The sequence below is a fragment of the Lynx canadensis genome, chromosome A2 (genome assembly GCF_007474595.2).
Source record: "Lynx canadensis isolate LIC74 chromosome A2, mLynCan4.pri.v2, whole genome shotgun sequence".
NCBI classification, from domain to species: domain Eukaryota; kingdom Metazoa; phylum Chordata; class Mammalia; order Carnivora; family Felidae; genus Lynx; species Lynx canadensis.
Window position 1 is genome coordinate 21,617,085 of NC_044304.2, and position 72,089 is coordinate 21,689,173.

The 72,089-nt window shown below is 41.3% G+C and overlaps 1 protein-coding gene and 1 pseudogene across 3 annotated transcripts; both read right to left on the reverse strand.

Annotated features, from left to right (window-relative positions):
• Positions 1–1,439: 1,439 nt before the first annotated feature.
• DCP1A (decapping mRNA 1A) lies at positions 1,440–59,076 on the reverse strand. Of its 3 annotated transcripts, XM_030307017.1 has the most exons (10): positions 58,889–59,076; positions 56,818–56,858; positions 54,570–54,697; positions 30,931–30,997; positions 25,403–25,541; positions 20,286–20,399; positions 9,460–10,212; positions 7,455–7,520; positions 5,720–5,938; positions 1,440–5,409 (listed from the first exon to the last, which is right to left on the reverse strand). In XM_030307017.1, the coding sequence occupies exons 1-10, from the start codon at positions 59,021–59,023 to the stop codon at positions 5,329–5,331; spliced, it is 1,743 nt and encodes a 580-aa protein (XP_030162877.1). In that variant the 5' UTR covers positions 59,024–59,076; the 3' UTR covers positions 1,440–5,328. The 3 variants fall into 3 exon arrangements, with proteins under 3 accessions (XP_030162877.1, XP_030162879.1, XP_030162878.1); XM_030307019.1 differs by lacking the exons at positions 54,570–54,697; positions 58,889–59,076; XM_030307018.1 differs by lacking the exons at positions 54,570–54,697; positions 56,818–56,858; positions 58,889–59,076 and adding an exon at positions 48,333–48,337.
• Positions 31,005–34,969, reverse strand: LOC115527220 (annotated as a pseudogene).
• Positions 59,077–72,089: the final 13,013 nt, after the last annotated feature.

The following is a 72,089-nucleotide window of genomic DNA, read 5'->3' on the forward strand; positions in this document are numbered from 1 at the left end:
TGGTAACGAGACCCAAGAAACTACAAAAAGCAATCCAGGATGATTGATCATGGAGACAGCAGAGTCAAGAAAGGAATTCTAGACCAGCTCTCCGGCCTGCTTGGCTTCAGGTCTGTGACCCCATTCTGGCTTAATAAGCGACCTTTGGCACATAACCCCAGCCGCTCTCAGGTTCGACTTCTTCTCCCTAAAATGGTTCACCGTGAAGATCCAAGAAAATAAGGAACAGCAATCCGTAAGTATTGAAGGAGCATGCGGCTGTACATGACTGGTGTGTGTGTGTGTGTGTGTGTGTGTGTGTGTGTAAACAGCCATAAGGCACAGGCTAGCTTATCCTCTGCCTTAAGAAAGTAGGCATGGATAACAAACATTTTATGGAGAATTTTGCTTGGAAACTAAATTGTTGACAATTTAGTTAAACTAAATTTCGTTTGGATTTTACTAAAATGTTAACAGTTGTTAGGGAGATGGGTGATTAACCAGTTTTTTCCTCTTTAAACTTTTCTCTATTTCCTATAATGATTATATTCTAGTTTCCTCCCTCTTTCTTCCCTTACCATCCTGGATGCTGGGCACATTATAGCTCGATACTCATGAATGGAGTGAATGTGGGAACTGACCCGATTGTAGAGTCTCCCGTAGAACAGTGTTTTTGTCTGTGATTAGAAGCGTAACCTAGACGCACCTGGGTGGCACAATTGAGTGGTCGACTCCTGATTTCAGCTCAGGTCCTGATCCTAGGGTCATGGGATAGAGCCCTGAGTTGGGCTCCATGCAGAGCGTGTAGCCTGCTTAAGATCCTCTCTCAGTGCGCCTGGGTGGCTCAGTAGGTTAAGTGTTTTAACTCTTGATTTAGGCTCACATCATAATCTCACGGTTCATGAGATCGAGCCCCATGTTGGGCTCTGTACTGATGGCATGGAGCTTCCTTGGGATTCTCTCCCCACCTCTCTCCCTCTGCCCCTCTCCCTGGATTGTGCTTGTTCTAAAAAAAGCGTACCCTCTATCATGATGAGCACTAGTTGTTGTCATTGAATTCTACTCCTGAAACCAATATTGCACAGTATGTTAACTAACTAGAGTTTAAATAAAATTTTGAAAAAAGAAAAAGCATACTCTGTATCTGGGGAAACTACAGCAGAGTAAATGAAGTTCTTTAGCTGTCTACTCACAGAAGTTACACACTTAATGTTTAGCTACCAGGGAAGGAGGCGCTCATCCACAGACGCCTGGACTCAGGGTCTTCAGGCCCAGGAGCCCGTGTGGCCTGTGGCCCAGCTGGCCGGGCCCAGGATGGAAACACACAGCCAAAGGCTTTCTCTGGCAGCTTTGCTCTCTCACCTTAACCCATCTCACCAGTGCGAGGCTCTGGCAAACGGTAGCAACTCATTTAGAAGTTCCATTTCTATAAATTAAACAAAAACACAATTAAAATGTAGTAGGTGCTAAAACTTGGTTTTGAACTTTTATTAAAAAAATATATTTGCAAACATATAAAATTTAGGATGAAAAATGCTCATTTGAAAACATGTAATAACTTAATATTTGCAAACATACACAGATGGTATAAAATCCATACCATTAAAAATGTTAATGATGAAGTATTGCGCTCATGGAACAAAATCTTGCTGTAATTCCAGAGCTTCTCACCCCCACGCCTCAGGGAGCGGAGAATCTGGTACACGGAAAGTCATGAGAGCCACATGGCCAAAGCAGTAATACAGAATAAAAAACCATTTAGAACACATATTTTAAAAACACATTTCTTAAGGATCACACAGGTAAAAGGGAAACACGCTTCTGCACTTTCCCCAAAGTGAACGATATTGCATCTTAGCATTTCAAATGATGTCAAATACAAAACCGAGTGAAACATTGCACACATCTCTCCTGCTGAATTTGCTGGAAAACAGGCTCCTTGAGGCCCCGGCCCACTCAGGGAAATGTTCTCAGGCACAGCTTTTAAAAAGCCCGTGCAAGGTGCTTTACTTGGTTTAGATCTTAACATTTTATACACCTGAAAACACAGGGCACTCTTGGTTCCAGAAGGTACTCTGAACACAACCGAAGAAAACCAAAGCTAGGTAAGAAAGAAACGTGTGCTCAGCAGCAAATATGCAGCAAGAATGCGGGACACCCGTCCCCGTGAATCCTTGTCCTCACTCACGTGGACCAGACGCCCCGTGCCTGTGCCCCCTCTCATTCCTGTTTCTACCTTTTGCCCAGTTACTGTGTGATGGCTGATTTTGTTTTTTAAGCAGTTAGGCACCTTCAATTTCATGTTGCATTATTAGTAATACAATGGCAGTTATGGCCTCTTCTACCCAAATGAGAAAACTTCAAGCTACATTCTTGGGGGGGTGGGGGGAAGAATAAAGCTGCATGGTTTAAACATATTTACCTAGTACAGGATTTGATAGGGTTTATAGTTCTTACAAGGAAACACAGGCAGGAAAAGAACAGATGCTTGACATGCAAAATTGGGCCGGACACATTCTAAACAAGGTGTGTGCAGCCTTCAGCAGAGAAGGACCCAAGTCAACTTGGGCTCTTTGCAAGACACCACTCTGTGAAGGCTGCTGAAAAGCCTTGGAAGGTGAGCTGTGGACACTCCCACATAGACAGTACGAGAGGCTTCTCCTGACACTGACAGTCACTTGGAAACTTAGGATTCAAAGTCCCACCTTAGGAACTCTGGAGAGACACACGACGAGGAGGGGCTTCTGTCTTAAAGGAACAAGGCTGTCTGGGAGGTGCAGGAGTCCATTCAGGACACCACGTGACTACAACACAAGAGCAGGGCCACCCACTGGCCTGGGGCGGGGGGCGGGGGGGGGGTGGTGCACAGATGGACATGGTGGCCTAAATGCAGAACTAGCAAGAAGCATCTGTGTTTTGATGTCCATTCTGATTGAACTAAGGTTTGAAGTGAAGGTTCCAGTGAAGTCACCGCAGCAACGTAAACATGCAACCTAAGCCAGCATGAGGTTCTGGATAGTAAGTGTGACCGAGGAGTAAGGCAACTGAGCTGTGACTTCTGGGCCAGGGTCATACAACTGCGACTGTTCAGGCTTGGCCTGACTTTTCTGGGGACTCATTCTGGCCTAAACTTCCTGGTAATAGTGACAGTGAACTTCTGGCTTCTGAATTTTAAGTTAATCATACATGAATCTTAGAGTTGAAACAGGCTTACCCTTTTCAGGTCTCCATGACTTGGGCACTTAAAAGTTTATTTTCCCACTAAAGAAACCTTATCATAGATTCTCTTTTCTGTCTAACATATTCCTTGCTTGGAATTAAAGGGTGAACATTAACAGATCTGACTGCAGACCCTCTTTAAGATAGTCGCTCTTAACTCCCACATAATATTATACATACTCAAGGCATTTCAAGTCAAATGCCTATCACAACAAGAATCCCTTGATTCTTCCACATGCCAAAGCCCACTGAAGCTACACTGGGGGTGTAGTCAAACCTCTTCTCTGAGAAAACCTGTTTCTGGAGTCACATGGGCTCCCCCAACACCATCTCCTGCTGTAACACTCTGTATCTTACTTCGATGTTCTCCTTCCTGGGTGACGTACGAGCAATTCATTTTTGGTTGCTGAATTTACACACTACTTTTGAAAACAAACTATTCCCAATGGAGTATGAGAATGTATGAGCTTCCCTGACTTTTGAACAATTCACAAATAACCAGGTAGACAGGAAGAGAAGACACTAAGTTGACAAGCAGAAAAGTTGCCCAGGAAGCATGTTTAGACCAACAAAAGCCAATTAAAGTATTCTTTATGCTAAAAAAGAACTAAGACCAAACTAAAACAAGTATGTCATTCGCAAGTAGTTTCTAAAATCTCAGCTAGGAAAAAAAAAAAAAATCTATGGATTTATGATTGAGTTACCATTAAAGCTTAAATGATTGTTCCGAGGAACCATCACATCCATCAGCATTATTCATAGCTAATCCTTATGCTAGCTGGTTGAGCCAATTGGGTTTTTACCCCATCATTAAATAGTGCTCAGAAAAGTAAGCAGTGCATCTTAATTGGTTAAATACTACAAAATGATCTGTATCATAGAAACGAAGACACTTTCATTCAAAGAGTATCTTAAAATTACTATTGCTGAAATAAATCAAAATCTACATTAAAATATTACTAATCACCATTACATGCCATAAAAGAATAAATATAAATCATGGCAGGTCAATAGCAGCATAACAAAGCATCTTTACACATCTTCACACTTTGGGCTGCACAGGTACTCACAGCCTAGGAATACATTGGTAAAGTTCTGAATTTCACACTTTGTTTTTACCTCCATATTCTACAATAAAGTAAGGGCAGTGTGAATAAAAGCTCCCTTTTCTGCATAGCTTTAAAACTACTCTCAGTAGACTCGAGGAATGGAACCAGAATGGCTTTGTCAGATTGGTCCACTGGTCCTTTTGTCAAAGTGTTAAGGAAAACAATCAACAATGATTTCTGCATTTAGACAGAAAAGGAAAATAAGGCTACACTTCACACAAAACTTAACACTGTCCAAACCACTCAAGAGTTTAACATAAAGTGAAGGTTTCTGATCGCGTTCGGTCTTTACCAGCCCCAGCCTTTGCTCCCAAGGTGTGACATGCTACCCCCATACTGTCACAGGGCCTGGCGGGGCCCTCTTCTCATGGTATCACTGCCCTGGGAGTCGCTGCATGGCAGCACGGGGGACACTTAGAAACAAAGCACAACTGAGAAATTTCAGAACTTTTAAGGTCCAGATGGGGCATTCATATAAAATATACTTCACTTGGAACAAATCAGTCTTAATTCGCCAACTTAAACTCTGATCCTTAAAACTCAAAGCTACTTTGCACAGAGCAGACTTCTGCTCTTTTCAGAACTTGACTATGAGCCTAAGACTCGAGTTTCTAGGGTGGGGAGGAGCAGGGGAAGGGGCGCGGCTGGGCTGTATTCTGCTGCAAGGCTGGTGACCCCTCCTAAGACCTTGAAAGTGAAAGCAAGCTGAAAATCAGACTCCTAATTTCACATCCTTTCTTAGAGCTGATGAAAACACCCACAAAACTTTAACACAATGGTCTTTGTTTTTGTTGTTTTTTTTTTTTTTTTGTCAAAACAAAGGTCTGCTGGTGATGCTTCACAGTGAAACCTCCATTATCACTGAGAACGTCACTTGGAAAACATTCTTAAGGAATGAGTCTCTTTCTCATAGGCTCAATTTCAGGATTCTCACAACTTAAAGTTCTGTTTAGAAGTTTCCATGACGAGGCCTATTTGTTTCTGAGGTCGACATTCTGCCTTCGGATTTATTCTGCTCCAGTCATAAGTTGTGGTTGTCTTTGTTCTTGGTCAGAACCTGCAAGTAGACTTCGTGAAGTGTACTGAGGAAGCTGGAATCATTCTGGAAGAGATGGTAATGTTTCATTTACCTCAGTAGAACTTACTTCCTTGACAAAAGTTTAGGAAAAAACCTGTATAATGCTTTGTAGAACTAATCACCCAAAGAATCTCACCACCCAGAGACAAGTGCAAACCATACTTTGGAATTCACTCAGTCACTTTTCCATTAGGAGTGTATGTTCAGAAAGAGAGAAACATTACTCCTGGCTAGGCTTGAATTTACTTTATGAACGGATTTTCTAAGAAGAACTTACATATTTTTTTTTAATTAAAGAATGAAAGTTTAAAGACTCCACTGATGTCCTACATACCTTTATTAGATGTATTAATGTATCCTGGAGCTGAGACTTGCTGAGAATAATGGAAGGCTTTCTCTGATTTTCTGATGTTCCAACAGTCAGGGGAGAGGGGGCGCCTGTTTTCCTCTCAAGGTCTGCGGACCTTGTAACTGTCTGCTGGAAAACACTTGGGGACAGCAGGACTGAGGACACTGCCATGGTTGTTGCAGTGACCAGCGTGGGGCCTGCGACCTGCAGGGGAGCAATGGTCATGAACAAAGCTTGTTAAATGACGAAGGGCCTGTTTATTGGGATGCCAAGTCTGATCATCATAGAAAGGAAATAGGACCACAGCCAGATATGAACAGTAAGAACAATCCTATGGTAATTAAAAATGTAAAGTTTTATATGGGGAGCACAGGAATGATTGGAAGAGGGCAAGAGGGAACTTTCTGGGGTGATGGAAATGTTACATGTCTTGACTGGGTGGTCACCCAAGGAATATATGTGTGTTAAAACTCATAAAACACCTGCACTTTATCTGTATTTTACTTCAAAAAAAAATGGGGGGGAATAAAAAAATCCAGTTATATGAAGCATTAGTTTCTTCTGTAGTGTTTAATACATTTATTATACCACTACAGGTATCAAAGATACAACCTCTTGGGGCACTTGGGTGGCTCAGTTGGTTAAGCATCCAACTTCAGCTCAGGTCATGATCTCACAGTTCGTGGGTTTGAGCCCCGCGTCAGGCTCTGTGCTGATAGCTCAGAGCCTGGATCCTGTTTCAGATTCTGTGTCTCCCTCTCTCTCTGCCCCTCCCCTGCTCACAGTCTGTCTTGCTCTCTCTCAAAAATAAATAAAAACCTTAAAAAAATTAAAAAACAAAGACACAACCTCTTACAAATAAAATGAACATCTACCCCCATTTAGATGTGCTTCTATGCTAATGATGGCTAACCATCAGAATACACTAAGCCAGTAATAATCAGCATTTTTAATAATTCCCACATTTGATACAATCAGCAGACATCTACATTCCTTTCTTCTGTCACCCCTCCCATTCATAAACTGCCACAGTTTGGTGCCACGCCAGGCTGAGCGCCCCTGCTGATCCCCACGCAGCAGGATGAGATATAGGGAAGACCAGTTCATACCACCAGTCAGGAGCTGGCTGCAGTTGAAGTTCTAAGACTTGAGGAGGTTGCAAAGGCTCAAAGGCAAATGGGAACATAGAAGTTTAGGAACTGAAAAAAATAAGTGTGCACTTTGAGGTTGGTAGGTAATGGAGGGTGGGGAAAACATTTAAAAAGTGAAGCAGGAGAGAACAAGCAGAGGACAGAGTGCACAGGCCCGGGAGGCGCTGTCGTTATAGCTGCGGGAAGCAATGAGCGCCCAGAGCACAACAGCGACTTGTAACCAGGGCATCATAGCTCTTCCGGGGCAAAGAGCACCTCCTCCTCATGGAAACCAGGCTGACGTGCACTCAGCTGACACACACAGAGCGCCCAGCCCAGCCGGTGGCTGATCCTGCCCTGCGTACGGTCAGGGAAGACATCAGTACAGAGATGGTGACTGGAGGCCCAGGGTGACTGGGTGACTGGAAGCCCACAGGGGCCGTGGTGATGAACTCGGCTGGGGCGGCAGGGGAGCCTGGCCTAGGAGGGGCATCTAAGAGGGCTCTAGGCTTGAAAGGTACAACGTTCTATGGCACACACAGCAGAAGAACTTAAATATAATGTGTTCTTCAGAGAAAGGGGGTCCTTACCGGGATGGCACTGGGTAACACCTTAGGCTGGACAAAGACTTCAGGATCCTGGTTTTGCTGCATAGACTGCAATGTTTAAAAAGAAAAGATGAACAGACCTAACAAGTTTCCATGAAGATTTCCCAGTGACCGGGGATAAACCCACATTAGCAATAAGGAATAGTTCAGACATTAACTAGCTCCTAGATTCCTGAGGGAAGAGGCTGACAGCAACATTTAACAACGTAACCAATGTGTCATCTGTGAGGCCAGGGCTCTGGGACAGCCTCCGAACCGCTCAGGTTCCCTAAGAGAGGGGCTGTGTGCAGAGCCGTCAAGAGGTCTCTAAGGAAAGCAGAAACCTGTATCTAAGAGCTGGGGACAGCCCAAGCACATTTTTGCTGTTGAGTCTGTAGAGACGCCATGTTCTGGCAGCACGAGACCTTGCTAAGGCCGTGTGGACTCTGGACAGGGCGGCACTAAACAGTCCTCATGCAGAGTCACCTTCCTTCCATGTGCTTGCTACATTTTGTCCTCCTTCACTGGGAGACAAAGAACTTCTTGCTGTAGAGCAAATGCATTAGAATTCAGTGAAGCCCCAGGCCTTAAATGAAATGGAAATGGAAATATACACGTATGTAAGTGTCCCCTGTGAGGAGGCTCACTGGAGAGCTGGGAGCTGTCCCCAAGGCCAAAACATGGAGGGGGCAGAACAGTGGTGGCACGGGTGTGTCAGGGGGTGACACCAATCTGTTATAACATTCTCTCTGCTTATACTACAGAGAACCTCAACAGAAACGGCCCAAAATGAAAATTGAACAATATAACCAAGATACTGAACTCCCTTTCTTTCTGTGCAAGATTTTAAAGGACTGGAACAGAACAGTCCACTAACTAAGAAATCACACATGATTATTATGATGGGCTCGTCTGTATAATACTATTCGGTATGATGTTAAGACTGTGGATTCTTATCAAAGGGCACAGGACTGAAGTTTTGGGAGGCAAGCAACACTGCTCTCAAGCAGAAGACTCTGCCCCTCTCGAGAAGCTGTGTGATCTCGTACGCATCACCGCAGTTGGAGCTGACTCTCGTCTGCACACTCACCAGCCTCATCCCTCTCTGAGTGGCAAGCCTCTTCTTCACGCCCCACCCCCAATCGACCACCAGGCCCCACTGCCCACACCTGTTAACAAACCTGCTGGTCCACACTCTCGAAGTCAGGCCGCACCAGTCCAAGCCTGGGTAACTGTCTGGCCTCCTTCGGGTGGCCCTACTTCCAGCTTCTCCTTTCCCAGCTCACCACCTCCCCTTAAAGCCCTAGAAAGGCCCCCTGGGGCTGTGAGAACAAGCCTCGGACTGCTTCACAGAGTTTACAAAGTCCTGCTCCTCAGCCAGTACCTACGCCCCCAAGGTCCTCCCAGAGGAGGCCTGGCCACACTACAGGTCTTTAAGTTCAGCAAATGCCTCTCATCTCCAGGCCTCTGCACACACTATTTTCCTGACCTCAAACACTTTCTCTACCTCTAGGAAAGAGCTGACTAACTCCTACTGAATCTTCAGATCTCAGCTGAATATGAGCTTCATTGGGAAGTTTTACTTGATCCCGTATCTCCAAATCTGGGATGTGATTATGGCCCGAGGTGGGCACTCAGTGAGTACCAAGGGAGCTGGGGATGGGACAACGCTGGGGATAATCTGGATCTATGGTCCTGAGTCAAATGCAGACTCCTGGAATTGTCAGGCAGAAACAAACAAAACCCCCTACAACGCATGCCCTGACAGGAAAATACCGATATTGTTTTTTAGCTTGTATCAGTTGAGATATCTGGGAAAGTGGAACTGAGTCACAACACCGTGTACCAACGGTCTAGCTGTTCATTACTGGGCTTTCCACCTCCTGTCTTCCGGCCCTGGGTGTACGGAACAGTCGTCTCTTTGAAGCGACTGTCTCATGGATGTCAACATCAAGGCCTCTGCAGCCCCATCCTACCGAGTTAGAGCCCCCCACCCTCCTGCCGGTACCTGAAGGGGAGCAAGCACCATGTTGCTGAGGGATGCTGAGGCTCGCGCGGCTGCAGTCTTAGGCGGAGGCTCTATGAAGCTCTCAGGTGTGGCCAGCTGGCCGGCTGCTGAACAAAAGCCGGATGTCATGGCACTTTTCCCAAGTGACTGCGTCTGTATTTGGTCATGCTGTGGGGTCAACCTGAGTTTCTGGAGAAGATCAACACTTGGGAGCGAGGTACCAGCTGTGTTTGTCACACTCAGTGGGGCCCTGAAGGGGCTCTGGGTGGCAGTCAGATTGGCGTGGCTCAGCTCAGGGACTGGCTGGCTCAGGAGTGGAGACCTCTGTCTCGGCGTGGTCTTCACCGCCTGTATCATGGTGGTGTTTCGGGGTAAGCTGGGGGGAACCTGTGCCGTAGGAGCTTCTGCTGGTAGAGTCGGACTGAGCACAGGGCGCAACGGGACGGCATAGACGGGGGCCTGTTTTTCACTGGACTGTGTGATGGAGGCGGGAGTGATCAGCACCGGGGTGGGGACTTCAGGTTGGACTGAGTGGTGGGAGGCAGGATGGACACCCAGGTTGTCCGACTGAGGGGCTCCTCCTGACTGCTCAAAGGGAAATGGTAGGAATGAGCTGGGCTCTTTCTGGGAGGCATCTCCTGGCAGCTTCTCCACTTCTTCTGAATCCAGACCCACAACACTTGGCTGTTCTTTTGGCAAAGAGGTTCCAAATAATTCTTCCACTGTCAGATGTTTGTGTCCAGATGGAGCAGACTGAAAAACAAATCAAACTGCCCAATGAAAGAAATCTCTTGCAAACCAGTGTAACCAGACTTCTTTCCCATTAACCAAAACATTTTGCAGAAGCAAAGATAGATGGAGTCTGAAAATAAGGAAATGGAACTGAAGATGTGTTAGGGACTAAGGCCAAAATGCATCTTGTCTCCCCAAACTGGTGGGCAGAAATCTGCATTCGTACTAAGATCCAAGTTTTAGGGACTCCCAGGATAGTGTTAGAATTCACCTTGTTTTCTTGGCAAAGGGATATAACGTAAAGAAGAAATATTACAAGTAGTGCTTGGTTGGCCTGTACCAGTAACACAAGCAAGGAAATAATACTCAAGAGGACAGAGGGACCAAATGCTGAGTAAGTAATCCTATCTTTATTTTCATAGTTCTTGATAAAAAGCTAGGCACTGCACCTTGAGGACTAGGTCTTAAGTACCAGAAAATAAACTGAACTGTTTTTTAAAATAGCAGGCCGTTCCTCCTCTCTACTACAAGATCACAGATTCCTTCAGAAGAAGCAGACATGTAGGTCTGAGAATGTTCACTTTGCATCTGCTGTAGTGGTCTGGCTTACTGATACCACTGCAATGATGTGGAGGGGGAATATTTACGCTTTCCACTCCTGAGCTTTCCTACACCTTCCCTTCATGTGCTATGGTCATATTCATTTGCCCTTTATCTTCAGAGTGCCTGCAGGGTGCCAGGACCTGTGCCCCCAGGACACAGTAGGGAGGAACAAAAAAAGTCTGACCGACAGGGCTTGTGTTCCAGTGGGGAACTAACCTAAGTACTTTGAAAACACATACAGCCTCGACATATGGTTTTATTCCATAAGCGTGTACACTACTTAGCTGCTCAGATATATATTCACGTGGAAAAAGACGGTTCGCTGAAACACACGGTTTTCAGTTCCTCAGAAGGCCGATAAAGGCCCGACACTACACTGCCCCTGAAGCAGAAGGATGAGTGCACTATGGTGTGACCACATTTCTATAGGAAAAAAGCACTGGTTTTCCCAAGCAAGTGTTTGCTGCATCCGTGTGACAAGTAGTTACAGGTTTCCCTGCTATCTGAAGGGGGAGCGTTCCTGGGAAATGTTTCTAAGCCAAAATGGCAGAAAGTGAAGAAGCAATTACCATTGATTCATATGGAAAAATTCTGAGTATCTCTGGGTCCCCAAAATAACCCATTTTCAGCTTTTCTTTACAAAATTAATGTTTATTTATATTTGAGAGAAAGAGAGAGAGAGAGAGAGAGAGAGAGAGAGAGACAGAACATAAGCAGGGGAGGATCAGAGTGGGAGACACAGAATCTGAAGCACGTTCCAGGCTCTGAGCTGTCAGCACAGAGCCTGCCGTGGGGCTCGAACCCATAAATGGTTGAGATCATGACCTGAGCTGAAGTTGGACGCTTAACCAACTGAGCCGCCCAGGCGCCCCTCTCTTCGGCTTTTCTGATAACCTTAGAACACATCTTGCTAACAGGTGCTCACAGACCCAGGTCAAGGCTGTGGCGGCCTGAGGCTGGGGTGCTGAGTGTGGTTCCTGGGGAAGGGGCTGGGCAGAGCTGCCCTCTGTCCAGGGTGCCCGCTGCATCAGTAGCTCAAATGTCCAACGCTATTTCACTTTTTACCTCTTCTCACACAAGCAAAAACTGTCTTTGGATTTCTTTCGGTTGGCAAAACAGTTACCGATGTGGGTCTTTCCTAAAAGCAAAAGTGGCTTAATGTGAACTTTTGAAAAGGGGACGGTGGGGACACCTGTATCGGGTTTAGCAGGTGCCCAGGACACTGTGCTGAGATGGGTGGGGTGGGGAAGAGAGGGACTTACTGGCAGCAGGTTCTTAGGGGAGGGGTTGAGGCTCCCTCTGCTGTGGAGGGAACTGGGGAAAGGAGGCCAGTACCCAGGGGGTGTGCAGGGTGGCTCACTTGTGAGGGGTGGATGGAAAGGGAGTGCCACTGGGGTGTCTTATCACCTGCTGGGTGAGAGAACGGAGGTGGGGCAAAGGAACAGTTGTGGAGAAGAGGCAGAAACTTCCTCTAGTTGTAGAAAATTGTAATTCCTGGGGCGCCTGGGTGGCTCAGTCGGTTATGCGTCCGACTTCGGCTCAGGTCACGATCTCGCGGTCCTCGAGATTCTGATTCTGTGTTTCCCTCTCTCTCTGCCCCTCCCCCGTTCACGCTGTGTCTCTCTCTGTCTCAAAAATAAATAAACGTTAAAAAAAAAATTAAAAAAAAGAACATTGTAATTCCATATCGAATCATTTCTTCTTAGAAAATATCCAGTAAAGAGAATTAATGTAATATTTCTTGGCAAGTTAATGGGACAAAAGGCTTTAAGTGAAGGGATTCTCAAATGGCAAGATTCAGGCCCCACCCCCCCCGCCCCCCCATTAATGCTGTAGTCACAACACTTCTTGTACTTTAAGGAATTTTCCAGATTCAGGATCTTACTTCAAATACAATGTAGCACTAACATCTATTATAAACTGTGGAGGTAAAAAAAAAAAAAAAAAAAAAAAAAAAAGCAAAAGATTGTATACGGTTTAATTTCCTTATGTTTTTACTTCTGAAAAAGTTGCAGAGTTTAGGATCCGAAATCAAACACACCCAGATTTAATTCCCAGCTTAGCTGGGAAAATTATAGTCTATTTAGTTACCTCATCTGAAAAATGAGGGCAATTATGGCAATTACTTCTCACAGAGCTGATGTGAAAGTTAATTTCTCAATATGATACCTGGTGCCCAACAAGCATTCGATAAATGGAAGTTGGCTATTATCATTATATGAACACCAGACAGTCTTACTAGCAATCATAATAAACCTGCGTTTGTACATGTTTTAAGAAACATCAAATACTATGTTAGAATATTAAAAATTCATCAAATCCTTCTGGAATATCATACCCCGTGATGCAAAATAACACTACCACCTGATGGGCTATCAAGGCTGTAGTATTATAAATCTGTCATGCCCTGATGCAATGACTCATTAAAGACACAGTTGTTGGGGCTCCTGGGTGGCTCAGTCAGTTAAGCGTCTGACTTCGGCTCAGGTCATGATCTCACAGTTCATGAGTTCAAGCCCTGCAATCAGGCTCTGTGCTAACAGCTCAGAGCCTGGAGCCTGTTTAGGATTCTGTGTCTCCTTCTCTCTCTGCCCCTCCCTGCTTGTGCTCTGTCTCTCTCTCTCTCTCTCTCTCTCAAAAATAAACGTTAAATATAAAAAAAAGACATAGTTGTTTATTTAAAACTCACTGGTATCATTTCAAATCCATTCAAGGTAATTCAAAAACAGACAGCAAATTCCCATTTGGGACACACTTCTCGTCCTCTCTGTCCAGGCCACATAACTAGTAGCAGGGGTGCATAGGTTCCATTTCCCCAGATGGGCACTAGGATTGATTCACTTTTAGATCTCTGGCATCATAAATGTCCACTGATGAGCACAGACATAATTCCACTCCTCCCCACCGATTTCTGACAGTGATGGCAAAATATACATAACCAAAGTTACCATTTTAGCCATATTTAAGTGTAAAACTCAGCAGCATTCAGTACAGTCACAATGCTGTATAACTACCACCATTATCTACTTCCTCACTCACAGCCCCTGATAATCTCTATTCTACTTTCTGTTCCTATGAATTTGCCTACTCTACGTACCTCGTTTAAGTGCAATCATATACTTGGCCTTTTGTGACTGGCTTATTTCGCTCTTGGCACAGTGTCCCCCAAATTCATCTATGCTGTACCATGTGTCAGAATTTCCTTCCTTTTAAAAACGCTGACAAATACTCCATTTGTATGCATATACCACATCTTGTCTACCCATTCATCTGAGCATTGATACTTGGGCTGTTTTCACCTTTTGGCTATTGTGAATAATGCTGCTACAAACACTGGTGTAAAGTATGTTTAATCCTTGTTTTCAATTCTTTTGGGTATACACCCAGGAATAGAATTGAGGACCTTCCAAACTGTTTTCCAAAGCTGTTGCACCATTTTATATTTCTACCAATGATGCAAAATGGTTCTAACTTCTCCACGTTCTTGCCAACACATCGGCCACTTGTAGATTTGAAAAAATGACTATGCAAGTCATTTGCACATTTTTGAGTTGGGTTAATTCTCTTTTTATACACATTATGTTTAGAACAAAGTGGTCAAGACTGCTTGGCAAAAAGTACTAGAAAACTTACACTAGTTTTTATTCATTAATACAAATTATGTCAATCTTAACCACCACATCCTGTTTTATATGTATGTATATACACACAAAACAACGTGTGGATGTACATACTTTGAGAAATACAGACCACATTGGGGCTATTCTACTTTGCAAAAACTTGAGTCTTTCCCAGGTAAGAATACAAATATTTTACATTATAAGAAAAGGAGCAATTAAACAACATGACATAGAGATAACTCAACATGAAATACACCTTTGGCTTCAAAAATGGCATGATTCAGGTAGCAATTTTTACCTGTCTAGTGGAACATAAATGGACTTATGAACAATTAAAATTACCTGCATGTACATTTTGAATGTTTTTACACTTATGCTTAAAAAAAAAAAAGTATTTCTAACAGTTTAAAATTGACTTCACATTAAAAAATGAAACTGGGGCACCTGGGTGGCTCAGTTGGAGGAGTGTCCAACTTAGGCTCAGATCATGATCTTGTTGCTCATGAGTTCGAGCCCTGTGTCGGGCTCTGTGCTGACAGCTCAGAGCCTGGGGCCTGCTCTCTCTCTGCTCCTCCCCCACTTGCACTCTCTCTCAAAAATAAATAAACATTAAAAAAAAAAAAAAAAAAAAAAAAAAAAAAAAAAAAGAAACCATATTGGAGAGCCCTGAACCCTGATTGCAAAAGTAGCAGAAAGCTTCGAGATTTCTCCATGCAGCCTCCCTACAACCTCTGCCAGGTCAGAAACATTCTCAGACTGTGTCTGGAATAGGATGTGTGGTAATTCATTAGGGTTTCAGAGGAATCTCTGTAAGAAGAGATAAACGAAGTTACGACAGCAGGAAGACTGACCTCAGACAGGACATGTACTGTGTGTGTGTGGGGGGGGGGGTCCCTGTGCTGCACACCTGACACGCATCACTCATCAGTGAGGGCAGTGCTAGTAGCACTGCCACTTTGTAGGTGACACCCGAGTACGACAGACCCAGACTCCAACCCAGTGCTAACTAAGTCCATGCTCTTGACACTTATGCCCCTGTACTGAGATGTCGAATAAGTATAGTCTAGGACACCTACTCAACTGGATAACGATAAGGACTTCCGGAAAACAGAGATACACCTAAGAGATGGCTACAGGTCAAACCGTGCCCAACTTTTGGAAATATGTACCCGGCTGCTGAATGAGTCACAAGAGACACGCGAACGAAGCATGCTTCTCCACACAAAAGCTTTATGGTCTCTGCATTTGAGAGGACCCTTCACCTTCTGCCCAGGACAAGAAAAACTGGCTGCCCTGCTCTGGTACTTGGACTTACTTATTCATGGATTCATCTTGCCTCATCCACAGAAAAGGGGAATTTTCTTCTTCCCTCATGTCTGAATATGCTTCAAGTCTGGACTCCATGTTTTGCAATGCCTCCCTTACATCAAGGGTTAGTCTCACCATTCTCCCTGTGAAATGGGATTCTGGGAGGAAGAGTATGTGCATCGCCAAATTCCAATATACTGAATTAGGCTTTTCTATTCCTTCCTCACCCCACAGCTCTTGTCACTTAGGGAATTTCCTATTTCGGTCTGGACCTATGGTGTCCATGTCAGATTTCTGACCTGGTCAGTGTACTGGGCACACCAGAAGCTATGTATTATTTAGGAACCAAAAAGCAATATAAAACATACCAGGGAAATAGTCCCAAGGGACTTGTGAATTGTGAAACTGAAATGGAACCGAATATTATCAGGACTTGACAGCATTTGCTCCTCAGCACCAGGTGGCAGTGTTACTAAACACGTGTACAATCTGTGTGGAGGGTTGATTATGGATTTAAGCTAATTTTAGTCAATCACATGGCTTCTGACAATATCCAGATCACTTTGACCTATAAACTGGGATCTCAGAAGACTGTGAGAAGGAGGGAATAGCGGCAGCAGTATTCTCACGGGAGGGTACAATTCTCTGTGTGCCCACAGATCCAACACCGGAGCTTTTGCTGACAGGCTAAGCAGCTACAGCTCGTCATACTCCCCTTCATCTTTCCTTTCTTTCTTTCTTTTTTAAGTTTATTTATTTTGAGAGAAAAAGAGAGTGTGTGAGTGTGTGTGAACAGGGAAGGGACAGAGAGAGAGAGAGGAAAAGGGGGGGGAGAGAAAGAGAAAGAGAGAAAGAGAGAAAGAGAGAGAGAAAGAGAGAAATAGAGAGAGAGAGAGAGAAAGAGAGAGAGAGAGAGAGAGAGAGAGAGAGAGAGAGAGAGAGAACGAGCCCCACGCAGGCTCTGAGCCGTCAGGGCAGAGCCCGATGCCGGGTTTCAACTCATGAACCGTGAGATCATGACCTGAGCCGAAATCAAGAGTCGGACGCTTAACGGGTGGAGCCACCCAGGTGCCCCTCACACTCTTCCTTCATCTTTCAATGGACAGTGTTTTATGGTTCTTAAGGCATTCTTTGGGGTCCACTTCTCACTCCCCCTGTTATTAACTTGGTTTGAAAGTTTATTACAAAGAGTCTCTAATGTATAATACAATGGAAGCTATGCATAAAAATAAATGTCTTTAAACTTAATGATTAAGGGGCGCCTGGGTGACTCAGTCGGTTAAGCGTCCGACTTCGGCTCAGGTCATGATCTCGCGGTTCGTGAGTTCAAGCCCTCGTCAGGCTCTGTGCTAACAGCTCAGAGCATGGAGCCTGTTTCAGATTCTGTGCCTCCCGCTCTCTCTCTGACCCTCCCCCGTTCATGCTCTGTCTCTCTCTGTCTCAAAAATAAATAAACGTTAAAAAAAAATAAAATAGACTTAATGATTAAGATTTTTTTTCTCCTTTTCATTGCAGTTGCCCTATTTGTGGCAAATGAACTCATTTTTTACTGCTTTTAAGGTGAAGGAAATTTTTTATCTCTTGATCTTGGTAGTTACAATGTTTAAGTTACATTTATAAAATGTTACAAGGTTGACACTTTAGATTTGAATATGTATACTATGTATTAATTATATCCCAGTAAGAAACTGTTCAAATCCTAGAGCAGCTAGAGTTTTACAAAATTAATGTGAGTCTCAGGGTGTCTGGCTGGCTCAGTCAATAGGGCATGTGACTCTTGGTCTCGGGGTTGTGAGTTCACGTCCCACATTGGATGTGGAGCCTACTTAAAATAAAATTAAAAAAAAAAATTAGCCTGGGTCTCAGTTTTCACACACATACAATACTGGTATTAATGCTACCTTCATTTCATGATTATATAATTTATGTTGCCATGTGAAGAGCTATTCTCTGTACAATAAAAATGCTGACACCAGGTGCTACTGGACTTAAGAAACAAAGCTTAAGAGCATTTTGATTGTTTGCAATTGCCTGGAAATCTCTGCGTAGTTCTCATTTCCTCCCCGCCCTTCTCCTGGCCGTGGTTGGAGTGCTGCTCCAACCCACTGCAAAACCTATCCAGCCAAGTAGAGTGTGGCCTGCCACCTGCTGTACTCTTGAGACGTGAGAGTACTCTGCTGCGGTGCCGAGGCCAGACTCTGGATATTGGGCAGGGCTCTGGGAAGCTTTGTTTACCCTTTCAGAAAGCAGGCATTGACTTCCTGAGCCTGGTTTGAATTATAATACTGATCAGTAATAGGAAACCTCTTTTATCCTAAGGTCTGTGCTCTAAATGGTTCTCTGGGTCCTGGGTCTGTTCCTTCATTTGGTTCTGACAAGAACTCTGGGAGTTGGCAGTGCAAGAACCCTTAAGCCCATCATTCAGAAAGCAAAGGGGAAGTGACTGCCTCCACTGAACACCCAGGGCTGATAAGCCGGACCAGAAGGAACACAGGCAGGCTGTTCCTTCTCTCCCTCAACACATGTTTTGCAAAAATTGCATTTTATACAGCATAGTTTTTAACATATGTTTGACCTTCAGGACTCTAAATGCAAACACAGTAAAAATGAAGCATGGGAATATAGTATTAAAAAACTGGCTTAAATCATCATCTAAATATCTAAAAACATTATGGATATATTGCTGATGGGAATGTAAAATGGTACAGCCTTTCTGGAAAACACTATGGCAGTTTCTTAATAAACTAAAACATGAAATTACCAAATGACCCAACATCTGCACTCCTGGGCATTTATCCGAGACAAATGGAAATTTCTGCACAAAAATCTGTACAGAAATGTTCACAGAAGTTTTATTTGCAACAGCTAAAAACTGAAAACTACCCAGATGTCCTTGAACAGGCAAACTGCCAGAAATGGTTAAACATATTTTGGTACTTCTACTTGACTGGGTGGAAGAGTAAAAAGGAACGAACTACTGAAAAACCTAATAATTTCAATGAAATCATGCTAAATGAAGAAAGAAAATCCCAAAGGTTTCTGTATCATTCCATTTACATAACATCCTTGAAATGACATTATAGAAATGGGGATGGCTTCGTGGCTACCAGGGTTAAGGATGGGAGGAGAGGGAAAGGAAGTATGACAGGGGAGTCAGTGTGAGAATACAAGCACAACACAAAGGATCCTTGTGTTGATGTAAGTCTTCGGTATCTTGACTGTGGTGTTGGATATACAAAGCTACATATGACATAAAATTGCACAGAAATACAGACGTGCACATAAACACAGAAGTGAATGTGAATAAAACTGAGGAAATGTGAACCAGATGGGTAGATTTTACCGGTATCCTAGTTGTGATATTGTACTTTATTTTGCAAGCTGTCATCAGTGGGGGAATGGGTAAAGGGTAAATACAGAAATGGGATCTTTCTGTATTTATTTATTTTTTAAAGTTTATTTTGAGAGAGCGTACGTGTGCACATGTGTGCACGCAGGAGGGGTAGAGGCAGAGAGAGAGGGAAAGAGAACCCCAATCTGACAGTGCGGAGCCCCATGCAGGGCTCAAACTCACGAACCATGAAATCATGACCTGAGATGTCTTGATTTAGACTTGGACGCTTAGCTTACTGAGCCACCCAGGTGCCCCTCTGTATTATTTCTTGTAACTGCATGTGAATCTGTAATTATCTCAAAATAAGAAGTTTAATTAAAAAGCTATGGGTTTTACTTGGTATTTGTTCATTTATCAAGCCATTGGTTATAAAGAAAACTAATTTAGTCAACAAATATTTACAATGCTAAGTGCAGGGGATATGGCAACAAACAAGGCAGACAGAAGTGCCTGCCCCCACAAGAGCTTACATTCAGATGGGGAGGAGACATAGTGCACACAGTAAGAAAACAGTAAACCAGGTTAGCTGGTGAAGCCTTAGGGAGAAAATAAGGCATGGGAGGACAGGGGTAAGGGTTCTTTAAAACAGGGTGACCAGAGAAGGCCTCACCTGTATGGAGAATGCATGAGATTTGAAGGAAGAAAGGGAGCAAGCCCTATATGGGAGGAAAGTACTCCAGGCGAAGGCAACAAGTGCAAAGGCCTGTCCTGAGGCAGGAGTAAGCCTGGCACATTTGTGGAAAGGCAGAAGGGCCAACGAGACCAGGGCCAAGCAAGCAAGGCAGGAAGTAAGAGATGAGGCAGGGGTCAGGAGGCCATGGACCAGTGACAAGGCCCTGGCTTTTAATGGAGGGCGATGGGACACTACTGGGCGGTTTTGAGCAGAGTGATGTCGTGCTTTAACTTCTGGTTTATCAGGATTACTCTGGCTGCTGGGTGAAGAGCAGGGAAGGGAGTGGCAATGGCAAAAGCTCTATAACCAGAGTGGGGGCTCCTGCAAAATCCAGACGGAAACACAGGGCAAATGACAGGAGTTACCATGTTGTTGCCTGTATGTATCCACCTCGACAGGTAAACAACAAATATTTTTTGTACCTCACTGATATCCTTATAAAATATTACTCTGTGTTTTGTACCCTGGGCAAAGCTAGGGCTTTAACTGTACAAACCTTATCTTGTGACCCAGATGGTGTCTCTTCTAGAGTCTCGGTGCTTCCCAGATTGGAGAGCTGAGTGCTTGGCTGTAACCCAGGGCTGGAGATATTGGAGTCGCCCATCTGATTCTGAAATTAAAAGGAAAAGTATATCATGTGAACAGTTTGCTGACTACTATTTGGCTCATAAGACATCTGAGGTTATCAGCAATGCTATTTTAAAAACAAGCAAAAATTCCCCCAAATGTTTTGCTTTGGACCCTCAGGTAAGTAACTTAAAAAATAAAATTTCTAGACAGTTGAGCACTTGGTTTTAGAGAATAGTGACAATTGTTTTTATATCCCTTGAAGTGCATATATTACTGCTAAGTAGTGTTGCACTGCATGACCACATTACTGTCTTGTGGAACACTCACCCATAGGAGGTCATTTGTGCTATTTCCAGTTTTTGGTAATTACGTATAGAGCTTTTATATTCATAAAACCTCATGCACGGGTTTTTGTGTGGACAAAAGCATCATTTCTCTAGAGTAAATACCTGGCGGTGGTATACCTAGGTCATATGGTAAAATGCATTTTTCTTCTAAATTTTTGTAGTTTTAAATTTAGATTTAGGATCCATTTTGAGTTGATTTTTGTATAAGGTGTTACATTTATGTTATGGATTTTTTTTTCTTTTTTTGTATGTGGATGGCCAACTGTTCCCAACACTATTGGTTGAAATCATTGTATACTCTTAAACTAAAAAGATCTCTAAGCATCACCATCAAGATGACAGTCATTAAATGTTTTAAAATTCCTGTTAACTTATATGTAACACCAAAAGTGAAAATACTTTTGGTCTTAAAGAGAATCCTAAAAACAGATCATTAGGTGGGCACAGAATTATGAATTCTTAGGAACTGAAGTTATTATATTTGGGCTATGTGATCCATTACTCATGTCACAATGGACACCAGAAACAGTTTAGAACACTCAGGAGACCAGATTTAAAAACGAAGCCCCAAACTTCAGTCCAGGGACACATTAATTTTGATAGCAGAGAATAAGTACATGTGCTTAGCACAGCGTTAGGTACTCCAATGTTAAATGAATGGCTAAGATGCATTTATTCTATTCAAATGACATAATCCTTATAACACTTTTTATTCAGTGTTATCCATTTAGACAGAGGTGAAATAGCCTGGGACAGCCTATGAAATATCTTTTTAAAAACATCTATTACTGAAATACAGTTGACACACAATGTTATATTGGTTTCAGGTGCACAACATGGTGATTAGACAATTCTACCTATCACACAGGGTTCACCCAGGCAAGTGTGGTCACCATGCAAAGTTATTACAACATTACTGATTACATTCCCTGTGCTGTATTTTTCATCCCCATCACTTACTCATTTTATAACTGGAAGTCTGTACTTCTTAACCCCCTTCAACTGCCTATGAAATATCTTATTTTCTACCCCTTTGTGCAACACCACCATCAATATGTACTAACACATTATGGAGAATGCTTGGAATTAAACTGCATCACAGAAAAGCTCAAAACAATGTTCATAACAAGTTCCTAAGAGCAGAGGGTATACAATGTTCAGAAACATTTTCAAAATTGGGAGTTTTCACATAAAAATCCCAGCTTGTTATTTTTGGAGAGAAGCTGAACACCTTTGCAACAACTGGCTGGAGCTGAGCTGCACATGACTCTCTGATGCAGGGCCAGGTTCTGTTTGCATCAGGGCTACCCTGGCCCACCCACTACATGTGCTTCCATGGCCCATGTGGTTTTGGGGGCAGTTTAGTCTCCTCTGCTTAACTCAACATGAACTACAAGATGGGCTGTACTTTAAAAGGTCCTAGACATTTTTTTTATACATGTGCAGGGCTGTTCTTGGAAGGTTTAATCTGAGTTTGTAGATGACACTTGCTATTTGTACAGATTCGGGGAAATGGACAATCAAACTTTCTGGAGGGCAATTTTATTACAATATTTAGTAAAAACCTTAAAAATGACAAAATCCTTCGATCTACCAATTGTATTTCAAATGGTTTATCTTAACAGAAAATGCTGAACATGAAGACTTAGCCACAGGATATATTTCTGAGTTCTTAAGAGAATCAGAAAAGAACAGTGTATTGTTTATGTAAAGCACGGGAGAAAAAACATGCAGCTATTAATACCACTCTTCTCTTTTTCAAAAAGTTTTCATTCTACCGAAAGAAATCTCACAGGGACTCCCCTGTGAGATGAATAAATAGCTACTGTCATCAAGGTATTGTTCTTTGAAAAAAAAAAAACTGGTTACAAAAGAGTTAATAAAAGCGACTTTTAAAACTAGTTAATAATAAAACTAGTGTAGAGAAGCATACCACACACTCTGGGACACATTTACACATATTTTTGGAAGGATACAAAGTATTATCAGTGATTATTTCTAGGTGGTGGAATTATGTTTTTTTCTTTTACTCTAATCTTTAAATATGAAATAGAAACAACCTCTCAACCAAAATCCAGGATTATATCCTGTGGCTACAAGCAACTCAGTAAGGGGCCGCTGTAAAGGATTGTGGCTTTAGCTATCTTTCTTACCTTTATTATTATTACTTTTTAATGTTTTGTTTATTGTTTAGAGAGAGAGTATGACAGGGGGAGGGGCAGAGAGAGAGGGGGACAGAGGATCTAAAGTGGGCTCCATGCTGATAGCAGTGAGCCTGACGCGGGGCTCAAACTCATGAACCATGAGATCGTGACCTGAGCCAAAGTTGGACGCTCAACCGACTGAGCCACCTGGGGGGCCTGTTACTTACCTTTAAAAAAGGTAAGTTGGTTAAAACAAACTATAGGACTTTAGGAGAAAACGTTTACTATAGAGTTTTAATTTCCCAACAGTCTTTACTATAAATCCTTCACCCCAAAGCGTGGAATTTCATTCACGGTGGGTGGGGGAGATTTAGGATTGGGGTTACATGCCATCACTGAGGCATGGCTTGCACCTCTGCCCTAGACTGTCAATCTAAGTCTCTACTACAGATAAACAAAGGGCCATCTGGAGCTGCGTGGCAGCTGAGAGCGCCCATGCAAACACTTGGCTATGAATTCACAGGTCACTGCGAATTCCAACTCCCATTTGGTTGGATGACAGGCAAGTGTGGACACGAAAAAAACCTACTCTTTCAGGAAGCTCCACCTATTTACAGACAGTTTTCACAACCAGAAAGAATGCATTATAAAAAGGAAGTACCAAAGATTTACAAAATTCCCAAAGGTTTATTAGTTTTAATCTAGCCATAGACATCATTTTACTTATTCCATAGCATGGGGGAATTTTCTTTACAACGGTAATTACCGTGCTCTCCACATTCTTACCTTTTGCAATGTGTCACATTTTCAGATTGCCTGCTTGATCTAGAGTTCCTTTATAGCTTTGTGGACAAAACCAAGGCTCTGTTCCTTCTTTCATTTTGTGGCTACTTGCTTCTTAGGCTGAGGAGTAAGCCAGGCCACCTCCCAGAGCACCAGCTCTGGTGCACAGCACCTACACTTTCTGTCCCGTGTGGCACCGTGATCTAGTCATCACTAGGAATGCGTGACAGAGCCCTGGATTTATTAGCTACCTGTTCTCAGAACACAAAAAGGCCTCTATAAAAACAGAACAAGGCATCTATATAGATAGCCAGATCTCATTAAGGATATGAGAGGGAATTTGGGGGAATATAAGGTGACCTAAAAGAACAGAAAATTATTCTCGGAATTTATTCTCATCCAGTTAGGATCCTAAGTGTTCATGCATCCACTACAGAGATGACTGCTTTTCCTGTATTAATTTTCAGAGTTCCATAAATTCCTCTTAATTCTCTATGAGACACTGAGGAATTTGATGCAACTTGAACTTCTCAGGGGCTCTAATGTACACTTCTCTACCTCAGAAGTGAGATTTCCTTTGGTGTTTGAATAGGACTTTTCCTTTGCTGGAGGAAACTACCTTCCAGAGCACTGTTTCAAAGTCTGCTCCCTAAACTCTAGATTCTTGAGATGCTGAAGTGGAATATGAGAAAAATGGTCCCATAGTTGAGCAACCTGGGAATCGGTGCTGCTGTACTTATTGTAGGGCCCCTCAGAGTCTTGAGCATTGCAAAGCCCAAAGCCCCAGGAGGATGGGGGAGGAGGAGCCATGTTAACAACATTTCCTTAACTCACTTGACCAACTGGAACCTTTCCTAAGGGTCACCTGTTAACTATGTAGAGGCTAGTGTTAGAGCAGAATGGTTTGGGAAACACACCATAGAGAGTGCTTTTCACACCTGTCCCTGGAACTTTTGGTGAGGTGAGGATTACACAAAAAAACAAAAGAAAAGTACTTAATCACATATCAGTAAAGAGTAAGGTGACAATTACAATTCCACTGAAACAAAGCGCAGCAGTGGAAACCTTCAGTCTGCCTCCTATGAAGCGTGAAGCTCTCAGGGGCCCATGTCAAGTGATAAGTCAGGGCAGTTCCAAAGCCACGCGGTTTGAAGACCACTAATGAAATGCCCACTGCTTGATGCATAGTGGACGGTTCGTAAGTGTGTAGTGAATAAGTTAACAAATGCACTACAACTTCCATTTTATTCAATTTCAGGGAGAAAACGCCATCCTTTCACTTTTAAACTAATATACAGAAAAAAAAAATCTAGAAAAGCTTCACACGTGGGTAGAATTCCAAATAATGCTTAATGAAGGCTGTGAACCTACCACCAACTGCAGACCATAAGTATACCCTTTGTATTAGCAGGTGCAAATGATCAGGCTACACATATTCCTAAGCCCTAGCAGAGGCCACAGGGGTGAAGAACAGGCAAGAAGCTTTTGAAGAACTACCTGCTGCAGGCTAACTTTTGCACCCTGAAACCATTTTCAGTAATTTTATGGGAACAGAAAAAGAGCATTCTAAACTTTCACACCAAGTCAAGGGCTTGGACGTAAGCAAATTTCTTTCCCTTTTAGGCTAAAAACTGTAAGACATGTATTCTTTCTGGACTAATTATCTCTGCTGGCCTAGAGGTGACTTCCCCAGCACATGCCCCCACGCCCCCTCCCCCTACTCCCCACCTGCCTCCTTCTCCCCTCTTGGTCCTCCCAGTCCGTCTCACCCTCTCATATTCATCCTTGGCTCTGCTTAGCATCTCCAGAATGTCGATGGGCCTGTGGTCACTGCAGCCGTTAGCCTGGCTGGGACTCTGTTTGTCCCGAGCAGCTTGCTGGGACCGCCGTGTCTCCTCTTCTACCACACTAGAGAAGGAGAACCAGATTTTAGAAAGACTTCTTTAGGCACAATCTGACCCACGAACTCTCCTGGTGTTTGTCTTCCGAGGATACGGGAAGAATGTCATAGGATATGCTTCCTCCCAGTACAATTGCAGGGCCTCGGTCTGTATTGGGAGTACATAACTAACTGCTTTACCAGCTCATGTGCAACAATGCCAACTGATGTGTCTCACTGTTAGAAGGGCAGAGTACAGAATTCTTTTCTAGAGATGGTAGGAGCAGATATGTTAAAAATGACCAAATTATTTCTCTTTTTTGAAGTCTCAAACTCAAACTACCAGGTGAAGTACATTTTCAAAAGCATGTAGTCAGCAAGACACGGGCAGGCTGCATAGCTGAGCAACCACTGTGGAAAGTCTGTACTGACACTGGACTGGGGGAGGGGGGGAGGAGGGAGAAGGAGAGAGAAGGAGAGAGAGGGAGAGAGAGGGAGAGAGAGGGAGGGAGAGGAGCTTCTTAAAAAAAAAAAGATTTCAGCAAATCTTCAAAGGTTTCCCTTATTCTCTCCTTAGAAATCACCAAGTGGGTGGTGAGGTCAGGGTGATCATGGCAGTGCTATTCATTCTGATTGGTGCTCAGGCTAATTCTGCACTTGAAAATAAAGCAAGAAAAGTTGAGGGTTAAGAATGCCAGAGAGGGCTGGGGTCTTTTTCTTTTTAAGATTCATTTAGGTTTTAATCCCAGCTCTAATGAACAGGATTACCTGCCACAGGATATTATGGGCACAGGACAACTTGATTATTGTATAAGCTGAAAACTTTCTGGATGGTGATAAGGACAGGCAATAAAACAATTCAGTAGCAGAACATCTGTTTCTTGGTTGTTTTTTTTTTTTAATTTTTTTTTTTTAATGTTTATTTATTTTTGAGACAGAGACAGAGTGTGAACGGGGGAGGGTCAGAGAGAGGAAGACACAGAATCTGAAACAGGCTCCAGGCTCTGAGCTATCAGCACAGAGCCCAATGCGGGGCTCGAACTCACGGACCTCGAGATCATGACCTGAGCCGAAGTCAGCCGCTTAACCGACTGAGCCACCCAGGTGCCCCCTTGGGTTTTTTTGAACAACAGGAATAGGACAAGAATAGGCCACTTCAGTGTCAGTTCACTGCTTTAAAACAACCTGCCTAGGAGCTCCCATTCATGTGCGTGGGATGGTTCTTTTATTTGAAAACATTGGGTTAAAGAGTATTAAGCACTTTTTTTTTTTTAAACAGCAGACTCATTCTGAGTTTTTAACGTACTAAAGTATATTTGATTCTCCAAGAAGGGTGGGCTTATACATTTCCCCAAATTTACTTGACCAGAATCTTCTCCTAAGGCTAGATTTCTGTTTAGAAGATCTTGCTTTGAAGTAATGGTGTTATTTCTCTAGATGCTTATAGCTCTGAATACGATGATTATTTCTGACATAAATGTACAGTCACAGACTTTACAGTAGAATGAAAGAAGACTGGTATGTGATATGAAGATCAGACTAATTAGCATCCATATTGTCTCATTTATATCCATACCAGACAAGAAAGACTATATGGCCCCAACTGTGAGGCCTGTTGCAAAGGAGAAAAAGACTGGAGAGATATACGTTGGTTATTTCTTGATGGTAAGATCACAAGCAATTTCCCTTTCCTTTTTTGTCCGTTTCTTCATTTTCCATAATTAACAGGCACTCCTTTAATAACGAGGGGGAAAAAAAGTGCTATTTCAAGAGACTTGTATTTATACTCAGTTACAAGCTGCACCAGCTTGAATTCACCTTCATTGAAGACTCTGGTCACACAGCCTGTTTTCTTTCTCCTCCCTCTTGCCAGGCTGCCTGGTTTGTCCATCCTGGTATTCCCCTCATCCCTGCTCCAGACTGGATCTGGATCTGTAATTTTGGTTCAAAGTTGTTTTTTTTTTTTTTTTATAAAGTAAGCTTTATGCCCAACATGGGGTTTGCAATTCAAGACGCTGAGATCAAGAACTGCATGCTCTACTGATTGAGCCAGCCAGGGGCCCCCCCCAAAAGAACATTTCTTTCTTTCTTTTTTTTAATTTTAAAAAAATGTTTGATTTTTGAGAGAGACAGAGTACAAGTGGGGGAGGGGCAGAGAGAGAGGGAGAGACTCAGAATCCAAAGCAGGCTCCAGGCTCTGAGCTGTCAGCACAGAACCCGATGCGGGGCTTGAACTCGTGAACTGTGAGATCATGACCTGAGCTGAAGTTGGACGCTCAACCCACTGAGCCACTCAGGTGCCCCAAAAACATTTCTAACAGTCGCCACTATTAGACCGGTGGAACAGGCCTCTTTACAATGTTCACTTCTGCTTTCAACAGCATGTCCAGGCAAGAAGGGACAGGAAAGATGCCGGGACTCTATCAGGCCTCTTCCAATCCAAACTCTCTTAGGAGCACCGTCTTCTCAAATATGCCCTCAAGACTACCCATAAATCAGGAATAAGGCTCACTTCCATGAGTTCTCCAAATTTCAGTCTTCGTAGGCAACCGTTCAAACAAGTATTTATTGTTAGGAAGAGTTTCTGGCAGGGTGGATTTCCTCTTTAGGAGAGTCAGCATTTCCCAAGTTTAGTGGATTTTCAACCCTGCCACTGACCAGAGAGGATTTCTAAATTCGGATACAGTACAGGTCTAGAGGTGTGCATGCTCTACCGCAGAGCTTCTCAGTTTTTATAAACATCTTTCGGAATAAGTCAACTTCTTTACTTGGAGAATTTTTATTATATTGCAGCTGTTGAAACAGCGATTTAACAGAATGGGCACCGACAGGCACATTTATTGAGACACACACACAATCTGCCAATACACACCTGTATTTCTGGTGGGCAGAGATAATAATCTGAATTATGTAGCAAACAGAGGCTGTACACAGGCAAAGTCAGAGCAAAGAAAGATAAAGTAGTCTTTTCTTTATCTTTGGTGACCACAACACCATTTATCACAAAGTTCATGTTAACATATAAGGTGTTCTCTTCGGCCATAAATAGGCCAGGCACTTGAAAACTCATTACTAACAGTTTCATGAGGGCACTCTCTAATCACTTTCAATAACTCCCCTGCTTCTAGTAAAACCAGCTGGAAGCATAAGCAAATGTGCTTCTTTTGGGCATTTCTTGTGAAAGAAACTCAAATGCTCCTTTTCCCTTTTGCTTTCTGTTTCTACTTCCTCATCCTACTTTTGGTTTCGGTACAATATTTTCAGATAGGCCTTCAGTCTTCTGCCTCATTTACCACCTGAAGTCTTGTATGAGGGGTACCACTGGCCCTGACAGTTTAGACAAAAGCTCAAAATGGTTTCCTGTAAGTAGCTATTAAAGCTAAAAGAAACCTATTTCTTACTTGGGGCCCAAAAGTTCTCAACCTGCAGGAGAAAGTCTATATACTAACATATTCCAAAGTTTAGATATTTCAGAAAAATATTCTGGATTTCAGGATACCCAAGAATCAATACATCTGTGTCTTCTAAGTAATTTGAAGTAAACTGCCTTTGCTGTCACTTTCAAAAATACAAAAAGTAGTCATCAAATAAGTAAATGGCTTTGTAAAAAAAGTAGTTTTAATTCATTTCCAGGGACAAGGTGTTGTAAAAATAGTGTGCTCAGTTGCTATGTGTCCAACTTCGCAAAGCTCAGATGATGACCTTGAGGTTAGTGAGCTGGAGCCTCACGTCGGGATCTCTGCTGTCAGTGCAGAGCCAGAGAGCCCGCTTCGGATCCTCTGTCCCCCTCTCTCTCTGCCCCTCCCCCTGCTCTCTCTCTCTCTCTCTCTCTCTCTTTCAAAAATAAGTAAAACATTAAAAGAAAGGAAGGAAGGGGGCGCCTGGGTGGCTCAGTCGGTTGAGCGTCCGACTTTGGCTCAGGTCATGATCTCACGGTCTGTGAGTTCGAGCCCCGCGTCGGGCTCTGTGCTGACAGCTCAGAGCCTGGAGCCTGCTTCTGCTTCTGTGTCTCCCCCTCTCTCTGCCCCTCCCCTGCTCATGCTCTCTCTTTGTCTCAAAAATAAATAAAAACATTAAAAAAATAAATAAAAAAAAAAAAGAAAGGAAGGAAAGGAAAGGAAAGGAAAGGAAAGGAAAGGAAAGGAAAGGAAAGGAAGGAAGGAAGGAAGGAGGGGTGTTTCTAGAGAGGCAACATGTTTTCCAACATGACTGATGCAAGTTCATTTGGAACAATGTCTTCAGGGGTGTATGCCCACAGTAATAAACACAGCCTATCCTGTGAGCTCACGGCCAGAGCCATCAAAGCAGAAGGCGGACAGACATCCAATCAGGACATGACAGTGGTCTTCGATTAAAACTTTGCTTTAGCCATATGGGCTTCTTTTAAAATGCAAATATGCCTGGAATTGAGGTTTGGGGCTTATTTATTTACACTTTTACAGAAATTAGTGTGAAATTGGACTGTTTCTTAAAAAATTAAGAGTTTTCTTCCAAAGATGTAGATAAAAACCTTGCAGGAGAACGAAAGGAATTCCGATGATGGGGTGGGGGTTCACATCTCTGGGGAGATTTAGGCAAAAACCGAAAAGGAAACACAGGTGAGCCAGAATACACTGGTGGCCACAGCACCGCAGGCCCCTCCAGCGCCACGGTGTCTCGGGCTCCCAGAACCCAGACCAGCAGCACCAGCAGCACAGAGAAGCCAGATGAGGGGTGGCTCCTGCGGGCTGGCTTGAGAAAAGACAGTAAGCCACCCTTTAGAACTCTCATTCAATGAAATTGCTTTCCAATTCCAAGATTCTGACATACAAAGCATCTCCTGGAACACAGCCCATCAGTGAACTGGGGGACCACTACACCTAGAGTCGGCGCCACAGCGGAGTTCACGTCAAGGAGGCGCAGGCAGGAGTTCTCTACTGGCTGCGGAGCGCCGCACCACTCGTCTCGCCAGAGCCTAGCGCCGCCTGCCTGTGCCCTGGGCGTGATAGCGTCCTCTGGGGTCAGCCCTAAGCACATGCTTAACAATAAGGGTTTGGTTAAATTAAGATTTGTCTTCAGGACTGGATAAAATTACAAATACCACAGAGGACTCTTTAGCGTAAACTGGAAAAAGGCTGTTGAACTGAAAAGTAGGAGGTACAGGGTGATCTATTTTTATAAAAAACCACCACACACGACCTAATGTACAAATAAAAAGACGGGAAGGAAACAGACTAAAACACTAACAATGGGAGTAGTAGGGTTACAGATAATTCTAGTTTTAAGCTTTTCTGCCTCTTCCAATTTTTGGACAATAAGCAGGAAATCAGGGGAGAAACAAATTAGTAGACTCAGTAGCAAACAGAAGCGAGGGGGAAAGTGATTTTTTCATCTCTCATATATCATTAATTAGATCTATGTTGTAAAAGAAATACTTACTCGGCCATGAGTTTGGCTATGCGGTGACAGTCATTCTTATCGTAAAACCAGATGCTGTATATCGACACTTGAAAAACAAAGGAGAAAAAAAGATAATGGGAAATGTGGTTTCAACATTTGAGTATACGTAAATACTATATTATTACCACGGAATGTCAGAGAATTTACCACCAACAGAATTTACCATCAAACCCTCAAATTGTTAAGAATTCCTCTAAAGAAAAAAAAGCCTCTCCCTTAAACTGCTTAATAAAATTATTAATAAAATTAAGATAGGTAAAATATTCAGATGAAAATTGCGAAAGAAAGTTTTCAGACATGATTTCCAGATCTCATTGAGCCTAAGGTGCCACTAAGTGTAAGAGGTACCATTATTTTCTGTGTTACTAAGAAAGGAAAGTGCTGTTAAACTAAGAATCAACATTGTGAGATGCATTTCAAATTGACAGTGAAATGTGAAAAAAAGTGTCTTAATTATCGAAAACCAAGTTCACCCACCAGCAGAACCAAACAACAGAACCTCCATCAATCTTTCGAAGCTTGAAATATGGAATCAGTAATTACAATAAAAACAAACACCAGCTCCAGATCCAGCCTATGATCAACATCGTTCACGCAGGAAATGGAAATGCTGGGGCTGAGCTCAGTCTATCACACTTCTTTTCCTTTTTCATTCCCAGCACGTGTGGTGTGATCAACACTAAGAAAACCTTCAAAAACTATTTGGTGAATAGATAAATGAACTTTATAATTAAAGGTTAACAATACATAAAAACCACTGTAAACACTTTCTGGATAAGGTGGGACAGAAATACTGAATTGTAAGTCAAAACAAACATATGAATAGCTATGGCTCATTGCTACCACGTGTGCCCACCATGATACTCACAGCTTGGCCCAGGCTGCACCTTCCTTCATACTTAAAATGACTGGTACAGGCAGTGCAGATATCATTATGTCTTTTTTTAAAAATTAAACTTTTTTTTTTAAGACAGGAAGTAGAATTTATTGGTGGGCATGAATAAGGAGGGAGCAGTGCTGAGGTTCTCATGAGTGCAGAGCCTGTCGTTTGTCTAAGAGGCCATGAGTAGGGATGTATTTGACCCCACAGCCAACTGGGATGAGCTGCTTTTCAGCCATCATGTCTCCAAATTTGTCCACATTAAACTTAGCCCTATTTCTTGGAAATGAAGATCTTCTGGTGGCCAGAGGACCTGAACTTGGCCCTGCGTAGGGCCTCAATCACATGCTTCTGGAAGGACATGATGACATGGCCACTGTGGACCCTAACCATGTGCCCTGGGGTTTTCCAAAGGCACTCCACATACCTGTCTGGAGCCCGTCAACCCCAGCACAGGACAACATCTTGTTGATACAGATGATGGGGATGGGGTGGAGTTGCACTTGGATATGAAAACCATCTTTGCCATAGCTTTTCACCATGTACTTGCTGGCAAAAATACAGGCAGTCTCCAGGGCTTCAGAGGAGAGCTGCTCATATTCATCTGACGTCATGTGGCCACATAGTGGGAACCCATTCACATTTGCCTTCTTCTGCCCCAGGTCAAAGATGTGGATATTGGCATCAGGGACACTTCTGCCGAAGTGAGACTTTGGGTATGTTCTTACAATACCGGTTCTTACATACCGGTAACACCATGGCGACACCAGGATTTTCAGTGGTGCTCCAAAGGAAAAGGGCTAAATTAAACTTTTAATTTTGAAATAATTGTAGCTTCACACACACTTGGAAAAAATAAACAGAGACTGTATGTGCCCTTTGTTTCTTCCATTGGTAACGTTTGGTAAAACTATAGTATGATTTCACAGCCAGGCTTCTGACATTGATACAGTCAAGTTACAGAACATTGCTGTGGCCACAAAGATCCCTGGTGGACTTTTATAGCCACACCCTCTTCCCTTGGTCCCTCTCCATCTCTGACTCCTGGCAGACACACTAATCTGTTCTGTTTCTTTAATGTTGTCATTTCAAGAATGTTACAGAATATAAAGGGAATCATGAAACATGCAACTTTTTGAGATTGAGTTTTCTAACCCAACATAATTCTCTGGATATTCATCCAAGTTGTTGCTTGCACCAATTGTTCATCCCCACCCCCACTCTTTTTCGGCTGTGTAGTATTTCATGGTGTGGCCATACCTGTTCAAATGTTCATCCACTGATGGACACGTGGTGTGTTTCCAGTTTTGAGCTATTAACAAATAAGCAGCTATGAAAGTTCATGCACAGATTTTCGTGTGAATGTAAGTCTTCATCTCTGGGTTAAATGCCCCAAAGCACAGTTACTGAGTCACAGAAGTTGCATGTCCAGTTTAAAGAAGAAACTCTGTTCTCTAGAGTGTTGGTACTATTTTATATTCCTACCAGCAACATATGAGCAATCCAGTTTCTCTGCATCCTTGCCAGCATCTGTTCTTCTATTTTTAACTTCATCCATTCTGACAGGTATATAGTGGCATCTCACTGTGGTTTTAGTTTACATCTCCCTAGAAGCTAATGATGCTGAACATCTTTTCATGTGCTTCTCTGTCATCCATATTTTGTTTAGTCAAATGTCTGTTCATGTCTTTTGCCCCTTCTAATTGGACGTTTTTTACTGTTGAATTTTATGAGTTCTTTAGATATTCAAGATACTAGGCCTTTTTTGGATATGTGGTTTGAAGGTATTTTCTATCTGAAGCTTGTTTTTCATTCTTAGTAAGGTCCTGCCAGAGCAAAGATTTTTAATTTTGACAAGGTCCAACTTACCAATTTTTCCTTTTATGGATCATGCTTTTGGTGTCAAGGATTCTTTCCTGATGGACCCGCAGTAACAAAATTTTCTATGATTTTTCCTAAAAGGTTTATAGTTTTACATTTCAATAGGTAATCAATTTTTTAAAATGTTTTATTTATTCTTGAGAAAGATTTGGGGGGGGGGAGGGTCAGGAGCAGAGAGAAAGAGAGACACAGAATCTGAAGCAGGTTCCAGGCTCTAAGCTGTCAGCACAGAGCCTGATGCGGGCTTGTACCCAAGAACCATGACATCATAGCCTGAGCCGAAGTCAGATGCTTAACCAACTGAGCCACCCAGGCGCTCCATCAGTTGGTAATTGATTTTCAGTTAATTTTTGCATAAAAAGGTTTAGGTTAAGGTTTTCTTTTGGTCTAAATGTTCTATCCAGCATTATTTGTTGAAATGCTCTCCTCTCTTTATTGAGGAGTATTTTGTACCTTTGTCAAATATCAGTTGGGTATATTTGTGTGGGTCTATTTCCAGATTTATTTTATCCTATTTATGTGTTTATTCCTCCACCAGTACCACACTGTCTTGATTCTTGTGCTATATAGTAGGCCTTAATAATTCCCCCCCACTTTATGCTTTTCCAAATTGTTTTATCTTCTACGGCCTGTGCTTTTCCATAGAAGTTTTAGAATAAGTTTGTTTATGCCTACAAAAAACATTGTTGGGATTTTGATAGAAGAAAGTGCTTTAAACCTACGGAGCAATTTGGGAATAGGTGAATTTGTACTATGTGGAGTACTTCAATGCACAAGTACAGTCTATCTCTCCATTTATTTAGATCTTCTTTGATTTCTTTCATCAGTAATTTTCAGCACAGAGATCCTGTACATGTTTTGTTAAATTTATGCCTAAGTACGTAACTTTGTAAGGGCTATAAATGGTGGCTTGTTTTTAAGGTTATCTTTTTAAGTAATCTCTACACCCACTGTGGGACTCTAACTCATGACCCCGAGATCAAGAGTCGCATGCTCTGCCGACCGAGCCAGCCAGCGCCCCTAAATGGTAGTTTTTAATTGTGACTGAGTTTTGAATGTTGATCTTGTATTCTCATATCTTACCAAGCTCACTAATTAGTTTTAGGAATTTGTACTTAGTCTGTTATCTGCGAATAACATTTTTATTATTTTTCTCCCCTTTCTCTTCCAGTATGTAGGCCTATTTTTCTTTCTTGCCTTATTGCAGTGGTTAGAACTTTCAGTGCTACGTTGCACAGCAGTGTTGACAGTGGACATCCTTGCCTTGTTCTCAATCTTAAAGGGAAAACATTCAGCCTTTCACTGTAAGTATAATGCTGGCTGTAAGGCTGTTGCAGATGCTCTTTATCAAGATCACATAATTTACTTCTATTCTCAACTTAAGAGTTTTTATCATGCATGGACATGGGTTTTTTCCCTGCATCAAAAACACTAAATATGATCATGTGATATTTCTATTTCATCTTTAGTCTTTTGATATGGTGGATTAAACTGATGTTCAATGTATTTTTTTAAAATGTTTATTTTTGAGAGAGTGGGCATGTGTGTGCGCACAAGTGGAGAAGGGGCAGAGAAAGAGGGAGAGAGAGAATCCCAAGCAGACTCTACACTTGGTGCAGAGCCTGACAAGAGGCTCGATCTCATGACTGTGAGATCATGACCTGGGCTGAAACCAAGAGTCAGGTGCTAAACTGATGGAGCCACCCAGGCGCCCCTTATTTTCAATACTGAACCAGCTTTGCAGATCTGGAATAAAACCCTTTTCTCTATATTGTTGGGTTTGCTAATATTTGGCTGAGGATTTTTTTTAACTTACTTCTCTAAAAATTTTTTTGTTTTTTAATGTTTATTTATTTTTGAGAGAGACACAGAGTGCAAGCAGGGAAGGGGCAGAGGGAGAGGGAAACACAGAATCTGAAGCAGGCTCCAGGCTCTGAGATGTCGACACAGAGCCCAACACAGGGCTTGAACTCACAAACTGTGAGATCATGACCTGAGCCAAAGTTACATGCTCAACGAACTGAGCCACCCAGGTGCCCCCTTTTTAACCTACTTCTTGAGAGATACTGGTTTGTGGTTTTCTTTTATTGTACTGTCTGCCTAGTTTGGGTATCAGAGTAATACTGGCTTTATAAAATCAGTTGAAAATTGTTCCCTCCTTGTCTGTTTTCTGGAAGAAACTATGTAAAATTAGTGTTAATTCCTCTTTGAATTCTCCAGTAAAACCATCTAGGCCTGGAGATTTTTTTCTTTTGAATTATGAATTCAATTTCTTCAATGGCTATAGGACTATTCATGTTATCTATTTTGTCTTGGTTGAATTTTGTAGTTTGGGTTTTCAAGGAACTGGTCCATTTCTTCCAAGTTATCAAGTTTATGACTATAAAACTGTTCACAGGGGGTGCCTGGGTGGCTCAGTCGGTTGAGCGTCTGACTTTGGCTCAGGTCATGATCTCACAGTTTGTGAGTTCAAGCCCCGTGTTGGGCTCTGTGCTGACAGCTTGGAGCCTGGAGCCTGCTTCGGATTCTGTGTCTCTGTCTCTCTCTGCCCCTCCCCCACTTGTGCTATCAAAAATAAATTTTAAAAAATGTAAAAAAAAATTAAAGAAAAATAAAGTACTTAAATGTTCACAGCATTAGCTTATTACCCTTTTAATGTCTGGAGAATCTATAGTGATACCTACTATTCCATTCCTGATTCTGGTACATTGTGTTTTATTTTTCTTAGTATTGCTAAAAAGGTTTGTGAATTTTATTGATCTTTTTTTAATTTGTGGTGCCTGGGTGGCTCAGTCAGTTAAATGTCCAGCTCTTGGTTTCGGCTCAAGTCATGATCTTATTGCTTCGTGGGTTTGAGCCCCACACGGAGCTCTGTAATGACAGTGAGGAGCCTGCTTGAGATTTTCTCTCTCCCTCCCTCTCTTTGCCCCTCCCCCACTTGTGTTGTCTCTGTCTCTCTCAAAATAAACTTAAAAGTTTTCTAAAAACCCAGCTTAGTGTTTCACTAATTTTTCTCTTTTCATATTTTCAATGCCATTGATTTCTTCTGCTCTTATCTTCATTCTTTCCTTACTTCTGTATGCTTTGAGCTTAATTTCCTCTTCTTTTTATAATTTCTTGAAGTAAGAATTTAGTCGGCTCTCAGCCAAGTATCTTGAAGGTGTGGGAGGAGTTCCCCATGGCTAGGCCACCTGGTGTGCCTGTCCTGGAAGAGAGCCTCTGACTTTCACAGATGAAGACTGCTTCCCAGACTAGGCCAGTGATGGGACTCCTCCTCCACCCCTCCCTCCCCTTCGTGGGAGGGAGGGAAAGCACTCCCCCTGGTGGCCACTCATTGTCAGCAGGGCTCCTCTAATCCTTTCTGCCAGTTTTCTGGGCTCACCTGATATTGTTGGCAGGACTACCACTTGATCCAGGAGGGGAATGAGCCTACCTGACCTGTCCTGTGTTGCTAGGTTGGAGGTCAGCAAATACCAGGCCTGGGTCCCCATCTTCTGTTGGGTGAGAGGGTTGTAAGACCCTGTTGCTGTGCTGTTTTGCCAGTTGTGAGTCTTCCCCTTTCCACCTTTCAGAGTTCTACTGATTGTCTCTTGTGTTATTTCTGGGTTTTATAGTTGTACTTAACAGGGAGAAGCAAGGAGAGACAAGTAAGTCTAGGCCATCTTGTTTGGATCAGAAGTCTCACTGTGCACTTTTATGGATGGAAACTGAGGTTCATGGAAAGGCTAAATAGCTTATTACAAATCAGAAGAAAACAGTCTTGGCACTGTGGCTAGAACTCAGGTACTCTCACTCTTAGGCCAGTGGTCTCGACACCACACAGCCATTGCCTCATTACATGAAAGAACACATTTTTTTATAAAACAAAAACTTAATGAGCTTTAATTATGCTTATAGACTAAACTAACACATAAAAGAGTATAAATAAGTTAAAAAACATACAATAAAAGGATGACAGAATATAGAATTATAGTCACCATGCTGTATATTACATCCCCATAACTTACTCATTTCGTAACTGGAAATTTGTACCTTTTGATCTCCCCTCCCCCCACCTCAGGCAACCATCAATCTGTTCTTTATATCCATGAGCTTTTAAGTTTATTTATTTTGAAAGAGAGAGAGAGACAGAGTGAGCACAGACAGGCAGAGAGACAGAGGGAGAGGAAGAATCCCAAGCAGGCTCTGCGCTATCAGCACAGAACCTGATGAGGGGCTCGAACTCACAAACTGTGAGATCATTACCTGAGCCGAAATTAAGAGTTGGACACTTAACCATCTAAGCCACCCAGGCATCCTGTTTTTTTTTTTTCTTCCTTAAAGATTCCACACATTAGTGAGATCATATAATATTTATCTTTTTCTATCTGATCTACTTCATTTTAGCATGATGTCCTCAAGGTCCATCTATATTGTTGCAAAACGTAAGGTTTCAATTTTTTAATGGCTGCATAATATTCCATTGTGTATATATACATTTTCTTCTTCCATTCATCCATTGATGGACTCCTAGGTTATATCCACATTCTGGCCATTGTAAATAACGCTACAATAAACACAGAAGTGCACATATCTTTTCAAATTAGTGTTTTCATTTTTTTCGGATAAATACCCAGAAGTGGAATTGCCAGATCATATATGGTAGTTTCATTTTTAATTTTTTGAGAAATCTCCATACTGTTTTCCATAATAGATGCACCAATTTACAGTCCTAGCAACAGTGCATGAAGGTTTGCTTTTCTCCACATCCTCTCCAACACCTGTTGTTTCTTATATATTTTTTTAAAGTTTTATTTATTTATTTTGAGAGAGAGAGAGAGTTTGAGCATGGAAGGGGCAGAGAGAGAAGACAGAGAATCCCAAGCAGGGTCTGTGCTGTCAGTGCACGGCCAGATGCCGGGCTTGATATCACGAACCATGATATCATGATCTGAGCTGAAATCAACAGTCAGATGCTCAACTGACTCAGCCACCCAGGTGTCCCTGTTATTTCTTGTATTTTTGACAAGAGCCATTCTAACACGTGTGGAGTAACCTCACTGTGGTTTTAATTTGCATTTCCCTGATATTAGTGATGTGGAGCATCTTTTCATGCACCTGTTGGCCATGTGTATGTCTTCTTTGGAAAAATGTCTGTTCAAATCTTCTGCCCACTTTTTAATCAGATTGTTCTTTTGCTATTGAGATGCATGAGTCCTTTATATAATTTGGGTATTAGCCCCATATCAGATATATGACTTGCAAACATTTTTCTCTTGTTTGGTAGGATGCCTTTTATTTTGTTGAAGGTTTCCTCTGCTCCGCAAAAGCTTTTAGTCTGATATAGTCTCACTTGTTTATTTTTGCTTTTTCTGCCTTTGCTTTTGGTGTCAAATCCAAAAAAATCATTGCCAAAACTGATGTCTAGGAGCTTACCACCTATGTTTTCCTCTAGGGGTTTCACAGTATCAGGTCTTACATTCAAGTTTTTAATCTATTTTGAATTTATTTCTTGTGTATGGTGTAAGATAAGATAGTAGCAGGTAGCTGTCCACTTTCCCCAACACCATTTACTGAACAGACTGTCTTTTCCCCATGGTATATTCTTGGTTCCCTTGTTGGAAATTAGCTCGACCATATATGTGTGGGTTTATTGCTGGGTACTCTCTTCTGTTTCGCTGATCTATGTGTCTATTTTTGTGCTAGTACCATACTGTTTTGCATACTACAGCTCTGTAGTTTATCTTGAAATCTGGGTCTGTGATACCTCTGGATTTTTTCTTCATCCTCAAGTTTGGCTATCTGGGGTCTTTTGTGGTTCCATACAAATTTTAGGATCGTTTATTCTATTTCTGTGAAAAACGTCACGGCAATTTTGATACGAAATACACTCAATCTGTAGATTGCTTAAGGCAGTTTAGACATTTTAACAATATTACTCCTTCTAATCCAGGAGCATGAAATATTTTCCCAATTCTTTGTGTTTTCTTCGACTTCCTTCATTAATGTCTTATAGTTTTCAGTGTACAAAAGCTTTTTAACGGCAAATTTTTGTTTCATGCTGAATTAACGTCATTATATTCTACAAAAACATTCACGGCCAATCACAACTTTAAAGTTCCTTTTTTGACAGAAATAAAAGTTTAATTGGATTTTTTTCAGTTGTCCTTGCAAAGAGAGTGAAAACATTGATACAGTGAGTGAATGGCTTCATTTTATGAATGAAATCATCAACGTGAATTTTTTTCCTAACCTGTTCTCTGGTAGAGAAACCCTTCAATTTCACTAAAACCGTCCTTGACTGTTGGGCTCCACGTCTGGCTATGTGTCCTGCAGGTGACTGTGCACACTAACTACCACACTACCAGGTTGGCTTTTGTTTTCTGAGCCTTCATGCAGCCTGATGTGAAGAGTTTTCCATGTTTGGAATCCAGGTTCACAGCCCCTCTTCTGTTCACAGAACTATAAAACACCACCAACGCTTCAAGCAGAATCAATGTCTAATGAATAACAAGTAATCTTGGAATATTTTACATGTAAGTAAACAGATTAAATTTAGCTTTGACATCCCTCTGACAAGGAACACAGAGGAAGCTCTGTTACAGACAAGATATAAGCAGTATCTTTGGTTATGTTCCTATTCCTCGCGGCTAAGGATTGCTCCTACATAGAGTAATCAGATTGGGCTTTGAAAAGACTCCATATATGGCAAGTACACGCAACCATCTTTCTTTAAATATGCCTCTTCCAACCTTGGCTAAAGAACACACAAAACACAAGAGTCCAAATACAAGATTCCAGTTTCCCTCTGATGGACACACCCATGTAACTTAGACTGATCAGAAAGTTTGTGACATGCAATACATTAGGCTCAGAACATTCTTTGGGCTGAACAGGGGCATTTAATAATGTTTTCATAGGGGGTTGAAAGCCCAACTCTTAAGAAAGAATTCCATATGGATAATCAAAATAAACCCAGCAGAACTATCAACTTACGTTGACAAAACTTTACTTATATCCTCTCTTCTTCCCTTGAAGAAATACTCTAGAATTTAGAAATAAGACACACGCCTTCCACTCTTGTACATTATCAAGTAAACTGCCAAAAGAGACCCAAACACTTTCAAAGGCATATTTGCAGAAGAAATAAAGATAAGGAAGCCATAACGATAGCTTAATGGGTACGGGATAAGAGTCACACTCGATTCTGCCAAAAGTGGACCTGTAGAGGTTCAGACACGCATCCAAGAATCAGCTCTGTCTGCCAACATATCAAATGCACAGTGCATGCAACTGGCAAGAAAGCCCTGAGAGCTGCCCCTGAGCCTGTCACTGTCACCGGTGAGGAAAGACAGACAAGTTACCAGATAGCTCAGATCACGGAGGACCTGTCTCCAAGCCAAAGCCAAGTATTCTTCCCTCAAGAGAACTTCCACTCCAAGGCCCAACACATACCGTGAACAATTCATTTGCTGAAACATCCCGACATAATTTTCCTTGATTAACTACAGCAATTTAAGGATTTGACAATATAGTATTATTTTGCTGTGGCAAATAATGATGGCATCCTGATTTATAAGTGGCTTTTCTCAAGACAAAAGCAAACTATCTACCTATTGGACCCCCCACCATATTTGCAGCTGTTAACGGCTGTCCCAAGTAAGTCATGCAGTACAAGCAAGTCACCAAAGAGTTAGGGAGTGTGGTAGGATATTTAATCACTTTTAAGTTGTACTTCCATGAAAAACATCAAAATGCAGAAAAGAATATCGAAAATTAAGTGTTTCCTTTGCTTTTTAAATGACAGCATCTTTCTTTTAAAATCGTGCAAAACAAGACTGTCAAAAGATTAAAGCCATTAGATTACTTAATACTGAGAAATTTTAAAGATTTTTTTTAATGTTTATTTTTGAGAGACAGAGAGCGAGCGAGTAGGGGCGGGGCAGAGAGAGAGGAAGACACAGAATCCGAAGCAGGCTCCAGGCTCTGAGCTGTCAGCACAGAGCCCGATGCGGGGCTCGAACTCACGAACCGCGGGATCATGACCTGAGCTGAAGTCAGATGCTTAATCGACTGAACCACCAGGTGCCCCAATATTGAGAAATCTGAAAAAGCTGAGGAGCAAGAGTTTTCCATTTTCCCAGAGAGCGCAGTTTGCAGATCCAGCAGCCCGTTATGATTTGATGTTACATCTCATTCTGCTTCTCATCTGGAATGGTATACGGCATGTATAAGATCAAGAGAATCCAAATTAATTTGGAGGCTTTGTAAAATCCCTTGAGACTTCTTGAGATGCTGTGAAATGTCACAAGAACAGAGCTGGGAATCACTCTCATGCACATGCTGTCTTTTTGATTCATTTATTATTTAGATCTGACCTACTTTCTAAAAGGATCTGAGGAGGTTGGAGATTTTCTCAGTATGGTGCCAAACACAAAAGGGGTTTGATAAAAGCTTTTTGGCAATGGTGTTAAGAGTTATAAAATTTCTAAAGATGATACTGACAAAGATCCTCTACACAGGAAGGAAGAACAAGAAAATGTGTTTTGAATATGGCCAAAAACATTTACTCTAAACATAAGGAAGATCCTTCTGATTATAAAAGTAATGTAAGAATGGAATAGATTATGTAAACAGTAGCCTGCCCCGGCTAGTGAAACAGCAAATGCCCCTGCCTTGAAAGATCATTTCCTTTAGGACAATAAGCCTAGCCTGGTGGCTCCACATCGACATTAAAGGAAAGAGAGAAGAGAAAGGCTCCGAGGTGGAAAGTAGAACACAGGAAAAAGGGTGTGGGGCCGCAGCCTGGCTGGCCTAGGATTTTGACAGGAACTGTGGTAGGTGGCAAACAGGCACGCAGGAAAATGCTATGAATCCATACATGCAGCTGGTAAATGGGATTCAGTTACCTCAGCAGCTTACCTGTTATGGCCAAAGAACACACATCTTAAAACACCAATGAACACAAACATAGAAGAGAGAGTGTACTTTCTAAAATTTAAATTGCAGGGGTGCCTAGGTGGCTCGGTTGAGTGTTGGACTTTGGCTCAGGTGGGATCTTGTGGTTCGTGAGTTTGAGCCCCATGCGGGCTCTGTGCTGACAGCTCAGAGCCTGGAGCCTGCTTCGGATTCTGTGTCTTTGGATTCCGTGTCTCCCTCTCTCTCTCTGCCCCTCCTCTGTCCATGTGCGCCCTCTCTCTCTCTCTCTCTCTCTCAGAAATAAATGAATACACTTTTTAAAAATTAAAAAAAAAATTAAATTGCAGTGTCTAGGGGCACCTAGGTGGCTCAGTTGGTTAAGTGTCTTGACTTCGGCTCAGGTCATAATCTCGCGGTCCGGGAGTTCGAGCCCCACGTCGGGCTCTGTGCTGACAGCTCAGAGCCTGGAGCCTGCTTCAGATCTGTGTCTCCCTCTCTCTCTCTCTGCTCCTCCCCTGCTCACGCTCTGTCTCTATCTCTCAAAAATAAATAAATGATAAAAAAAAAAAATTGCAGTGTCTCTTTAGTGAACACTGATTAAAGACATAGGTCAGGAAATTTTAAAATGTTATTCTGCACACTCTTTGGTTTAGTATTTTCACATTTAGTGCCCCTCTCTAAATTAAATCAAGCCTGAAACCATTTACTGGCAATATCACTTCCATAGTCCCTTTAAACACTGTAATCTTAGTATGGGATTCAGATACATGAAATGACCACTAACTTTTTTGGGAAATTAAGAAAATAAACCCAAAGAATATTACATCTGATCATTTCCAGTTACAGACTTCCTATTCTTAAATAATGGCAGCTCTAAGTAAATAAAACAAAATGCGGAGTCACACCAGGGCTTGATGCCTGCTGTTAGAGTTTCCTGCCACACAGTACTTGCTGCTCCCAAGGCAGAGCTTCCCCTGGGGGTGGGGGTGGGTCGCTGCAAGTGATTATGGGTATGCCAAATGTTGGACCTGTCCGACCCCTAGTGGTCTATTCACCCCAGTGTCCCACACAGAAATGATCACTTTTATGTATCAGAAGGGACAACAAAGGTTGGGAAGCATGGTCCCTGGCCTCCAAGGAGCTGAGTTCCTGTTTTCTGTGCTCCCAAAAATCCACATTTAGGGCTTTGGGAAACAGTTCAAATAGTAGGTGAGAAAAGAGGGAACTTCTTTTCTCTCCTTTCCCTAACTTCTCTGCTATATATGTATTTTTCTGCCGATTTACTAACAGATCGTCCAAACCAGGGTTGTAAGGCAAATGCCCATGATAGTCTAAGAGACACAGGGTGTGGTGGGATCCGTGAGGCTGTGGTGGGATCAGTGAGGCTGTGGGGGGCATGCCCTACCCAGAGTTCCTGACTATCAGTGCTTACAGGGATGCAGGTGCTGTATGGCTATACAGCCACTTTGTCATAAGAAGGAAAGGTAGAAATCCAGGTGTCTGTGTAAAATGTCATTTTTAAATGGTAGCAAATGCTTATCCCATGCCTTTCTGTTTAAAAAAAAAAAAAAAAAAATGCCGAGCATCCCTGGAAGTAGTGACTTTGTAAGTAGCTCAGATCTGCCTGGACCCTCCAGGGGACTAAACCTCATGAGGTCTTGAGGTTTATTCTGCCTACTCCAGAGTGGCTTCAAATTTTCTAGTGGTTACTCTGCTTCAAAAATTTTTTTTTTAACTTTTGAGAGAGAGAGAGAGAGAGAGAGAGATGGAGGGAGGGAGAGAGAGAGAGAAAGAAAGACAGCACGACCGGGGGAGGGGCAGAGAGCGAGGGAGCCACAGAATTCAAAGCTCCAGGCTCTGAGCTGTCAGCAGAGAGCCCAACGCAGGGCTAGAACTCACGAGCTGTGAGATCATGACCCGACCCGACCTGAAGTCAGACGCCCAACCGACTGAGCCACCCAGGCACCCCTGTTTCAATTTTTACCTCCACAATGAACTTCACTTTGTAAACAAGAGGTGAAAACCTGTATACATACATATAAAGAACACATTTCTGCCACTTAGCTATAAGTAATTGTTGCTTTTCTTTGAGAGTTCTCAGAAGAGAAACTATTAATTATCTAAAAGAGATAAATGGTGCATGCATGGTTAACTTTTAAAATATTTATAATTATGGTAATACCACAATAAAAAACAAAGATAAAATTGCATTTTACCTGACAACTCTACTTTAGGGGGGAAAAAGCCAGTACTTAGTGAGATACACTAAATGAATCTGCTTTGGAAATTCTGAAATGTTCACGGACTTACAAAGTTAACCAGAAGGTACTTGGCAGAGGCCCTACTAGAGACTCCACTGGAACACTACAGGCTCTATTAGAACACCAAACAGTGGCTGCAACAGAGAGAGCAACAGAGACATTTGAAATGTCTGACCTGACAGCGTCACCAGGTCAGCCTTGGGGTCTCAGTTACACTCTATGTTTTCATGGTGTTTCTACCTCCTCGATCTACTAACGTGGCAACAGCAAGGCTCTTTCCTTATCTTTGTCCAGAAGGCCAGATTAATGCACTTGCCACAGGTCCTTTCTCCTCCACTGATTACGGAATCACACCAACCACAGCACTGCCGCTGCAGATGGCGAACACCGCCTGCCTTTCTTCAGGCTGCTGGAGAAGCACTGTGCTGCATTCAAAGATCACAGGGAATGGACTGTGGAGCTTTTAGAATTGTTTATAAATTCCTCCTTCAGTCTGGAGGTAGAAGTCACATTTTTTGACCTGACAAATTGTAAACTTCTCTTGCAAGGACATTTCCTGCACTGTGCTTGGAGTCTGAAGATCTGTGCAAATGCCAGGAGCCACCTACCATCTCTACTGTTCTGAGTCTTGCCCTTGAACTGAGAAAGGGCAAGCAGAGACAAAAAAAAAAAAAAAAAAAAAAAAAAAGTACACATTACAGTGTTTCTTCTACTAAAACTTTCCATTTGGCAGCTGTATTTTCAACACTATGGAAATGAATCTCCCTGCCTTTTCTAGTGATCTAATTTTAATTAAAAATGCTCTCTATCAAGAGACTGATGCCCGATATAAAGGAAAAGTTGTAAGTGAAGCGGAAACAAAGAGGTACTTCTCACAGACTTTTGGAGGTAAGTTCTTAAAAATATTCAATAGCAATAACGTTTTTATTTTCACTTGCTTGTTACAGTGATTTGTTGTCGTTACGCAGGTTACAGGGCAACATACTTTGCTCATTTTTCCAAAAGTGCTTTTGGATTATAGAAAACATTTAAAAAAATGAAAAGTGTCATTCAGTGGGAGATCCATGCCCTGAGGTGTTGGATGCAGGAAACGTGAATAACTGTCCTTGTTATCTTTCAGTAAAAAAAAAAAATGCAAAGTCTAACATACACATAAAGTAAAATAATCTTTTTTTTTTTTTTTTTTGGCTAAAACCACCATCATACATTGGTCTAAGGAAGGAATACAGTTAGGTCTGAGAAGACAAAATCTAGACTGTGTATTTCTTCTAATTAATGGATCAGTGTTGCTGCTAAAAATGACCAGGAAAAAACCCTAAACATGTAAATTCCTCCACAGTCTCTGGTGGATCAGATTTTCACTAGTACTAGCCTAATCATTAAAATTTATAGCTGATATTTCTAATCACAGATTTTAAATCATTAAGTTTTACCATTAATTAACAGAGCTGTTTTAGGAGTAATAGTCATAGCACTGGGATTGATATAGTAACATATTTCATTAAGAATCCTGACCCTTTCAGAAAGGTAGAGTTCTAACACAATTTAATGACTTCTTGCTTATAATTTTTCTAAGAAAATGCAACAGAACCTAAGGATTAAAAAAAATAACTAAAATTCTTTAAAAGTACCTCATAGGTTTAACCGAAATGGTATATATAGCGCTTGGTAAAGTGCTTGGTAAATGACAGATGTTCATTAAGTATCACTGTATTAAAGTGTACGTCTGAGTTAAATAATCAGCTTGTTTGTTTAAAAACAGAGTAAAAGACAATACCGAAATAGTTTTTGCAAAAGGAAATCACTGAATGCCAGAATTGACTTTATAGAGCTTATTGGGACCACAAACCTTTACTTTAATGTTTTCAATGAACCAAGTTACGATGGAGACTGTCTTGCTGTAACAAAGAGAAAAACCAATTTTGCTTACTTTTACTTTTTTGTTGATTCATATAATACCAAATTTTGGATTAAAAAAAAATTGCTCAGAACCCTGTTTACAGAAAATAGTCTTGGGGCATTCCAAAATTAAATTTCCACGGAAGTGGAAATCAAAGGACTCCTGACACTGGTCTTAGGGAAAGCGTTTTCTAGAAGAAACAGAGTAGTAAGCTAAGTTGCGTGTAGCAGAGGCTTGCCAAATGCTTGCTGAAGGAATAGTGGGTAATAGAATCATGATCTCCTCACTGTAGAACAGTGGACTGTCGAGATAAGTGTCCTGTGAGAAGATCAGAAATGTACAGATCCTATATCTGCTTTTCAGAGGCCAGTCTCTAAATGGGAGAGTAATTGTCCTCGTACCACTTACTGAATACAACATTCTTCTTAGCATTTTATTTAGATGTGATGGGAAAGATTTTAAACTACTGACCCAACATTTTATTGTTTCTGAGTGTATTCAGATCTCTTTATTCCTGAATAAGTTTTGTTATACTATGCTTCTTCTAAGAAACCATACAATCTAAGTCTTAAACATATAGGCAGAAAGTTTTTCATAGCGATTTCTTGTTTTTAAAAAAACGTGTTCCCTACATTTAGTTGCAATATGTAAAAAATATATTGATTATTCCTAATATTGCCCGATCTGTCCCCATCCCCACTCTTTTTGTTGTTGGATCAATCAGGTTATGGGGGAGAGTTTTTGCTGTTGATTTCGTTCTATCCTTCTAGTGAAATTTCTTTGTTCTGCAGTTAATTGCTACTCATCTGTATTTTCCTCCAACTTAACCCAGATTTCTCTTTTTTCTTAACTTCTTGGGCTGGGTGGCCTACATATGGTTATTTTAATAAAATTCTAATATGTATTTGAAAAAAATGCAAATTCTCGAATTGCTGGAAGCAGGCAGGGTTCTTTATATGCCCGGTAGATCAAGTTTAACTGTACTGTTTCAGTAACTCACAACCATCTGCTTTATCTGTCAATTACTGAGGTGGCCTGTTAAAATCTCCCCCTATGATTATGGATTTTTAACATTTGATATGTATTTCTGGCATATACTAGGTATACGTATGGGATATGGGATATCCCATATGGGGTAGTTTTATCTTCTAGGTAATTCATTCCTCTTCTCATTATGTGGCAACTTTAGCCCCTGATGTTTTTCACCTGAAGTCTATCAGGTATGATTAGCACAGCTGCAGCAGCTCTGTTCGGTTAACAGTTGCCTGATAGATTGCATTCCATCCCCTTACTTTCAATCTTTCCAGGTGAGTTTTAAGTTTTTTGAAAACAGCCTTACTCACAAATTCTGTATCTTCATCCTGTCCTACAATCTTTTTGAACTGGCAAGTTTAGTTCACTTAACATTTTGTTCTATTTACTGATTTATTTATGTCATTTTATGTTGGGCTTTCTATTTCCCGTGGTGTTCATTCACTTCTTTCCCCATCCTGGTTTGCACTGGTTTAAAAGACATCCTGTTTGTTTTGCAGTGGTTACCCTGAATCATTTGAACATAAACAGCTTGATTTAAGTCTATGGTTAATCAATTTATCTATTCTTACTTGAGTCGTGGGATGCTTTAGGTTTGAAGAGCTTTTACCTTAAGCTATTAGTGTCTAGTATTTTTGCTTCACCTTTTTAAAAAATATTTATTTATTTTGAGAGAGAGAGAGAGAGAGAGAGAGAGAGAGAGAGAGAGAGAGAGAAAACACGCAAGCAGGGGAGGGACAGAATGAGACAGAGGAGAGAATCCCAAGTAGGCTTCCTGCTGTCTGCGCAGAGCCCAAGGTGGGCTTGATCTCATGACTGCAAGATCATGACCTGAGCCAAAAGTTAAGAGTCGGGTATTAACCGACTGAGCCTCCCCAGCATCCTGCTTCACCTGTTTAGCACCTCTGCTCACGTCAGTCATTTCACTGTTTTATACAGTCCATGCTTACTTTGACTCACCTCCTTTTCTTTGCTCATTATAGTTTGTAAACTTCATTTCTTACTTCTGTACTCAATTTTATTTCTGAACCAAATTAAATACAATTCAGAATTCAGTTGCACTAGGAGCATTTCAAGCGCTCAACAGCCATGTGCGGCTAGTGGCTATTGTACCAGGCAGCACTGCTTTAGAAGCACCTTCAGAAAGGGGCTGCTGGAGGCAAAAGTTCCGTTTTTGTTGAAAAATGTCTTTATTTTGTTCTCCTGAACTACTGAAGTGTGGGTTGTTTTTTCCTCAGTACTCTGAAAACATTATTCCTTTGTCTTCCGAACTCAGGAGCTGCAACTAAATATGCTGTCAGTCTAACTGGTGCTCTTTGTAAGTAATTAGTCTCAAGTAGCCTTTGGTTGCTTCTTTTTGTGATTTCTACTTACTATGCTTGGTGCCTTATTTTACTGCCTAAATCTGAGGTTCATGTCTTTCAAGGATTCTAGAAAATTCTTAGTTGTAATCTCTTCAGATAGTGTCTCTCTTAAACCTATTTTATATTCTGAAATTCTTCTCTGTTACATGCTAGACTTTCCAAGCCTATGCTCTTGGTCCCATTTTCCATTTCTTTTCATTTTTTGGATGAATTCTGGAGAATTCCCTCAGATGTCCTTTTCTATTCTTCAATTCTCTTTTCTGTTGTTACAAATTAACTGCTGAGTCCAGGCAGAGTTTATTTCAATAATTAAAATTTTAAGTTCTAGGAATTGGACTTGGTTATTTTTCAAAGCTACCTGTCACTTTATTTTATACATGTGACATTTACATCCATTAACGTCTCTGATCATTTCATTAACTAAAAAGTTCCTGGGAAGGTTTGGCTAATCCTGTTTGTTGTGTTCTACCTTTCACTGATTGTGAATTATCTCCCTGTAGATAATTCACACTCCTTGTGAATTATCTCCTTGTAGATAATTACTCCTTGTTAGTAATTTTAGACCAGGAGGCTTATCAATGAGCTCCCCGGGCAATCTGGTTGTCCCTCTAGAAGAATTTTGCATTTGCTTTTACCAGGTGTCCTAGGGTACTCACCAGCTGAGGATCAATTTTTATGTTAGTTTTTGGCCTGGGTAAGAAATTATACCAAATGAATGGTATAACCTGAACCCCAAATCCTGTATGAGAGAAGGCTCATGGCCACAATTTTCAGGGGGAGACATTTTCCCTCTAACCACCGCCCATACTGAGATAGATAAACTTGCCTTGTCCTCCTCTTTGGTTGGTGGGCTATCTTTCTGATTCATTAATATGTAGCGCATTAGGGGACCTGGCTGTATGTATATAAAGGTGTCTCAGCTCCACCTCTCCACCTGTGAGAGTTCATGGCCTTGTCTCCTGGCCCCGTGTCACTGTAATGGGGTCCTTACTGAAGGAGAGCTCCATACATAAGAAGCTCTAACAGCTGGCAGCCAGTGTCAGTTTATAAGCTCCTCCCTTCAGCCCTCAGCTCTCACTCTGATGCTGGCCACTGAAATGTCCCCTATTCTCTTTTTGCCTAAGCTATGCACTTAATATTTTATACAGCAATTCTAAATGTTTGTAGGAGGAAGGTTTTCTGTCATGATACTGCTGGACAGGAGTTGAAGGAGATTTACTTTGATGTGCCTCTGCCATGGAACTCCTGGAAGTTCAGAGTCTCCCAAAGAATGGTTTTATAATACAGTTGGTAACATGGATTCTCTTTACAAATGAGAACAGAAGATCAGCAGATCAGTAGAAACGCATATTTACACAGCAAAAAAACTATGTTTCTTCAACCAATCAAAAATAAAATTAAAACTATCATCAATGTTTTGGGGGCATCTGGGTGGCTCAGTCGGTTAAGCGTCTGACTTCGGTTCAGGTCATGATCTTACACTTTGTGAGTTCAAGCCCCGCGTCGGGCTCTGTGCTGACAGCTCAGAGCCTGGAGCTTGCTTTGGATTCTGTGTCTCTCTCTTTGTCCCTCCCCTGCTCACGCTCTGTCATTCTCTTTCTCAAAAATATATAAACATTAAAAAAAACTAAAAAAACAAAACAAAACTATCATTAGTGTTTTTTAGGAAGAGGTGTCCACAAATAAAACACCTACCTCAATCCCAAGTTTTAGACAGGAGGGTGCTTTGCGTTCCAGTATACTGATCAAAATGAACACTGTGACCCACTGACCAGAACTGCTTCTGTTGAGAGCTTTAAAAAATTTGTACGTTCTAATATTTCTCATTTTTAACATGTATAGATTTTCAACTTATCACACCTCAGGCTGTCTGGTAATGGCCCCTATAACATCCGAAAATAATATCTGTAAAGACAAACAGAGTCTCCAGCTTGTGCTGGTGCTAGTTAGAAGGGATGTGAAGAAGGACACTACGGGCCTGGGTTATAAGAGAACCTGGATAATATTAAAATCCCTACAACTCTTCCACTTTTTAAAAAGATCACTTGGCTTGGGTCCAAGATGGAGACACAGTCTATAATATTTTATATTTATAAGTGCCTGACAAAATACCTTCATGTATATGATGCTCTTTTAAGATAAGCAGGTCAGATCAGTGGTTTACATGATTTATTCAAGGTTACAGCCCGAAAATGGCAAAGCCTAGAATAGAATTCTTTTCCGAAAATTAAATTTCATGCCAAAAGAGTGTTACCATGGCAAAGCTACCCTCAGGGATATCTTCTGCAGCCTTTGTATCTAGGAATCACTTATAAATTTTAAAAAAGAATGACTAAATGAGAGGCATAAAAATCTAATCCAAATTCAGATATGGCACAACAAAAGGGTGTGTTTGGAGCATGGGTTCATGCTTTACATCTCTTCTGTCCATTATGGTAGCCGCTAGCCACATATGATTACTTACATGCAAATTGGTTAAATTAAATAAACTAAAAAGGAAAAGAAAATGTCTTGGTAGCACCAGCCACACTTTGAATGCTCAACAGTAGTCACAGGTAGCTGGTGGCTGCTCTATGGGATAGGACCGATACAGAAAATTTCCATTATTCCCATTATTAGAGTTCTAGTTGACAGCCTTGCTCTAGAATGTGGATTGATGAAGTTAAGTAATTTTATTGTTGCAGCCATCCAGAAAGAACACGGGCTTTGATGATCTGAATTCTGCCTATGTCACTTACAAACTTGCGACTCTTGAGCAAGTTTCTTAACTTCTCTGGGACTCTTGTCTCCTCACTATAAGTCAGAAATAAGGTGTTAGGAACTACACCTTTGCTTAATCAATTACAGAATCTGCAGTCTTCCCAACCCTCGCCACAGCCTCACAGGGGTCTCATGACTGCCAAAAGGCCCTTTGATGAGTATAGAATATACTACTTCCAGAATATTCAACAGAATCACCAACCTAAGCCCTTGGCTAGTGTAGGCATTTTCTCTGCAAGATTTTACCTTTTCCTTGTGGGGGTGGGGGTGGGGTGTTGTATAAATCAAAACTAAAAAATAAAATAAAACAACACAATTTATTTAGAACTGGGAAAAATGAGAGCTCAGTTTTCTAGTAACTCCAAAAACTGACATGAGTGAAAGAAGCTGGATCTGAAGGTATAACGAGCGAAACGGGTCAGTGTTTTAGTGATATTTCCCACAAGACAATGACAGAAGAGCAGCCACAGAATCAGGTATAATTACCTGTATACACAATCAGACACTAATTAACTTTTTGTTTAAAGAACAAATCCCTTAACAACTCAATAGCTTGCAGCCTTGACAAGACTATTTTCCACATTTGAGACTAGGTAGACAAAACATAGACCCAAGAGAGGCCATCACACTCCCAGAATCACTTCACCCTGCCTTGTCACTTCTCCCTGATACAGCTGTTCCTTTAAATACCTTCCCCGAGCTCCTCTTGTAGACTGTTTCTAATACACCCACAGTGTTGTACTTGACCTTTTCAGGCCTTTCTCTAGTCTGAAAACAAGCTGATGTGCTCTTGCATTTCTAATTAGCAATACCAGAAACCATACAGCCCTTAGAAAATAATTCAGTGCCTCAACTAACTGGGGAATTGGACAACTTCGGTTAAGTGAGTTTTCTGTTCAACTAAGGAAACCTTTGTTTCAACTTCTTGTTGAAAATCTTTCTAGAATAAAATGTATTAGTGTACCTTTCTGCTTGAGAATATTCTAATTAACGTAATAAACACTCCTGACGATTTAAATTCTTACCATCACAACAAATTAATCTAGGATACTATAGTGGGGTTAAAGTTACAGCACATTTTTATGGTGACGTCAGGTTGTACTCCAGGTATCTGCTAGATGTGCACAAAAAAAGTCTGATCTACCTTTCCAGATAACCGAGGCTCTGATTAGTGAAATTCTGGTTAATCGTGATTTAATTCTATTTGTGCTATGTTGCACTTTCAACTCCACAGGAACCTTTGCTTGTGAAAGAAATACTATGATTCACATTAGGCTTATGCTAAATAGTTATGAAATCCATGGGTCTCTGATAATTTTCCAGACTACTTTCAAACTTTTGTTAGAAGCAATAGCTAGATTAAGTTTCCAGGTAGTAAGGAACAGAATTAAGCCAATTTCCCTTAAAAAACAAACAAACAAACTGGATCTGTGTTTCGCTGCAGAATCTTCCCTTTAATAGAAAGTTCAGCACAAAGAAAGCTGCCATCTGAAGTAATTCTGCTGTTAACATTAGTTCCAGTATGTCCCCAGAAATTAAATCTCAGAGAGGAACTTTCTGGACAAATAGTTCACTGCAAAATCAAGAGACTCTATTTCACTCAGATACATAAAGTGAGCTGTGGAGAAGAGTTTGGGGCTTCTGTCTCTGAAACAACATCCTTTCTCACTCAGGGAATTAAAAGCAGCCTAATTTCCAGAGCTACTTCTATTTTACACTGAAGACATTCCTTCAATACTAGTTACCGCCCAGTCAAGTGAAATCCAAAGAGTAACTTGTCCTTTTTAAGTGAGAAGTAACATCTCTCCGGCAATCTCCTTGGATGATAGTGACAGTCGCTCTGCTACACAACCAGGTCTGATCTACCTACACTCAGTGCCAAACAAACTGCCTTTCTTCTGCCCTCAAACACTCATATCTTCAACACCCATACTGAAATACAGGAATTGAGGTTACTTTTTAGTATCTTACTTCTTGAAAGAGCTTTGTGGACTGTATACAACCATTCTGAGGAGTCTGTAAAATGCCTGAAAGGTCTCTAGAAGTCGCTCTACAACTGAGTAGCTGCCACTTGCATCTGAGTCACAGCTGACTTAACTGCTTTCCTGCCGTACGTAGGTTACTGTATCATTAACAGTGAGTACAACAGCTCCTGGCCCAGAATTTGGACCCAGCAGACACTCAATAAACAGACTGAAAAATAACACTCCCAGGGCAAAAGATAGTACTTGCTTTAGGGACAGAAATATCAGTATTGGTCCCCATCCTGTATCTCTCAAACTAAGTTCTATTTCTGTTGTTCAGGGGCATGGACAGCCAATAATTGAATGTCACAACCAAAACAAAGGGTGAAACTTACTTTCATAAAACAAACAATAGGAATATAATGTAATGCTATTATATGGAATAGTTTATTTAACTAAAACAATATAAATGTTACTGTATACAAAAGTGTATACTGTTTCAATTTTAGAAGTTCAATTTAAAAGGCTTGATCTTACTAAGAGACTCATTTATAACCATAAGAGCATAGATTATGTTTTTTATTATTAACTTGCAAATCCAAAAATAGTGTGATAGAAACTAAAGTCACTCAATTTTAATTGTAAACATATGAACCATAATAAGACAGATATACTTACAGCTTGCATTTCTATACAGAAGAAATGGTTCATGGAGCTGAAATTCCAAATCTTTATTCACTGGTTCAACCAGATTGTGCATATTCAGTCGATTCACAATGGTAAAACCATGGTAAGGTGAGGCTGACCTTAGATTTGACAAAAAAAAAACAACAACAACAAAAAAAACCAAACAACCCTGTAGTCACTGTTTAATTCACAGAAATGTTATCTACTTCTTTATTTCCATTTCAAAGAATAACTACATTATTGCATTACACAACATTGTTAGCACTTAAAATTGTAAAAAAAAAAATTTAAGACAGATCATATCCCTCCTCTTCTCAGAAGTTTCCAAGGGCTTAGTCCCTCAGACTGAAGGCCGATGGCCTTGCTAAGGCCACCAGGGCCTTGGCTGGTAGGTGTCCTCCTTGCCTTCCTCTCCTCTGCCTCTTCCCTTGTTCTCTTGCTCCAGCCACACTGAGCTCTTCAGTTTCCCTACAGGAGAGTACTTCTAGCTAAAAACCCTTGCCTGGAACACTCGTCCCGAATCTAGTTATCTCACCCCCTGCAAGCTTCTCCTCCAATATCACTTTCTCAGTGACACTTACCTAAGAACTACTCTTTCTCAGGTTCCCAGCCTGCTCCCAAGTTCAATACCTCCAGCCCACCTCTTTTTTCCCATACCACTTATTATTTTTTATATTTACTGTCTTTCTCCACTAGAATGTAAACTCCACACAAATAGGGTTCTTGTCTTGTTTTTTTGCAGTTGTATCCCAAGATAGATAGCCAGTAGATGTTTAATAAACATTTGCTCAACAAAAATATCACTTATTTTAAATACGGTACAGACTTGGTTTTAGTATAGACTGTCAACCATAACAATCATGATTGTTTCCTACACCAAACAGGTCTTTCCACAGTTCTCCTGAGTTAGACAGAAAATGCCTCGAATCCTATAATAACAAATGTCCTTGGTTCTCCTATCAGGGTGAGTCAGTACATGACCCTTTAGACACTCCTCACATGTATACAACATTTCACAGTTTCTCATTCATTTCTCTGTGTACATGGGAGAGATTTTAGAATACTACTCTACAGATTAGGAAATAAACTCAGAATGATTAAGGCTTTTGTCCAAAGTCACACAAATAATGTGACTAGAATTCAGCTTTAGGTTTTCTGACTCCAAATCCAGGCTTCTTCTAGACTAAGGTCTCTGCAAAGTGATATTCTGACACTGTGGCATACCTTAATCCAAGGCACATAAAATATTCTCACATTTCCCAAATAGTTTCATTGGTTTCCTTTTGTTAGGATCAACACTGTGTAAGCCTCTATGAATATTATTAAACCAAACTATTTATTATACTAAACTTCATATTTTCTACAAACAGTAGATCTGTACTATTCTGTAACAGTAAGGCCAGGAAAGTACTTTCCAAATATCATAGATACCGAGGCTCTAACTACAATGAGTTTCTAGAGATTTACATAGGTAATAAAGAATAATGAAGTAGGTGAAGGATAAAGGCCTTTTTTTTTTTTTTTTTTTAAAGGAGAAAGATGAACGGCAGGGAACAAAGTGGCAAAGACTAAAGAGCTGCTATAGTTAATATGTAATATCAAAGCACTTACATACAAAGGAAAAAAAAAAGCAGTGTATTTGGACAAGATCTCAAAGCCACACACCAGAATTTAGAGAATATTTGACAAATTCTTGTTAATTACCATCAGTGGAGAAAGGCAATCCTTAAAAGATAACTCCTAATACAAAAAGGTGGGGAGGACCAGATGTCAGTAATAATTCCTGCTGAATCCCTCTGCTTTAGAAACCATGGGAAGGAACCTGCCCCAGTCAGAGCAAGACCTAAGGGAGATCCAGAAAAATAAGGACTCATGACTATCCTTTCCTGTCAGTTACAGTTAGGACACAAAAGTTGCCTAATAAAACAAAAGCTGTAGTTTGTAAACCAATCCTATTTTACATAATGACCTCTCAGAAAAGTTGAAAATATAAAGTGTGCAACTGAGTAATCCAGGCTTTCTAAATGACTCTCAAGCTAAAATTACACATTACTAGCTCTGAATCATAGGAAGGCTCAAAGAACGGACATAACTTGGTTAGAATCTCACAGCTACAAATGGATGAATAGGGACAAGCAGGAAGGTTCCAAAGACAAACGTACAACAACGCTGAACTTTATAGGACACTATTCACCATTAGATTAAAAATAGACATGTATCATTTTTTTAAAAAGCTTACCTTCGATACACAAATAAGGTCCCTTCTATATCAGTCTTCTCCTATAATAGATAATGAGTCAATTAGTTTTTTCCCCCATACTTCAACCCCAAATGGTCCTAATAGAGAAGAAATAATTCATGTTTAAAATGAGCTTATTTATTTTAAAATTACTCACTTTGGAACAGGTCAAGTAACTCTTTTACTCCACAAACTACTGTTACCAGTTTCTTTCTTATCCTTTCTATGCTATTAATGCATACTAATGTATACACAATGTTCAATACAGCAACATGTCTATTATCTGCAACATTTTTTTTTAAATTAAAAAAAAATTTTTAATGTTTATTTATTTTTGAGAGAGAGAGAGAGAGAGAGCAAGCAAATGGGGGAGAAGCAGAGAGAGAGGGAGACACAGAATCGGAAGCAGGCTCCAGGCTCTGAGCTGTCAGTACAGAGCCTGACTCGGGGCTCAAACTCATAGACCACGAGATCATGACCTGAACTGAAACCATTGGACGCTTAACAGGTGCCCCAAAACATTGATGATAGTTTTAATTTTATCTTTGGTTCATTGAAGCAACATAGTTTGTGAGAAGTTACAACTCATTGTAAAATAACAAAGAAAAAGTTTTGCTTATGTTCTACGTGCCATTATCCAAATGAATGAATAACGGCAGCTTATTTTTCAATTCAGATTATGGCTTGCATTTCATATGTAAAGCAGGACTCCACAATTAAAATTCCACAACACTGAAAATCCGTGAAAAACTAGAAATAAAAGCTTGTTAGTCATAAGTTCCTGCCCCCAAGTCTTCACCATTTGTCTGCAATTCACAGCTCACAAATTTATATGCAGACCAAATAAAGTAAAATGATTCAGAACAATTCAAACTAAGGCAATGTCTAGAACAGCTACACTAAAAAAAAAAAAAAAATTCTATAATTTTGTTCTTTTCGACTTTCCATATCTCCTTCTCTTCCAGGAGGTAAAGAAGATAAAGTAAAGCAAGAGGATTCTGAACACTTTCTTCATCTGAATTAAGTGTTTATAAATGTCAAATCATTCTTACAAAATTACTGATTAAATATAACCTATGTTTCTGTTTTATAACTCAAAGAATATATTACAATAATATTTCAGAGCTTTGTTAGTATAAGCATTTCATTTCTTACTGAAATGTGAACATTAGTCATTTATGAACTCAATCCAACAAACATTTACAGATTATTTGACAAATGGAAAGCCTAAAGCTGAATGAGCAAATTACTGAGGGTCAATTACTAGAAAACTGGAAATTATATTACTTTTAAACAGGAGTTCACAAGTCAGAGAACAGATTGAATGTAACTTTTCAGACCCCCTCCCGTGCAAAAAAAGCCAAAAAGTACTTAGTCTGAAGGGAGCATTCAGAGGTGACATCACCAGCAACACAGCTGGAACGAAACACATTTACAGGGTCTCTTTTCCAAAGGTTTCAAGGGAATCCCATTAACATGGAAGCCCTTTTCCTAAGTGCCTTGAAATCTTTTCCAAAACTCTGGAAACAGAGTGCAGTTAGATAAAAGCCGGATTTATCCCCACCACCTCCCTTCCAAGAATTGAAACTAATTGGATTTCAAGCTTTAAATCCAAATGACCTCTATGAAGGGGGCTCTTATTTACGTGCTTGTTAGGGGAGAGCACGGGTGTTTATAGATTATGTATATGTACTTTACCTAATAACCCTCACAGCTTCAAACGCAATCTTTCAGGTATCTTTCTGACCCCACCGTTCTCATCCTCCAACACATCTGCAAAGAAGGCAGATCGCCCATGTCCCCGGACCCGACCCCATGGGACTGATCCTCCTGCAATCCTCCCCTCTATCGGCTTTTCCCTCGGGACGTCTTGGGCCTACTTCTCTCGCTCCTCTCTCCCAATCCTCGAAGCCCCTGACACCTTTCAGGGACCGGCCTGTCTCTTCTCCAGTCCCTGGCCTCTCCTCTGCCGCCCTGGCCTCCGGAATCTTCCCCAACCCAGGACAGTCCGCGCGGTCCCTTTAAGAGGCGGTGGCCGGGCGGGCGACCTCAGCGGCCTGGCCGCACTCACCCACTGGTTGGCCTTGGGGCAGAAGGTGTACAGAGCGACCTGGCCCGTGAGGTCTGCGATGCTGGTGATGTAGGGGTCGTGCTGCTTCAGGGCCGCAAGGCTCATCTCCTGCCCAGCTCGGCTCAGCGACTCCATCTTGAATTCCGGAGCCGAGCCCCTCCAGCGGGGGCGGAGTCGCGGGCAGGATGGTGCCATCCAGGCAAGGTTCCCCCAGCTGCGTCAGCACCCTCAACTTCCGCTTCTCCTCCGGGCCTCGCGGCGGGGCGGTACAACAGCTATTATGCTCCGCTGCGTCCACGGCCCGGGCGCCGGGTTCCGGGACCGTCGGGCTCCTAGGGTCCGGCGTGGCTTTGGCGGCCGAGCTTGCCGGCGGGGGCGCAGGCGCATCCTGTACTCGGGTTAAAATGTCCTGTCGGCGGGATCGAGGCTGCCCTCGAGCTTTCTTCGGGCTCCTGCCGGACGAGGCAGCAGGCCGACGCGGGGGCAGCCTGCGCTTGAGGACGCGCAGGCTGGGCCGCGGAACGAAAAGCCGGCTGTGCCTGTGCGGCACTCAACAGGTCGTGGGGGGAAAGCACCGAGAAGCTGGGAGCAGGGAGGGCGGTACCCTGAAAGTCGCCCCAGGTCTCGGATCTCACTGGATCACTATCGCCAGCAATTTGGTGTTTTTCTGTAGGAAAATTTTCAGAAAAGCCAAACTAAGCCTCCTGTAACTACACAGGAATGTCTTGTGCAATTCACTTTTGCTCATTTTCCTCGTCTTGGTCTCATGTAACTCCTTCCATCCGGTCTTGGGAGGAGAGCACGAAGGCCTGGGTTTGTCCTATATCGATTAAAGCTTTAAAAAGATAAAGATAATACATTATTTTAGCAAACATCTGTTGGGCATTTTAACACATTTTGAAGAGCCATGTACTAGCTAAAGAGTAAAACAACGGAGACTATACGGAGCTCTGTTCACACCACTCAACTTGTTTAAAAATTTTTTTTTCTTACATTGAACAGATACCCCAATGGAATTGAATTTTTGAAAGGAAAAACAACAACAACAACAAAACCCCGGGGTGCATGGGTGGCTCAGTTAAGCCTCGACTCTTGATTTCAGCTCAGGTCATGATCTCATGTTTCCTGAAACGGCGGTGGGGCCCTGGGCTGACAGCATGGAGCCTGCTTGGGACGCGCTGTCTCTCTCTCCTCCCTCTCTCCTGTCTCTCCCTCTCTCTCCTGTCTCTCCCTCTCTCCCTTCCCTCTCTCCTCTCTCCTCTCTCCTCTCTTTCTCTTCTCGCTCTCGTTCTCCCCCCCGTTCCCCACTCACACTCGTACTCAAAATAAATAAACTTAAAAAAAAAGCCCTGTAATATTTGTATTTATGATTTTACATTTGTGAATGGGAAGAGACTTCATGTCTTACATTCTTTGCAGTATCACGTGAGAAGCGTGTACAAAGGCAGACAGGAAGCGTGTCAGTCATTCACTGTTCCTTAAGTATCTGGAACTTTTAGGTGTGAGCTGGTGTCACAGGAGGGTCGGAGAGACGCTGGTCTTTGTCTCACGGAGTCGAATGAATCTTGTGGAAACAGCGAAGCGATAGTTTGAGGGAAAGTATAACGCTCTAAAGAGTGAGATGTGTCCCGGCTGGGTAGCTGCTGAAGAATTTTGTCCCTGACTTCTTATTGGGACCTTATCAGAAAGTTTGTGAGACTGCATGCATGGCACCTAGCCCAGGAAAGTCTGGAATACCTTCATCCTTTTTTTTTTTTTCTTCCAAACCTGGCCTTTTCTTCAGCCTCCCACTTGTAGCTGCAGTCTGCCTCCCTGAAGGTCCTTTATCTCTCTCTGCCTAATGTTAACCCTTTCCCTTTTCACTGGTAGCCCCTTGGGAGCTTTAAAGACTGTTTAAGACAACTTCCTGGCTCCGGGAGAAACAAGTTGGACAATGTAAGGAAACTGGGACCAGGCTAGAGATGTTGCTCTTGAAACCCAGAGGATTTTACTCCATCTGGTCAGGAAAGTCTAGGAAGGCTTCATGGAGGAGATGATGTTTGCATTAGTGCTCCAGGGTGAGTAGGAGTTCACCAGAGAAGAAAGGCAAGGGCTTCCTTTCATTTTACAGTCTAATGGTGAGCTAGGGAAGGTGTGATCATCCTCATTTGACAGGTGATTTAATTGAAGCTGGATGGAGAAATCACTGGCTCAGTTCCACACTAGTCTGGGGGCATCTGGTATTAGAATCCAGAGACTCCTGCCTTCCCTCAGGGCTCCCTTCCTATACACCATGGCTACCTTTCTTCATCATTGAGAATGAGTCTTACTCCCACCTACTTTCAATAAAATAATTAAAAATCTGTGCCCTAATTTAAAAAATATATGTATTTTTTGAATAGATAATGCAAGCCCTTGGAATAAAATTCAAAGACACACCTGAAACTTAAATGATTTTTTCTCTTAAAAAATTAATTACTTTATTGAGGTATAGTTGACACATAGCATTGTATTAGTTTCAAGTGTATGGTATACTAATTTGATATTTGTATACATTGCAAAATGATTACCACAATAGTCCAGCTAACATCTGTCACCATGACTAGTTACAAATTTTTTTTTTCTTGTGGTAAGAACTTTCAAGATCCCCTCTCCTAGCTACTTTCAAATATGTAACATAGTATTATTAACTATAATCATCATGCTGTACATTACATCCCCATGACTTATTCATTAATTTTTTTCTTACATAGATTTACCAATATTCAGATGGAAAATTGCTTCAAAAATGTATGTTTGCATGGCCCAAAACGTGTTAATGTTGACTGTAATGCTCTGTACAGTTCTCAAGATATATTAAGGACAATGTGAATACTTTGGAATTGAAACTCTTCCCCCTTTGCTTTGATGCATGGTTTTGCCTTGTGTTTGTGAACCAAACCTTAAGATCTTTCTTGTGTCTTAGACTACAGGCTAAGGGCAGCGAGTGCATCTTTGTTGGGTCTCTAGTATTTAGTATTTATGCCCCTGGCATAGAGTAGATTCTCCATAAATATTCATGAGTGAATGCCATCTTGAAACCCAACGCCTATAAGGCCATGGAGGAGACTACTTGGAGAAGGGAGAGGTGGCTGGGCAGGTCAGAGATGGGAAAGTGTCTTCCTCTTCCCTGGAAGACCTGTCACTTTTGTGCTTCATGCATGTCAATTATTTTTTTTTTATTTTTTTGTAATTTTTATAATTTACATCCAAATTAGTTAGCATATAGTGCAACAATGATTTCAGGAGTGGATTCCTTAGTGCCCCTTACCCATTTAGCCCATCCCCCCCCCACAACCCCTCCAGCAACCCTCAGTTTGTTCTCCATATTTATGAGTCTCTTCTGTTTTGTCCCCCTCCCTGTTTTCATATTATTTTTGTTTCCCTTCCCTTATGTTCATCTGTTTTGTCTCTTCAAGTCCTCATATGAGTGAAGTCATATGATTTTTGTCTTTCTCTAATTTCACTTAGCATAATGCCCTCCAGTTCCATCCACGTAGTTGCAAATGGCAAGATTTCATTCTTTTTGATTGCTGAGTAATACTCCATTGTGTATACATACCACATCTTCTTTATCCATTCATCCATTGAGGGACATTTGGTCTCTTTCCATACTTTGGCTATTGTTGATAGGGCTGCTATAAACATGGGGGTGCACGTGTCCCTTCGAAACAGCACACCTGTATCCCGTGGATAAATGCCTAGTAGTGCCATTGCTGGGTCGTAGGGTAGTTCTATTTTTAGTTTTTTGAGGAAACTCCATACTGTTTTCCAGAGTGGCTGCACCAGCTTGCATTCCCAAGTATTGACATTTGAACAATATTTGTTCTTCCTACCCAGGTGCATGGAATATTTTTCCATTTTTTGTGTCTTCTTCAATTTCTTTCATAAGCTTTCTATAGTTTTCAGTGTATAGATTTTTTCACCTGTTTGGTTAGATTTAATCCTAGGTATTTTATGGTTTTTGCTATAATTGTAAATGGGATCGATTCCTTGATTTCTCTTTCTGTTGCTTCATTGTTGGTATATGGGAATGCAGCCGATTTCTCTGCATTGATTTTATATCCTGCGACTTTGCTGAATTCATGAATCAGTTCTAGCAGTTTTTTGGTGGAATCTTTTGGGTTTCCCATAGCTTTATGAAAGTATCCTAAAAGGTACTAGATGCTTTCTAGAATTGCATTTCTGATATGTGAACTAGTTTAGTCTGTCAGTTCTGGAGCAGACATACTAATGCTTTCAACCAGGGAGAAAGAAATCTCCATATGGGGTAATGTAACTGGAATAAAAGCACATGGGATTAGCATGCCATTTAGTTAATCTGTTTATTGTGTTTAACATGGTGTTCTTGACAATGTTCTTTGGGAGAAAGTTCTACATCCTTTGTCGTTACTTAACCCAATGGAACGTTTCAAATTAACCATAGCATAGCAGTGGTATAAACACTAGCAGTATATTCAAAACTGATACATACTGCTTCTCCATGGAACAGCAAAGGGCTTCATAGGTATACTCACTCACAAACTCTCAAGATTGGTATACGGATGTAGATAATTGTTACGCATTTGTAAATGAAGGCATCCAAAGGTACAAGATGAGCTGATTTCCCTGAGGCAGAGATTGTACACTATTCACCAGCAGTCATTTTTATCCTTTTCTGTTGCCTTCCCCACACAGATAGGTTTCATTTCCCAAACTCTTTTAGCTTAGGTACAGCTCTCTGATCCAATGCTGGCCAGTGGAATGTTGGCAGAAGTGATGTGTGGCTTCTCCAGGCCACAGCTTTAAGGAAGCATGTTCCCCCTTGACTTGCTTTTCCCCTTTCTGTTGTCTGGGTGCAGGCAACTGTGGGGCCATGAAGAATGACAGAGACCTAAGATGAAAGGGGTTGGGACCCTGAATCACCACAAAGAGGAGAGCTGCTTGCTGTCCAGGGTATCCTTCTCAGACTGTTAGATGATTGAGTAGACTGTGTTGGGTTTGGGAGATTATGTACTTTGGGAGATTATGTACTTTTTTGTTACCTCGGTCTAGCCTATCCCAACTAATTGTACTGCTCCAGATTGTTCAGAAAGTCAGCAATAAAACTTCAGGCTTCTGAAGTGGAATTAAAATTAAGCATATGATTTACCAGAAGATTGCTTAGTGCTTTGACAATAAGTCAAGACTTTAAGAGAACTCCAGCCAGAGCTCTGCATTAGCAATCAGTTATAAGCACAAATCTGCGGAGTCACAAAGTGGCTAAAGACCAAAAATATTCTTGCCTATACCATTAGGCAATTGATTTTGCAATTGCATCATGAAATAACCTACTAAAGCCAAATTGGGAGGCTGGCGTTTAAAATGTACTTCTGCATGACAGTTGCCACAGATGCTCTCAGACTTCTTTTAATTCTGTCTTTCTTTCTCCCTTGGGCGTATTAAAATGCAAGTACCGTTGACACTTGAATAACATGAGTTTGAACTGTGTGGGTCCACATATGGTAAGGTTTTTTTTTTTTTTTTGATAAATATAGTAACAGTACTATAAATATATTTTCTTGGGGCACCTGGGTAGCTTGGTAAGTTGAGCATCTGACTTTGGCTCAGGTCATGATATCCTGATTCATGAATTCGAGCCCCGTGTTGGGCTCTATTCTGACAGCCCAGAGACTGGAGCCTGCTCCACATTCTGTGTCTCTCTCTCTGTCCCTCCCCCACTCACACTCTGTCTTTCTTTCTCTCTCTCTCTCAAAAATAAACAAACATTAAAAAATTGAAAAAGTATGTCTTCTCTTCCTTATGATTTTCTTAATGACATTTTCTTTTTTCTAGCGTACTTTACTGTAAGAATATAGCATATAATACATATAACATACAAAAACTGTTCATGTTACTGGTAAAGCTTTGTCAACAGTAGCAGTTAAGTTTTTGGGGAGTCGAAAGTTTTACCTGGGTTTTCAACTGTGTGGGGGTTTGCCGCTCCAACTTATGTGTTGTTCAAGAATCAACTGTATTTCTTTTTCCCCCCACTTCTAAAGCACCTTTATCTTCTTGTATTATTATTTTCTTATTGAAGTGTAGTTGACACCCAATGTTACATTTGTTTCAGCATACAACATAGTGACTTGACAAGTGTATCCGCTATGCCGTGCTCCCCATCGCATAGCTGCCATCTGTCACCACACAACACTGTTACTATGCTGTATTCTCTATGCTGTACCTTTTACTCCTGTGATTTATTCATTCCGTAGCTGGAAGCCTGTATCTCCCACTCCCCTTCACCCATTTTGCCCATCCTTTCACTCCCTTCCCTCTGGCAACCATCCATCTTCTTCTCTGTAGTTAAGGGTCTGTTTCTGCTTTTTGTTCATTTATTCATTTGTGTTATTTTTTTAGGTTTCACATATAAGTGAAATCATATAGTATTTGTCTTTCTCTCTCTCTGACTTCTTTCACTTAGCAAAATACTCTCTTGGTCCGTCCATGTTGTTGCAAATGGCGATATCTCATTCTTTTTTCATGGCTGAATCATATATATATATATATGATTCATATATATATATTCAATCAGTTATATTGAACTGATATATATGAATATATATTCATATATATATATGATATGTGTGATATGTGATATATATCTATATCTATCTATCTCACATCTTCTTTTATTTGTTCATCTAAAGGATCAACTGTATTTCTTAAGCCAACACAATAAGAAAGAGTTTAAAGGCATCAATCTGCTGTGTTAACTCTGTAACCTGAAATCTTCCTTGTTGACTCTACAGATTAATACAAAATGTACTAAGTATGGACAACAGAACTTAGAGACTTTTTTTGTTCACGAGTTCTTTTCTATATCTTTCCAGTTTTAGTTCTGGTTTGCTTCTAGTCTTATATAACCATTATTCATTTACTAATATTTATTTATCTGGTGAAATTGCCATCATAATCACTTCTACATATGCATTTAATTCATTTAATGAGTCTTAGCTCCCTTCAACACAAAATTTGTTCAGTGGCTAAAGCATATTAATAAATTGTTGAACTCTTATGGATTGAATGTGCACAGAGATACACTTAAGAATGAATATGTATTGGGGTGCCTGGGTGGCTCAGTCAGTTAAGTGCCCAAATTCATCTCAGGTCATGGTCTCGAGGTTTGTGACTTTGAGCCCCATCTCGGGCTCTGTGCTGACAGCTCGGAGCTTGGAGCTTAGAGCCTGCTTCGGATTCTGTGTCTCCCTCTCTCTGCCCCTCCCCCCCAATAAATAAACATTAAAAAAACCCACAATGAATATGTATCTTCACTGTACCCTCCCACTTTGAGGTAAAATCACAGTATTACATTTTTTTTTAATGTTTATTTATTTTTGAGAGAGAGAGAGACTGCGACAGAGCACTAGTGGGGGAAAGGCAGAGAGAGAGAGAGAGAGAGAGAGAATCCGAAGCAGGCTCCAGGCTCTGAGCTGTCAGCACAGAGCCTGATGAGGGGCTCGAACCCACTGACTGACCCACCCAGGAACCCCACACAGTATTACATTCTTAAAGGGTTCAATGCTTTGTTTTTTCTGCTTACATATTGTCTTAATTTGGGTATCCAATATGTGATCCAACATGTGAGCTTGAGGCACAACTGACACAAGATTCATGGGAGGATTTCTTGTGTAAATCAATTATTACATGATTTGTGGAATAACAAATATGGTCCAGATATAGTTTATGTTATTTTGGTAAACTTGATTACATTTATCCTGAAGGCACAAATATTAGTTAATCCTATCTTTCCCCACTCAATTGCACTCATAACATAAAATAATGTTAAACATAAAATAATGTAAACTAAAAAGCACTCTGAATTATGGAAATGCTTTAATTTAATGGAGATTAGCTGTCACAATATGAAAAACCATTCACTCATTTGTATGTTGCCTGCAGCCTTGAATTTAAGGACTATTCCCTGTTCTGGACCTTGAAGGAGATATCAATATTCATTATCTGAGGAGAAGAGCATAAATTACCCTTAGCTATCCAATAAACATTAACCCAAAAGATAATAGAAAAACCCATTTCTCTTGTGCAATAAAATTGTTGCCACTACTGTGATAAAGGAGGTTGAACTAGGTCAGGAGCAGTCCTTTTTACATTGCTCAAGAACACTAGAAGGATTAAAAATTTATGGATTACCTCCTAGAAACAATGATCTGGTACAGAAATGTAATAAAACACCCACTCTCCTGTGTCTTCCTAAGCTGCTCCGTGCCGTTTCATTTTCTGATTGTATTAGCACGACAACTTTCCAAAGCTCTAGAAACTGTCTTTTGGCAAAGATGAAGATTTTCAAACTAAAAGAATTTTTATTGAAAATCCCGAGGCAGATGGTGTGAAAAGGTAATGTTAAAATGTGAACCAAATAGAATCATTTTGTGTATATTTGGAATATTTGTAATTTTGTTTTACTTAGGTCGCTGATAAGTACAAGCAAAAGAACAAAAGTGAAGTAAAAGGATATGGCATTAAAATATTATACTATATTAATGGTCCTTTGGATAAAATTGTGTGAAAAACACGATATAGTTATTTTTATGTGAAATCTTCCTGTACCAAAAGCTGGCAAAATTATTTCTTTAAAGAGCTATAGTTTTGAAAAATTATTCATTAATGTTTCTTTAATCTTTCAGACTCCTCTAAGTCTTTGTGCTTTTTAAGAGCATTTTTAGAGCACACATATTTGTATATTTAATGCTGGAAAATAATCTAGGTGGGACTATTTGGATATAAATGTACTTAGTTTTAAGGGATTTGGGGAGATGGGGCTTTTTATTTGTAAATGTCTAAAAGTCATGCATTTCCTAAGTATTGATGGATGCTTTCATATAGGAGGGTTTTTGTTTTCTTTTCCAGTGACTCCTTTCCTATCTTCGCTTTCCACTCATGGCCTTTTATTCTTCAATAATGAAACATAGGAAAACATACACAGTTCCAAACTTTCCATTTATCTGTTTTTGAGCTAAATTGCCTTGAGGTTAAGTAAAGGTAATGGAAATATGATTACTCAGGTGAAACATTACCATATGGGCATTTTCTGCTCTTTACAGATGCCTGCATTTAAAGTAATCTACTAGAAACTGAGGCTTGGGAGGGAAAAATTCCCACCCATAGCTTATACTAATAGCATATATGCGAATAAAACTCTCGAACTCGTTAGTCCACGAGTCCCTGAGGATTGGAGTACATCATCTGTAGGGAAGCAGCCAAGAGATCTGTTGAAAGGCACATCATACCAAAGAAATGAACCATGTAACTTGCAATTGCTAGAAATACATCAGCTGAACCAAACTGACAGGTAATCTTAATGTCATATTTTGGTGTGTCTTCTCAGAATAAGCCAGGAGTCTTTTCTTGGCCCTACAAAGAAGTTGACTGATCTTTAAAGTTTTAATAGCATAGATCTTTCTGATGTGAGCTAGAAAGTTCTTTTTAAAAAGTAACAGGGGCTGGGGGCGCCTGGGTGGCTCAGTTGGTTAAGCATACGACTTCGGCTCAGGTCATGATCTCTCGGTTTGTGAGTTAGAGCCCCATGTCGGTATCTGTGCTGACAGCTCAGAGCCTGGAGCCTGCTTCAGATTCTGTGTCTCGCTCTCTCTCTGCCCCTCCCCTGCTAACGGTCTGTCTCTCTCTATCAATAATAAATAATAAATGTTAAAAAAAAAGTAATAGGGGCTATAAAAAAGGAGCAGTCTTTGGATTTTGTCCTTCAAACTAGAGACTGGTAGTGCAAAATAGGTTTCAGAGGCAAAGTCAATGAGTTTATGTCATTCTTATTCAGTCTGGCAGAGGGTAAATGCTTTAACATTGTGAAACAAAAAAGAACTGACCTTTTATGAAAATGTAGGTTAGGCCCACATCTACCAGACCCACGCATTTCATAGAACTGAGCTGAGCAAAATGAGCTGCTGATTGCACAATCTCATAGTGTGGCCGTGCCTTAGGGTCACCTGTCCTCCAAGATGCAGATGGGGAGAAAAGGGCATTTTAAAAGCTGAGAGAAAAACACAGACATGGCTTTCTTTTGATCTTCTACCCAGCTTTTGAATCTACTTTTATTTAAAACCATCATCATCACTTATATGTATATTAAATACTTTATTTTTTTAAGTTTGTTTTTGAGAGAGAGAGAGAGAGAGCACCAGCCCATGTGCATGCGTGTGGGGGAGGGGCAGAGAGAGAGGGGGACAGAGGATCCAAAGCAGGCTCTATGCTGACAGCAGTGAGCCCGATGCAGGGCTCAAACTCAAGAACCATGAGATCATGACCTGAGCCGGACACACTCAGGCACCCCAAAATGCTTTACTTTTAACTCTAAACCAAAATCATAGCAACAAACCTTTGAGGACTCAGTAGCATCTTTTTCAATAAATATTAGGCAGTTCAATTTTGCATAGAATTAATTGACCAAACAATCTTGACCTAACAGTTCCAAGATAAGAAAATTGGTCAATTACGTCTGAACTCTGCCATGATGACAAAGCACCACTCTTCCGGTACTTTGATCTTTTAATACGCTCCCTGCTGTAGGGGAGGAAAAGCTTTCCTCAACCATACTAGGGTCCTTAATAGGCTGAGTCTGAAGTTCAAACTGACAAAGATAGCAGGAGAGGAACATACACATTGATTTAATTCAAGTTTTACGTGACCCAAGACTTCCTTCATCATGAGGAAATGAAAATCCAAAGAAATGGTTAAGCTTGAGTGTTTTTTTTTTAAAGTTTATTTATTTATTTTGAAAGCTACAGAGACAGAGCAAGTGGGGGAGGGGGAGAGAGAGAGAAGGAGAGAGAGAATCCCAAGCAGGCTCTGCACTGCCAGCACAGAGCCCTATGTGGGGCTTGAACTCATGAACCGTGGGATCATGACTTGAGCCGAAACCAAGAGTTGGACACCCAATTGACTAAGCCACCAGGGCACCCCAAGCCTCAGTGTTTTTATGCTGGGTTTGCTAATAACGGGAAGTTGCAGAAAGACATGATAGGGCAAAGAGTATGAGCTAAGTGTAAACTGAGGGGAATTCAGCAAGGTCTGTTTGTTTAAATTCCTTTCTGTGTCCCTGTGTCTTCTGAAATAAGAAAGCTTCTTTCCTCTGGGTCTAAGGAGGGCATCTCTCATGTGAGGGTCTTATGACCTGCTTCAGGGGAAGGTCAGAGAGTCCTTACTGCTTTCTCAAGTTCCTGGAGCCTGAAATATTCAATGTGCCAAGATGCCATATTTTGGGGTAATGTGTCCTGAACCCCATCACTGCTGTGGAAATATTTATCGCTTTCATTGAACATGCGTACCTATTACCTCTTTTAATCCTCAACACAAGACAGGGCAAGGACGTTTATCCTTGTTTTATTTTGGGGAGAATGGGTGTTCCGGTAAACTAAGTGACGGAGCCAGTACCCACAACCACGGGGCCCATCCCACAAGGTTGCTCTGCCTCGCTGTCCATGGACTCATCTGGGTTCTCGGCTCCTTGGCATCCAAGAACATCAGGTAGCAAAACTGATAAACAAATGCTAATGTACCAACGGTGGTCTAGTGGACCACTGCCAGGTAATGTGCATTTCGCCTGAGCTATCCTGCTAGAGCTTTTCTGGTGGCTGTTTCAGAAAATATTAAAGATGGTTTTATGCTAGAAGGATAATGGAACTGGGCTGTGAAACAAGACAGGAGAAACACATAAAAATTCTAGCGTCCATAAAATCTTGTTAGATAGCATAAAAACTTTGGGAACTATTTTTGGAAGGCACTCATGGTGGACTTAACTCTTAATTTTTCTGTCTTGAAGCAGGGCACAGGCTTGCTTCCTTGTCTGTTGCTCCTTCATTGCTGAACAGCTCAGTACATTCACTCTGACAGGACGGGATGTTGGGGCATCTGTCCCTGGCTTCCCTTCCTTCTCTGCAGGTGGGATACCATGATGTTACGGTGCTCCTGCTGTAATAGAGTCAACTCTGGGTCTCAGGGGCTGATGATCCGACCTGTGGAATGTCCAGGGTATTCACTTTTTAAAACCTTTTTAAAAATTGAGATATAATTGGCATATAGCATCCTATTAGTTGCAGATTACAGCATAAGGATTTGATATTTGTATGCGTTGTGAAATGATTACCACCGTCACCACACAGTTATAAACATTTTTGTCTTGTGGTAAGAGCTCTTCAGATCACGGGCGCCTGGGTAGCTCAGTCAACTGAGTGTCTGACATCAGCTGAGGCCATATCTTGTCGTTCTTGAGTTTGATCTCTGTGTCGGGCTCTGTGCTGACAGCTCAGAGCCTGGAGCCTGCTTTGGATTCTGTGTCTCCCTCTCTCTCTCTGGCCCTCCCCCACTTGTGTTCTGTCTCTTTGTCTCTCAAAAATAAATAAACGTTAAAAAATTAAAAAGAAACAGGGGCACCTGGGTGGCTCAGTTGGTTGAGCGTCCGACTTCGGCTCAGGTCATGATTTCACAGTCCATGAGTTCAAGCCCCACGTCGGGCTCTGTGCTGACAGCTCGGAGCCTGGAGCCTGCTTTGGATTCTGTGTTTCCCTCTCTCTCTGCCCCTCCCCTGCTCATGCTCTGTCTCTCCCTCTGTCTCAAAAATAAATAAAAACATTACAAAATTAAAAAAAATTAAAATGAAATAAAAAAAGACCTCTTCAGATCGACTCTCTTAGCAACTTCAAAACACCCAATACAGTATTATTAACTAGAGTTACCATGCTGTACTTTACATCCCCATGACTTATGTATTTATTTTTTTAAAATGTTTGTTTGTTTTGAGAGAGAGAGAGAGCAAGCCAAAGCATGAGTTGGGGAGAAGAGAGAGAAAGAGAGAGAGAGAGAGAGAGAGAGAGAGAGAGAATCCCAGGCAGGTTCCATGCTGTCATCTTGGAGCCCGAAATGAGGCCCCGACTCACAATCCATGAGGTCATGACCTGAGACGAAACCAGAGTCAGATGCTTAAGTGAATGAGCCACTCAGGTGCCCCTGACTTATTTATTTTATAATCGGAGATTTGTACCTTTTGACCACCTTCACTCATTTCACTCACCCTTTGTCCCCTGCCTCAGGCAACCAGCAATCTGTTCTCTGTATCTGTGAGGCTTTTTGTTTTGTTTTTTAAGATTTTATTTTATTATTATTTTTTTCAACGTTTATTTATTTTTGGGACAGA

Bases quoted from the DNA above. Each gene is read 5' to 3' on its own strand.
- DCP1A (XM_030307017.1), bottom strand. From the start codon at position 59,023: ATGGAGTCGCTGAGCCGAGCTGGGCAGGAGATGAGCCTTGCGGCCCTG. The intron at 56,859-58,888 runs GTGAGTGCGGCC...TATCTATTATAG, and splicing joins GCCCCAAGGCCAACCAGTGG to GAGAAGACTGATATAGAAGG. The intron at 10,213-20,285 runs GTTTGTACAGTT...TTTGTTTTTCAG, and splicing joins CATCTGGGTCACAAGATAAG to TCTGCTCCATCTGGACACAA.